Here is a 72,089-nt window from a genome sequence, read left to right on the forward strand (position 1 = left end):
AATCAAAGTGAAGATCAAAAGATCAAAATTCCGAAGATTCAAAAAGTTGAAGATACCAAAAATCAACAAGGTGGTGAATTTAAAGAAATCAAAGATCAAATATCAAAGAAGTGAAGAATTCCAAATAAGCTCTATAGTGGTATCAAAAAGTTGTAATTGTCTAGATTATGTATTCTTGGGTTGCTCAACCAAAAATACCTTGAGGTTAGGAATTTTTCTGCGGATGGATTCGGAGGGATGCATAAAATGAGCATTGTTCAAAAGAAGTGGGTGAGTGTTTATGAGGATTGTTAGTATTTAGAATTGAGGGGGGTCCTTAGGAAAAATTTTAGACACAAATGCATGCGTTGCGGTCTTGGCATAATGGCTGGGTTGGATTGGGATTGTTTTATGTGATGCTAGTATGTTTAAAATTCAATTTTGCTTGGGGGCAAGCAAAAGTCAAGTGTGGGGTATTTTGATATGTGCATATTCAGCTATATATTTCGATTATAATTTTATTACTTTTTGGCTAATTTATTGCAATTTATGGATAAAAGGTACTTAATTATGTTTAAATTGTATTTTCAGTCTAAAAGATGTGCCCGGAAGCAAAAGGAAGCAGGAAATGTAATCGGGAACTCGGGAATTGAAGAAAGAAGAAAAAAAGTCAAAATCCTGAAAGACTCGGCGAGTTGGATCGTCTACTCGACGAGTCCACACGAATGTTCACGAAGTAAATACAAAGTCCTTGCCGTACACAAATTCTACAAAGGGGACTCGGCGAGTCGGTTATCTACTCGGCGAGTAGCCCCAGTTTTCTGAAGCCTATAAATAGAAGCCAATTGCCGAGACAAAAGGTTAATTGAATTAGTAATTTGATTAGCTAATTACAAGTCTTATTTAACTCGAATAAATAAACTAGGAAATTCATTAGTTTAATCACTTGATCACTGATTAAATTAATCTGTTTTCTAAGGATTGGTAATAGCGAATGTGAACCTAATCACTTTAATCGGTAGCCAATAACAATTAATCCATTGCACTTGCCATAAAATCAACCATAGGAGTAAATGAATCGAACCTAACCAAAAGTCTTCTTATTATTGAATTTAGTTGGTTTTTACTTGCTTTAGCTGTTAGTTACTTAATTTGCGTGTTAGTTAATTTGTTAAGTTTCTAGTCTTGCAAAACTAGAGAAAACCTTTTACTTTTATTACTTGTTTTAGTTAATTCTAGTCATTAGTTTAATTACCGTTCCCTGTGTTCGATACCCTGCTTATTCAACTATACCACCAATTGACAGGTCCACTGCCTTTGTGTGTCTAAATTATATCTTAAAAGTAGGATTAAAACTAGTGCATTTATATACACATTAACTGTCTAGAATAGTCTGTAGTTGTCATCTATACTATACTAGATGACGTCATCTTTAAAGTCAATGCCTCTCATCACTTATTTCATCTTTCGTCTACCCATCTTTACCCAATATATTTATAGGTATAAAAATATATATACAGTTTAAATCAAGGAAAACATGTATAAATCGTTCATCTAGCATAAATATCAGGAACACAGATAATACGCACATATATCATGTATTTATATAAAATACTTCATATCTATGTGTAAGATGAAAGTAACTATGCACTCACTTGTTAAAGTGATGATTCGAAATTCAGACAGTGCTTCGCTTCTAGCAATTTTCTTTTCCTTTGACGTAACCTAGTATCATTATCACTAAGTCTTAGTCTAATATTTATTGCGACTAATTATTTGTCTAGATTCATCATTAATTCAAAGTCTACTTCAAGATCTATCAAGTAAGGAACAACCAGGTAGGATCATATCAGAGGTAGAGTCCGTTTGGTATACAAAGTATACTATTTGGAAATCCCACTTTAACCACCTCACTAAATCCATGTTAGACATCATCTCCGTAAGTATACAACATCTAATGGTATACATTTCCTTTAATCTCCCATCAGATCCAAACATCATCTCCCATCAGATCCAAACATCATATACCTTCATATTGATACCTTTGATACAAAGAAACCAAGTGGGTCAGGTTGGGAAACCTGGTGAGTACATAGGGTTTTCAAACCAAAATAATATAGTTAATTTGATTAATTATTTACTTCATATTAAACAATTAACCTGATTACCCATCCCCATCTTCTTACATCTTCAACCCTAAGGACCTATCCTAATGATCATCATGGCTGAGAGTGCTCTTACATGGATTTCTCTGCAATACATATCAGTAGGAAGTAGGGTACATCTTATGAACATTAAGTTCATCACCTACTCGTTTTGCGGACCTGCGTGTGTTCTACGACACTGCTTTGAATAGTCCATGGTTGTCACCAATACCTGGCTAGATGACTACATCGTTGATACAAAAGTACCAGTTCCTATATCGTTAGTACAATGGTACCGGTTCCTATATCGTTTTCGTCTCACATCGCTCATGACCCTCATCATTATTCATCTTCTATTTCCTATCATCCTCATCATTACTTATTTTTATCACCCATTACTACCCAATGTATTAAATATGTATATACAGTAATATCATATAAACATCATCTTATAATACTTCATCTAACACATAACATATTGATCAGATAAAAAGCACATATAACATTTAATTGTATAAATACTTTATATCTATATGTAAGATGAAAGTAACTATGCAATAACTTGTTAAAAGTGGATGACTGGAAAGTTCGCAATTCGCTTCAGTACTTAGCTTTTCCTTTGATGCAACCTAGGTTCATATCACTAAGTATTAGTCTTATATTCATGGAGACTAATGATAGTCTAGATTCCTCACTAATCTCATTGTCTACATCAAGATCTATCAAGTATGGAATAACCAGTTAGGATCATATCGGAAGTAGGGTCTGTTTGGTATACAAAGTATACTATTTAGAAATCTGACTTTAAACACCTCACTAAATCCAGCCTAGACATCACCCCCGTAAGTGGAATCACTAGTAAATCTTACTTATAGGTTCATAATAACGACTATGAATATAAATATAAGTTACAATAAAAGTGATACAAGTGTATCTTAACTTATAGAGATTTTCCTGACAAAATTCTAGAAATTGCACTGACAGAGTTCCGAATCGAGAGCTTCTATTTTCCGGGCACTCCGATCCTCCAGATCCAAGATAAAACCCTAAAATCTAAGAAATTTTGGAAATTTTAGAGAGATATAGCCAGAGAGGAGTTCTGGTGGAGTGAGGAATGGATGTGAGGTGTTGCTCTATTTATAGGGTAGATTTTGAGTTTGCGTGTCGCACGTTTAGATGTGCGCAACGCACACTCCATCCACGTCGTTCCTCTCGCCTGGTGACACATGTCGAAAGTATTATGGGCCACATCCACTTGTTAGTGCGTGTCGCGCACCGCACGTGCTCAGGCGCGTCCAAAATTTAAAAACTTTAAAAAATCGTATATTCTTCATACGAACTTCGTTTTTGACGTTCTTTATATTCACGTGTAGCTATCGATGAGATCTACAACTTTCATTTAGACTCTGTTAGCTAATTCTTACTTTATTTTTAAGGTTATATTTTTACAGGCTTAGACTGTTAAATTCCGTATAAAAATCATAACTCTCTTATATCACAGTCGTTCTTTATTGTCCTTTTATCGACGAGATCTTTGACTCTCGTTTCGATTGTTATTCATAACAATCGACCGATCTTAAGATCGATTTCTGTGTCGTACATTGCTATGCTAAGCTTTGGAAAATCATAATTTCCTCATATGAAGTCAGATTTGGACGTTCTCTATATGCACACCCTCGGTTTTACGATTACTATGACTTTCTTCTAGATCATTTATCCTAAATAATATTTTATCAAAATATATGTTTATGACATGGTGAATAATTATCCTATTATTCTTTAATCATCTAGCCTTATCTTGCAGGTGTTGAAATCTGAGAGCTTTAGTAGTGTGATAAGGAATGCAAGGAAAAAGCCAATCATCACAATGTTAGAAGAGATTAGATTATATGTTATGGAGAGGCTATTTCATTTGAACATCAAAGCTAGGTCATGCCTGATTACAAACCTTACCCAACAATTACCCTTCTACTCAATCAATTGAAGAGAGCTCAAAGGTATTTTATATGCATTAAAGTCCTAATTGTAAAATGATACTAACTTATGTTCTATCTCAAATACATATTGGCATGTTTTACCAAGTGGTCTAAAACCAATTTGAAACAAGAAACTTGGTAGAGTTCTATGTTGTTGATCTAGATAAGAAGACTTGTACTTGTAGAGTGTGGAAACTTAATGGGTATGGATGCATGCATTCCGTTGCTACTATCACATATGTTAATAGAGATTTTGTCACTTATGTGGATCCAATGTACTATGATGCCTTTTACAAGAACACTTATAAGTACCAAATAAATGGGATGAATGGTAACAATATGTGGCCACCTACTGACTTCATACCGCATTTTCCACCATTGAAGAGAAGAATGCCTGGTAGACCTAAAGTAAACAGAAGAAGAGATGCATATGATAGGCTTCTAATACACACTGTATCTAAGGTAGGGAAAAATATCTTGTGCAATGTGTGTAAACAAGCTGGACAAAACAAGGTAACTTGTCCTAAATTTCAGAAGCTTCATGTTGAAAGACCCACAAAACAAAAGGTTAAGAAAAAGGAAACAACAGGGAGGGAAAAAGGTGAAGGAAGTAGTGGAACAAAACTAGTTGGTGACGAAGATAAAGGAGCAAAAGCAGTTGGTGAAGGGGATAGTGGAGCAAAACCAGTTGGTGATGGAGATCAAGGAGCAAAAGCAGTTAGTGAAGGAGATCGAGGAGCAAAATTAGTTGGTAAAGGGAAAAGAAAACAAATAAGAGAGAATTATCAAGATGAAACTTGCTAAGAGGGTTAAGGGAAAGGACGGGAAAGGAGATACTAGTGCAAACCCACTGGACCTTAATTACTAGGATATGTTTGTGATGTTGTTGTTATGTTTGGGTTTCTATATTCATGTACTTGTTAGCGTTGCTTTGTAATAGTTTAGATGTTTTCAAGTTACTATGATTGTTTGAGAAACTTTTGTCATGGTTTGTTTGTATGATAATAACTTGTAATGCACGTGCATGTTGCATGTAATATATTACTTTAAGGTACCATAAGGTCCTTGTACTTTAAGGGAACATGTTGTCCTTGTATTCTAAAGTGGACACATATACAATAATTGTTAACAATTTGAAAATGGTATATATCAACGTACTTTATGTAATGCAATGGTAAACCTTAGCTTTATGTAATGCAATGGTAAACCTTAACTTTATGTTTGTTAACAAACACTACACAACGACTGTATCGTTTAAGAAGATCACATTAAGGGTAATAAAATAGGTTAGCATCATTACAATTACAACTTATCATTTAATAACATCACATTAAGGGTAATAAAACAAGTTTTACATACTTAAACGCAAACAATCTTCATTTCAATTACAACTTGTTCATACGTAAAACCCAAATAACTTTGATTACAACTTGTAAATAACTAAACCCAAAAAAACCCAACTGCAAAATAAGATCAACTTCAACTTCAAAACTTCTGATTCCAGCTTCTTCTTCGACCTAAGCAGTCCACTTATAATCATTGATTCACTGTTGCACTTTACTTTAACAACCCAAGCTATAAAACCTGATCGGGCTCCCTGATAATGAAACTAGGGTTATAATTACAAAATGATTATGAAACTAGGGTTACAATTACAAAATGAAAACCTACAATTTACCTTGTTTGGACATGAGTAAAATGGTCTTTCGGGGTTAGTGTTATCTGTGATGTTGTACAACACTTCCACACCAAATTCCATCTGCTCGATTTTATTGGATCTCAGTCAGGAGTTCATTGAAGGAGAAAACAAAGTTAGAGATCCTTTTTACTAAAATATCATTGTTACACATTTTAGTAGGGAGAAAGGACAAAAAAAATCCCTAGCATGCAAGGCGCATGGGGTTCACTAACCTATTACTGTTTGCTTCTTCTTCGTTTGCATGTTAGGATGTCAATATATATATATATATATATATATATATATATATATATATATATATATATATATATATATATATATATATATATATATATATATATATATATAACAGTGAAAAATCCAAAATTTTACATACAAAATGCCTAAGATGAACTCAGGTCTTTTTCATTAGCCATTGCAACAACGGTTACAAAATGCATGTCATCAACACATGTCTTTTTACATTCATCCAAAGTTAGCACCAAAAAAAATTATAACATATATATATATATATATATATATATATATATATATATATATATATGCTTCATAATGTACCACTAACACTTCATCCAAGCTTCATAACGGTGTGGAGCAGAACAACCATTATCCTGAGCATGGCCACCATCATGCCGCCCATCACCAGAACAAGAGCTTGAAACTTCCTGTCATGGTCTTCCAACTTACGCTGGAGACTAATGTGATCAACCCTATAGAAAATAAAATCTTGGGCAAGCTCCTCTTTCATCCTCTGCATCTCGCTTCGATTCGCTTCAATCTTCTCTCCGTAATCGCACAAAATGGAATGTAGGTCATTGTAGTTGAGAAACTCCACCGAATTTATGGAGTCGGGTGATGGAGGTGGTGGAAACGACATTACGTGGATTTAGGGTTCTGGTCGGAGAAGTGTTTGCCCAAATAAGGTAAAGAACTTGTAGGATTCATTAGCTTAAAGCCTACATAGGTTTGTCCTATTTTTTATGCCCATACCACCGAGATAACTTGGGCTCTAAGGTTGGTTGGAGGATTGGTGGAAGTAAGTGGGTGTAATAACTGTTGGCTTACCTGGCAACAACAAGTCAACTCACCACTGAGTCATTGTTGACTCACCTGCTTATTTGGCAGCTGACAAGGCAGTTTAACCTTCTAAAATGGGTAAAGGTATTAAATTAACCGGTAAAAAACAAGTTCGTACCCTTCAAAGAAAAAAAAATCACGAGAGACCATTTAAGCCAATATACTAAACATTGTTGGGCTATAGTGACAATAACCCAATAATGTATGGTAATTGATATGGTGTATTACAAAACTTTCCTCATGTGTAACTTTTAAAAACTTCCTCATACCCTGGCTCATAATTTGGTATGGAGCAGCCGACTTGCCTCTGTTATACCCTCATTCAGATTATGCATAATATTAACACCATTCAACCACTATCGGATTATAGAGTAAATGCTTGGTAATCTTCAATTTCAAATTTCTCTTTCTTCCATCATTCTTTCTTTTTCTCTATTTATCTTCAATGTTTGTTTTTGCACTAAAGGTGAGAACTCATCGTTGAATTTGCTTTATTTCTATATATCTTTTTAAATATCTCTGAATGAATCAAAAATAGAATTTCTTTAGGTATTTCTTTTGACTTTGTTTGTTTTTGTTGAAGGATATTATGCTTTGTGATTAATAGTAATCAATCAGCCTTATAATGATTGCTAACTTGCAGTTGTAATTGAGGTGGGGGTGTCACGAAAACTTTTGTCTGAGGTAAGCCTAAACCCTTTTTACGAAACCATACCTCATTTGTGTCTTTTAAACATTTGAAAAAAAATACAACACTTTTGTCTTTGATCTTTGTAATGTATTGTCATTTTTGTTTTAGAAATTTTTGCCGAATGCATTTTCCAAAGGTGTTAGATCCCGATATGCAAAATGTCATATAATTGGAACAGGTAATAACATCTCATGTTTAATTATTTATGTTATTGGTATTGTACTTTTAACTTTTATCTAATTATAGAATTGTAGTTTCATAATTGTTTTATTAGGATATTTTAATATGAAAAATGTAATCAAATTTAGCAATAAGGATTGCTTTGTATATGAAGAAAAATTGCTATATTGAGTACCTTTTCCAAAATATTATGCTATAATTGGAAGAGAACATATAAAAATTTTATTTAAACAAATAGCATATGATAAAAATATACATTTACGATCTAATACTTTGGTTTTTGCAGATCGAATGCATTCAAGTTTAGACCAACTATTTGTATTCTGATCAGCAAGATTATCCATACAAAGCTCCAGATTTTTTAGGGTGGGCCCCACGAGTGAGAGCCATGAGGTCAGCCCTGTAGTAAACTACAAGCTCTTCAAGTTACAAGATGCCACATCTTTAGCATTGTTCATGTTTAATGAAATGTATTGGACTATAGCTTCTAGTAATGAGCCCATTCTCTGAGGATAATAATCAAATATGTGATAGATTTTGTTATAATTTGATTCATCCTCTCAAATTTAAAAATCATAATGGTTTTTAACTATCTTTAGGATAATGCATTTAGGTGGTTTTGTTTTGGTTCCTAGTATGTTTATTCCTACACAAAGTCAGTTCCATGTTTGCTTACATCCATTTCATGTTTCTTTACATTCGTTTCATGTTTTCCACTTTATTGCTTTCATGTTTTTTCAGGTATCGTTATGGTACTAAATTAGATGATGTGAATGCATATTTTTTCGTTTATAACTACTTTGTTGCATCAACAAGTAAAAAGTGAGATTTAGTCAACCAATTCACTCACATGCATAAGATTTCTCTTTCTTATCATGTACATATCTAAATGTTGTTTATAAGTGAATTTTTTTGTTTCATTATTATTCCAGGTGAGGAAAAAGTGAAAGCAGAGTTTGTTACAAAACCATATAGAATATACCTGTAGGGTCTGGAAAAAATACACAAAGTCTATTGCACAATTGTAATTATGAAGGTTAGAAACCTATATTATATGAAACTTGATTCATGTTTGATATGTTCTATGTTATTTTCTATTAATGTTTTATCATAATTTTCCAATTTGTAGTTTTTGAAGCATGCAATGGATTAATATTCAATTAAATGACTATTCATTTTTTAATGAAAAACTATGTTCATCAAGCTACCGGTCATTAGTGAGCAACGTTCTCGACATGAAAGTAGGATGCTATATTAAAAGGGATATCTCCAGAAAAGTCCCAATATTTTGGGCAAATTTTTAATAAAGTCCTAAATTTTATTTTTTGAATAAAAAAGTTCTGACATTTTCACCTTTTGAATAAAAAAGCCCAAGAAACCGGCTAATTTATTCACTTTAGCCCTTTTTGACATGTTCAGCAGGTCATGGTACCAAATTGTTAATTTTTCGAAAATAATGAGACTTTTTTGCAGATTTCGTCAAAAATTTTATATAATGTATAAACATATTTTTTACATATCTATATCTATTTTTATGTATTTTTGTATCTTTTATGTTTTTATATGTATATATTTACGTATTTTTATGTATTTTAAATGTATAAACGTATTTTTTTACTTATTTATATGTATTTTTAACCATTTTACATATTTTTTTATGTATTTTTATGTGCTATTTTTTATGTATTTTGTATTTTTATATATTTTTATGTATTTATGTATTTTTTAAACTTTTTATATAGATGTTTATGTATTTTAGGTGTATAAACGTAGTTTTTACGTATTTATATCTATTTTTAAGTATTTTACATATTTTCTATGTATTACGTATTTATGTATTTTTTAAAAGTTTTTTATATAGATGTTTTTGTATATTTGTGTATTTTAAATGTATAAACGTATTGTTTTACGTATTTATATGTATTTTTTAAGTATTTTACATATTTTTTGTGTGTTTTTATGTGTTTTTTATCTATTATGTATTTATATATATTTTTGCGTATTTATGTAATTTTTTAGTTTTCTTATATAGATGTTTATGTATTTTTATGTATATTAAATGTTTAATCACGTAAAAATAATACAATTAATCATTTAATATACATAAAAATACATAAACATCTATATATGAAAACTAAAAAAATACATAACTACGTAAAAATACATATAAATACATAATACATAAAAAAACACATAAAAACACACAAAAAATATGTAAAATACTTTAAAAAATACATATAAATACGTAAAACAATACGTCTATACATTTAAAATACATAAATATAGAAAAACATCTATATAAAACACTTAAAAAATACATAAATACGTAATACATCAAAAATATGTAAAATACTTAAAAATAGATATAAATACGTAAAAAATATGTTTATACATTTAAAATACATAAACATCTATATAAAAAGCTTTAAAAAGTATATAAATACGTAAAAATACATAGAATTACATATAAATACATAATACATAAAAAAACACATAAAATACATAAAAAAAATATGTAAAATGGTTGAAAATACATATAAATAAGTAAAAAAATATGTTTATATATTTAAAATACATAAAAATACGTAAATATATACATATAAAAACATAAAAAATACACAAATACATAAAAATAGATATAGATATGTAAAAAAAATATGTTTATACATCATATAAAAATTTTGACGAAATCTGCAAAAAAATCTCATTATTTTCGAAAAATTAACAATTTCGTCACATGACCTACTGAACAGGTCAAAAAGGGCTAAAGTGAATAAATTAGCCGGTTTCTTGGGCTTTTTTATTCAAAAGGTGAAAATGTCAGGACTTTTTTATTCAAAAAATAAAATTTAGGACTTTATTAAAAATTTGCCCAAAATATTGGGACTTTTCTGGAGATATCCCTTACAAATAAATAATGTCTTGTTCTTTGTTTTCAATCTATGGAGTTTTCGACACCAATTTCTTCCACAAAGTAAGACTTGTACAGTTTCGGGATTCAAAGATGCTTTATATTAGGGGCAAGTCAATGAAGGGCTTAGGCGGGTCACTTGACATACCTAAGTTTTAAAATTTTATAATAAATTATATAAAAATAATTTTATGGACTACCTTAAATATTTGGAGTGACCTGCCTTATTTTGTTTGAAATAAAAAATACAAATCGAGATTTCTAAAGCCCGCATCTTATATTTTAGTAGCCCAAAAATTCAATTCATTTACAATATTATACAATTTAAAATTAAATAAAGGAAAAAAGGAAAAGGAATTAAAAAATAATCAAACATGGTAATTGGAATACATCAGTGCCATTTCGTTCTTACTCCACCATCACGTTTCACGTACGTACGTAAGGGCACAAGACTGTTCAAGTGATCGACGATTACTTAGAAAGCCACCATCACGCCAACTGCCGCCTCTGACACCTTCGACGGCCTTTGGCCTCCTCCTGTGCTAGTCTGTATCATCCCTCAACAGTCTCTGATATAGTTATGAGCATATTTCAGCATATAAGATCTTGTAGGGTACAATTGTAAGAAATTTGGATTTTTTTTCTTATACGATATTACGACCCGACCCGCTACTAGAATATTTTTTGGTACTCTTTCATTTCAATCGATTTCACTTAAATAGTGAACCACATTGATTTCTGTTCTCGACTCACCATTGCTCTTTATGTGTCAATAACTTTACTACCCATGGTAAAAGTAGCTTCTGCTGCAACAATAGTGCGAGGGATCGCTAGTATATCTCGAGCGATACCAGATAATATATGACACTTTAACGGATTTGACCACCATCATTGTAAAGCATCAATGAGTGTTGGAGCGAATTGACAAATGTAACAACCATCCTCAAGATAATTATCTAACTATGATTTTTGTGGCTGAACATTATAAATTGACCTTACAAATTGAGCAAACTCGGACTACTTGGAAGATGAAGGTTGATTGTTGAATTTTTACCACTTAAAACAACAATAGTTTCATGAAATTAAAGTAATATTCATCCATATATTCTGCATACAAGTCATATAAAGCTTTTTTTTTTCTCTTTGTGTATATTTTCATGAGCTTTATTTTTTAGATACATCCAAGGAAATCCAGTCAACGTATACACTATGCTTTCGTAGTCCCGTCAGAAATCACACCTTTTTTAAATTCAACCATATAGTAAAAGTCTTTGTCCCATTTTTCCTTTCAATTTGGGAATTTCCCTCCTCTACATTTTCTTCGGTACTATTATTATGAGTATGTCTATCATTTACCGAAGCAATGCTCTCTTGTTGTGAGTTTCCAGTTGTTAGGTGCATAAGTTGCACCTTTTTATATACTTATTTCATGTTTACTTGTAGCATTGCATGACATTTAATGTAATTTTGCATGTATTTTGCATTTTTGGGACAAATCGAGGATCTATCCACCTTTCATGATTTGTGTGGATGTTTCAGGGTGATTTAAAGATTGGAGCATGCTTATGATGTTTCAAAGAAGCTCTATGCGAAGTTTTGGAATTTTTAGAGCTAAATCGAGGAATTTAAAAAATCGGAAAATATGCATTTCTCAGTTGAGTACATAGGTCGTGCTTTGGGAAGGAATCATTACACGAGCCCGTGCTTTGGAGGTTTTTCAGCAAAATAAGGCCATTACACGACCTGTGTAATGGAAAGACATCATTACACGAGCCCGTGTAACAGAGTTTGTCAATTTTTCAATTCTACAACTTCCTATTAAAAGGAGTTTTTTAGCAGTTTTCATGTAGACTTCGGCCAAGAACTTTGAAGGGGAAATTTTCACACATCTTGTCATCATTTTGCACTTTGGAAGCACTTTGTTCTTGATTTTGTAAGTTAGTTTAAAAATCAAAACTTGTTGAATTTATGTTCTAAGTTAGTCATGTGTGGCTAACTTTTCTTATCATTTTCGGTTCTAGATTTCTATGTACTTGTTGTTTAGATTGTAATTTGAACTTGATTTCATGTTTATTATCTAGTAATCTTTGATTTTGTCCACATTATGTCTTGAATCACAAACCACTTCAAACGTATGAGTCTTTTCAGAAGAGAATCTTACTTATATACTACCAATATATATAGAAATATATAAATGAGGAGAAAACAAAAAGTTATTAGTAAAGAAAATTAATTTTAGGAACATGAAAAATCATTTAGTCAAGTAACTATAAGATCAAAATTAAAAAACTTTTGAGTGGTTGTTATTAATTAGTTTAAACTTGAAAGGTTTTGATGTTTCAAATAAATATAGTGTAAGTATATGTCATATCTTAAAACTTAATCACTTGAATGGTCTCTTTTATAAGATTTTTGAAAATGATGATGTATATATATATATATATATATATATATATATATATATATATATATAACAAATAACAAATAGTATGAAAGTACTATAAATTTAAATAACATAAAAACACTAAAAAAGCATATATTATCAAATTTGTATTCAAGAAACATATTAAATATTCATAAAATCACAAAAAATATATATATATGTAGAAATCAACGTAAGCTAAAAATATATTTGGTACATTGAGAAAAGTAAAAAAAAATCTTACTTTTTTCTGCTACTAAAACTATTTCTTCAACTATTCAAAATCTTCAACTCTTTGTATTTGAATCACGAACCACTTCAAACATATGAAGGTTTTTGAAAGATAATTTTACTTATATACCACTACTATGGATAGATATGTATAAATAAAGTGAAAACAAAAAGTTGTTAGTAAATGACATTAATTTTAAGAAAATAAATGTGCATGTTAAAATAATATTGTTTAATATATTTAAATATATATAGTGTGTAAAATTGTTATGTTATTGACATTAACTTTGACATAACAATTTTACACTAAGTTTATATACAAAATCACAACTATTTTGAACAATATTACTCAATGACCTCTATCGTTGTTTGCACTAAAAAAATTATCATTTTAGTGTTATTTTTAACAATTCTTATGATCGATTAACTTGAAATTTTAAACAGTTTTAGGATATTATTTTAATTGATTTGGCATTTCGATTCAGGTTTATATTTAAAACATTTAAACATTTTAAGTATTAAAAAACTTTGATCAATTTTTAAGTTTATTTGAGATTTTGGTCTAAGTTTTATATCTAATACCATATTTAAATTAACAAACTAAATAAATTTTATTAATAACTCAAAAGTAAAATATAGACGTTATGCTTAACACCGTATTTAAATTAAAAAACTAAGTATATTATAATAATATATCATAAAATCTACCATTAATATGATAATATTTTATATTTAGTAAGTCAAATAAAATTGAAAGCTAAACAAATATATCATGCATATCTTGAATTTTATGTATAAAAAATAACAAATAATGTGAATGTATTATAACTTTTACTAACGTAAAAGCACTATAACATATATTATAAAAAGTATATTTAAGAAACATATTAAACTCTATTAAAATCATACCAAAAGAATGCATATAAATCAATGTAAGCTAAAATGTATATATTAAACTCTATTAAAATCATACCAAAAGAATGCATATAAATCAATGTAAGCTAAAATGTATTTGGTATAATGAGAAAAATATTAAAATTCTTATTTTTTTATTTAACAAAACATATCTCTTCAACTCATAATAATACTTCAAATCTTTACATTTGAATCACAAACCGCTTCAAATATATAAATATTTTTGGAGGAGAATCTTAATTATATACTAACAATATAGATAGAAATATATAAATGAGGAGAATACAAAAAGTTTATAGTAAAGAAAATTAATTTTAGGAACATGAGAAATCATTTAGTTAAGTAATTATAAGATATAAATTAAAACACTCTTGAGTGGATGTTATTAATTAGTTGAAACTTGAAAGGTTATGAAGGTTTCAAGTAAATATGGCGTAAGTATATGTCAGATCTTAAAGCATATCACTTGGATGATCTCTTTTATAAGATTTTTGAAAATGAAGATATATATATATATATATATATATATATATATATATATATATATATATATATATTATACAAACCTTACTATTTCTAAAAATAGATTTAAGATGTCCAAATGTTTAAGCGAATAGTACAACAAAACATCATTAAAATAATATCATAATTTAAGTGTTACAAAATACAATACAATAAATACAAGTTTGTAGTACACAATGTGCAATATTGAAACATTCGAATCCTAACATAACATTTAAATTTTAAATAGAGTCAACATAATTCCTTAAATATCTAAACAAATTAAATCATTTTCAGTTCTTTATCTCCCAAAGGTTGCCCCTTTAGATTCCCAATTTGGTAATTTGCACCTGTCTCTCGCATCGCGCTTCCTTCCCCTATATGCGACATTTAACCAACCGTACGACTCCCTCACTCTTCACCGCCACGACCACTCAATTTCGTGGTCATCGTTACACATGTTAAGCCTTCGTTCCCTGCAACACCTATGTTGATTTGTTCACTTCCACTCTCCAGTTGTTGGTGTTTCATTCTCCTGTAAATATACATTTATACATCCACACCTTCTCTTTAGTAACCTGAATCCCTCATTTCAAACACCTCCACAAGCTCTGAGTTCAAATGATTCTAGAAGTTGCGACGATTTAAACGTATACTCCTCACTCTCTATACCGATTTAAAGGTAATCATTGTATCTATCTCTGCTATTTGACATTTTGGTAAAAGCATTCTGATTTATTGTATATTGTAATCAATTTCATCTTGAAATGAGTTGAATTTTTTATTTTCTTAGTATACGCTGCCACGATTTTAGATCCTGCACCGATTTCAAGCCCTAATTTTCACTATCGATCCGATTTGAAGGTAAGCAACGATTTTATCATTCTTTTGAACCTGTTCCATGTATCTTTCCATCTTTCTTAATCTAGGGTTTTTATTTGTTTTTATTGTGTGCTGTTACATTTCTAATTGTTTTGATTTTCATTTCCATGATCATTTTATGTAGATTTGGTGCTTCTTATCCAACAGTTTGCAGATCATAATATGTTTAGAGTTGTGGAAATACCCAATTTATTTGGTCTATTGATCTTCCTATCAATGAAGAAGTTCATGTTTGTGATCTGATTCTTAGTCTATGGTTCGATCAAATGATTTTATCCTTTGGTGTTATAAGTTTTGTTCAATATTCTTGGATTTGTCTTTTCATAAAAGTTTTTGTCTTCTACAGGATGAGCTATGAAGTCCCTCTTGGCTAAATCTTCTTTAATACCTTCCCCACATATCACTTCTTCTCACCATCGTTCACCACCACAATCTCTCCTTAACAACAAAGTCCTCTAACATATGCCCATGTTCTCTTATCATTTGACCTTGATTTTAAATTTCAAAGCTCTAACCTCAGGTAGCATTTCTAACCTCGATATCTATGGTGTTTTGACCTCATGATATTTCTATAAGAGAAGTTTTCCTCTCTGCTATTATAGGATCACATTTAGATTTTGGTCAGGTTTTCTCATAAATCTTTTCATCTCGTCAATGTTCTTGACATGAATAAGGGTATTTTGTCTCTATTTGTTTCTTTATATTGAGGAATTGAACTTCAGTTTTTTTGAATTAAGGCATTGCACTTCCAAAATCAAGTCTCTTCCGGGTTTAGTGAAGGGCGTGCTGATGTATGCTTTTCTAAATTACACTAATAGGAAATAATTAATTTAAAGTGTAATGTTTTTCTAAGTACATAATTAAAATACAATGATTTAATGAGAAAATAAAGTTAAAGCATATAGTTTAGTTAGAAAAAAATAAAATGGTTGTTTGTGTGGAAAAAAATGACCATAACATAGTATTGTTGATTCGAAAAACCAATGTACTAGACCCAAATATGAACATAAGTACATTTTTAGTTGATGTGTTGTTTTTAATTCCTTCTTTTAATCGCTTCTAACGGATGCACTATAACACGACTTTCATACAAAGGTACCTTGCTCTTTAATTCTTTTTAATAATAGACCCTGCAATATAAGCAATGTAGTAACTTGCATGTTAGCATATAATAAGCCAGAAATCCCAAAAATATAACTTACTATTACTTACAAGTTTGCTTATGTTTTTTTTTATGAAATCTGTGTTTATTGGTTCTATTATTATGATATGGAGGGTATAATGGTCAAAGTAAGAGGTAAAGCAATACAAGTAAGCAAGTTAATAAACTTATATTTTATGACATGATCTCTTTCCAAACTAGCAGGTGAACAAATGTTGAAGGCAATAGAGAAGAAAATATATCATATATGGTGGAAATGAAATCTCTGATTCATCTAGGTGCTAGCTGCTGGAAAATGTGTTTGCTGATCCAAGAGGCTATGGAATGGGATATGATGGAAGTTATACGTGTTTATATTTTTGAAGGAAATAACAATGTACATTGAGCCCCATTCCAAACTTTAACCTTTTGAGCAATATATTAAGCACATGAAATAAATTAAGTCAATTAATGCAATAAACATTAATGTTCCATGATTTTTCAAAGTTTTTCAATGTTTTTCGGTTTTTCAATTGTCGTAGATCAAAAGGGTTAAGCATAAGAGTAGTGTGGTATAAGATATTGTTTAATTGCTTTAAGTTGCAGTAAAATGCATTATATGGTGATAAGCATTGTACGTCTTAACATTCTGGTTAACTAATATATTTAACCAATAGATTATCAAACTCAAATCGTTATACACACATAAATAATGGAAATAAATAAATCAATTTATTACATTAACCTCTTAAAAGTAAATCGATTCAATTATTCATTAACTAAACAATTATTTTCTTTTGTATTCCATTTTGCATTTTAAATACATTCAAATAAAAAAATAGTTTTTACATATAAAATATAAGCCATATATGTATAATAAAAAAAAATCTTTTAAGTTTTAGATAATAACATTAACGTTAATTGCAATATCTTCAAAAGCTTAAATAAAAAATCTATCCTTTTTTTAATAGTAATATGATCAAGCACATCAAACAAGCTAAACATAAATAACAACTGTTTGTTACGACAATAGATAAAAAATAATAATAATATAATAATGTCGAATATAGCTTCATACCTTTATTTTAAAATTAATATACGTTGTTATGTTGAGTTAAAAATATAGCTATATTATTGTATTCTGTTGAAACTAAAAATAAAAGGGTTGCAATTTTTATATTTAAAATTTTCCAATCTAGAGAAAAAAAATAACATACATTACAAATATATATTAATGGTAACTAATATATATTAATGGTAACTAATATTTCTGAGTTAATTATATGATCTTTAGAGTATTTCAAAAACAAAGTGATGGCCAAAGGGAAAATTTCACAAGAAAAAAATAATTATTCGTCGTCTTTTATCACTATGTACTCTCGATTTCAAATGTATTAACTATGATAGACAATCAGTTATCTATGCACTTCAAATTACAATGGTCTAAAGGTAAACTGATTGTTGAAATAATACGAAACTATTCTTTACCCTTCTCTATATAAGCAAACTATTCACTGAAATTAATTAATCACTGTTCAGAAACTATTTTCCGCCGCTTTGCGTGGGTAACAACTACTATATATATATATATATATATATATATATATATATATATATATATATATATATATATGGTTACGTTTCCGGTGAGGATTTTTTTTGGTGAAGACTCGTGAGGACACCTTATACAAAAAAAAAATACAAATCATAAAATCGAGCATAGTACTACATTGGAGAGAAAAAAATTGGAAATTTTTTTTAGATCATTAAAATTGAATCATGGATCATAAAAATGATCCATGATTCAATTTTAATGATCCAAAAAAAAAATTCAAATTTTTTCTCTCCAATATAGTAATATGCTCGATTTTATGATTTTTGTATTTTTTTTTTATTTTTTTCTATTTTTTAAGGTGTCCTCACCGAAAAAAGAGTCCTCACATGATCATGCTTATATATATATATATATATATATATATATATATATATATATATATATATATATATATATATATCTTGAATTTTATATAGGAAAAACTGCAATAAAGTCCTTACATATCGGTCTTATAATCGATTTAGTCCTTATATCTGTTTTTATTTAATTAAGTCCCAAAAAACGGTAACCATATTCAATTTAACTCTTTTACCTGGTCAACAGGTCATTCAGCTTTCAAAAATTACATTTTTGGCTTAGATTTCAAAATTAATTACAAATTTGGTCCAAAATTTACACTTTCGGCCCATATTTTAAATTGTATTACAAAATTGGACAAAAATTTACCCTTTTTGCCCAAATTTTAGAATTTTGTATGAATTCATCCTAACTTTAATTTTTTTACAACCTTTTTTTTCTCAAAAAAAAATTCCGAATATGTTTTTTTCTTTATAAAATCATCTTTATACAAAAAAAAAACATATTTTCACATAAAAAGTCTTATATTTTTTATATAAAAACTTTTTTTAAAAAAACTTTTTTCTACGAAATGCCTATTTATAACAATTGTATTTATTAAGTACATAAATATATACAAATCTTTTTTTATAAAAAATATATATATATATATATACATAAATGTACTTTTGTAAAAAAAATACATACAAACACCTATTTTATTATAAATACATTTATATGCAAACACAAATTTATAAAAAAAAGAATGTATACAAACACTTATTTTATAGTAAACCTATACATTTCTTTTGTAAAAACATATTTATATGCACCAAAATAAGTGTTTGTATACATTTCTATTATATATATATATATATATATATATATATATATATATATATATATATATGTATATATATATATATATAAACACCTATTTTATAATAAATGTATTTGTATTCAAACACGTTTATATATAAAATTTATACAAACACGTATTATTTAAAAAATTATTCAAACACGTTTTTATAAACGAAATGTATATAAAGACGATTTTATAAAAAAAATATATAGATACACACCTATTTGTGTGCATATATATATATATATATATATATATATATATATATATATATATATATATATATATATATATATATATAGGTTTAGGTTTTATGGAAAACAAAAAAACCCTAAAAATCATAAAAATGCATAAAAAAAATACTTAGAGATCACAAAACTTTTTTTTGAATTTTTTTTATCAAAAATTCGCAGCTTTTAACATAAAATCGCTGAAAATGTTTTTGAAAAAAAAAATTACAAAAAAAAAAAAAATTGATTTTTTTTTCAGCGAAATTGTCAAAAAGGCTGCGATTTTTTGATAAAAAAATTCAAAAAAAAGTTTTGTAATGTCTAGGTATTTTTTTTATGCATTTTTATGATTTTTAGGGTTTTTTTGTTTTCCAAAGAACCCTTCCCTATATATATATATATATATATATATATATATATATATATATATATATATATATATATATATATATATATATATATATATATATATATATATATATATATATAGGCTTAGGTTATTCTATTCAAAGTAATTATTGTGTTATTGTATGCATAAATGTGGGCCAATCAATTTTACTTATTTTAAGCAAGTGATTATTACATATTATTGAATTAAATATAATTCAAAAATACCATCTATTCTAACTAGAAGAGTATTTTAGTCAATTAATATAGATTTAATAAAAGAAATTTGCATATTTTAAGGGATCATATATTCTATTAATTTTAAAAATCTGATTTTACGAATTATAAGGTTTTTAATTCGGACATTCTGACAGAATATGTTTGAGTATGTTCAAAAATAAAAATATTCTTGAACCATAAAATAAATAAAAATATTCTTGAACATATTTCTTGATCATGACTTTTAAAAATTTCTTGTAGAATAACAAAATTCTCGAACCATTAATTGAAGAATTAAAATAAAAATTACATTAATTCTTATAGAATACATGTCACAATTGCTAAGAATTACATCTATTGTTAAAGAATAAAACTAAAAAACTTTCAAATCGGGAAAAAAAAACATCATAATCTGACAAATACACTAATACATTCTAAAAGAATAATGTTGCTAAGAAACACTTTCAATTTTGTTGTCGGTTCTTCAAGCATCAACTTCTTCAAGCATCAACTTTTTCAAGCATCAACTTCTGTAAAAACAAATCCATTTGTAGTTTAGAATCCAATAACGCATTAGCAAATGATACATAAAAAACTATATTGGTTTGGAAAATATGCGGACTTGTTAATTGCACCAAAACCAATAACCAAAAATTGTAGAACATGTATAATCAATGAGAAAATATCCATATTCCATTCAAACAGAATTAGAATTCGTGTTTCCATTCTGATAGAATTTGAATTCGTGATTTCATTCAGATAGATTGGAATTGTATAAAATACACAAACCACTAAGGGATTACTAGAAGATTGATTTAGTACTTAGTAGTAGCAAATAGTTACATAATCGAATTAGTTACTCATGTGTTCTAACAAAAACATAGTATAACAACAAAAATGCCAACAAAAAAATTTCATAGAGTGTAAAGATTAAAAAATACATCACAATATATGTAACACATAATAAGAATTAAAAAAAAATTGTATGTAGATATTTAGTAAGTAGGATAGTAGTACCCGTATCTATTTACAGGTGGAGCTCCATAAGGCATCATGGGTGGTTGACCCGGTGCAACATACCCACCATTATTGATTTTAGCCAAACTAACTTGACATTACATTCCATTTCTCGCATACTGATTCCAAACCATCTGTTCTTGAACAAGCAAGTGTTGTTTCTTTTCAATGTCCGCCATTTAGACATAAGCAGGTAATGGGACACTTAACGAAGCAGCAAACGGGTCACCACCCACGGGTTGAACTGACCCGTCAGGAGCCGGGAGAGCCAACACCGGTGTGGCGGACGACTTCCCCGGTAAAGCCACACTACTTGCACTGCCGCCACTCAAACTGGTGGTGCTCACATGTTGCCTCACTATTCCCTGTTCATACATTTCGTTCAACAACAACGGATCAATGGTGGATATTGTGCACACCAACAAGAAATCGAGAAAGAGAAAAAAGGGGAAATAGAGAGGGGGGATGTTGGTTTCTTTGTTTTGGGTGTTTCTTGAATTCTTGTTTCCTGATACATATTCTTAAATTAGGCTTAAGCTCGATAAAGCAAGATGATGAAGCTGAGAAATCTGGTTCGAGGAAAAGGAAAAACCAATACAGAGGAATCCGTCAACGACCTTGGGGTATTGATTTGCCTCACTATTCCCTGTTCATACATTCTGTTCAAAACCCTAGAGAGAATGTAACAACGTGATTTTTCAAAACAATTTTTCATTTTTAAATCATACTTTCAATCACACGATAATCAATAAACATAATGTATTCACTGTGTCATAACAAAACATGTCCCAGAATCTCAATAACATAAATTCTATAAGTGTGTACGGATCATGCCGGCGCCTTCCCGCGATCCTCGCTAGTACCTGAAACACATATCATAACAACTGTAAGCATAAATGCTTAGTGAGTTCCCCAAATACCACATACCACACATACGCCTTTCCAGGCCATAAATCTATAGGATCTTCCGATCCATGTGTCAGGGGACTTCCGTCCCAAATCCCGGTGGACCTTCTGGTCCTACCCGTATCGACCTTCCGGTCCGTAACCTCTTGACCTTCCGGTCCATATCATCCTGACCTTCCGGTCCTTACCATACGTAACATACATAGCACATACATATATTTCATCCTGACCTTCCGGTCCTTACCATACGTAACATACATAGCACATACATATCACATAACCGCATATAGCACATACATCATAGTATACAAGACCTTCCGGTCACACATAGGTACCCTTCTAGGTACAGTATAGTGAGAAAACTCACCTCAATGAAGTCGGATAAACTCTCATGCTCAACGTCCCGACTTAGCCTCCTCCTATTATTCAGATAACATCCCCGATCAGTATTCTCTCATGATCTCATCTCTACAGATTGGGTAGAAGGCCATTCTACCCTTCCCTGAACTCTCCTGAATCAGTCTTGACCAGAACCCTAAAGTCAACGAAAGTCAACGGTCAACTTTGACCCGACTCGTCGAGTGCACAAAGGCGACTCGGTGAGTCCATGCGGGTCCTCTGAATCCTTTTAGTCTCTCTTGGCTCGTCGGGTCATCCTTCCACTCGACGGGTTACACCTGTCACGAATCGCGGGGCAACCCCGACTCGACTCGTCGACACTTATGGACTCGGCGAGTTGCTTCCATGTTCATACTCAAATGACCTTCTAAGGTCAGATCTGCTTCCCTAACTATCAGATCTACCCTTAAAATGCTCAAATGTCACGTAAAGGTGCAGCCTTTATGTGCATGCAACCCACAACAAGTGATAAATGGAGAAATAACTCTAAATATGGCAACCTAGTCTCCAATCATCCATGAACAAACAAAAAGCAGAATGGGGAAGGTTCTCTGGACCTCTATGGGTCCAGATCTGAGGCCTAACCCAGCAAGGGACCAACTCAACTCTTCAAGCCTTCAAAGGTTATAGAAAACCCTAAATCATAGATCTTAACCCAAAACAGAAAGGAAGTTCGATTTGATACCTCAATAGTGTAGATCTGAACTTGAAAACCCTGGATCCACAGCTCCCTTGACCTCCTCTTGTTGGAAACCACTTCTCTTTTGCTAAAACACTCAAGAAATGGTGAATTAGCCTTCCTCTAGCACCACAAACGCTCTCTCTCTCTCTCTCTCTCTCTCTCTAAGGTTTCTCAGGGGTGAAGTGGCCGCAATGGAGGCTATAAAGGCCTTTAAATAGGGCACATGCCCCGAGAATTAGGGTTTCACTTAACAGTACGGACTCACCGAGTCCACGCATCGACTTGTCGAGTCCTTCATTAAATCAGTCAAGAAATGCGCGATCCTACTCGGCGAGTCTGAGCGCCTACTCGCCGAGTCCCTCCTTAAAACTCAAAATAAATACTTAAAATAAGATACCTGGGAATCCGGATGTTACAATTCTCCCCCACTAGAATCAGACTTCACCCTCAAAGTCTTGCTCGACAAACAACTCTGGATGCTGCTCCCGCATCTCCAACTCCGGCTCCCAAGTCAGCTCGGACCCTTTCCGATGTTGCCACTGGACCTGCACCAGGGGCACTTCCTTGTTCCTCAAAACCTTGATCTTCCGATCCCGGATCGCAATTGGTCTTTCAGCATAATTCAGGCTCGCATCTACCTGAATATCCTCCAGCGGTACCACCGCCGACTCGGCTATACACTTCCTCAACTGAGACACGTGAAAGGTATCATGAATCTGCCTCAGCTCCTCAGGTAGCTCCAACCGATAAGCTACCCTGCCCACCCTCGCGGTCACCCTAAATGGCCCGATATACCGGGGCCCCAGCTTGCCCCTCTTCCTGAATCGGATCACTCCTTTCCAAGGAGACACTTTCAGGAGTACGAAGTCTCCCACTTGGAACTCAAGCTCGGATCGTCGCCTATCCGCATAACTCTTCTGACGACTCTGAGCCGTCAATAACCTCTGTCTAACCTGCTGTATCTGCTCTGTCGTCTGAAGCACTATCTCAGTGCTACCCATCACACACTGTCCTACCTCTCCCCAGCAAATGGGAGTCCGACACCTCCTACCATACAACAACTCGAAGGGAGGCATACCAATACTCGAATGGTGGCTGTTGTTGTAGGAAAACTCAGCCAACGGCAAGTACGTGTCCCAACTTCCTCCGAAGTCCAACACACATGCTCGAAGCATGTCCTCGAGTATCTGAATCGTCCGCTCACTCTGTCTGTCCGTCTGGGGGTGGTAGGCGGTACTGAAATGCAACCTCGTACCCAACTCCTCGTGGAACTTCTTCCAGAACCTGGAAGTGAAACGTACATCTCGATCTGACACAATCGAGATCGGTACTCCATGACGCGATACCACCTCCCTCACATACAACTCTGCCAACCTCTCAGCAGAAGAGCTCTCATTGATAGCAAGAAAATGCGCGCTCTTCGTCAGCCGGTCGACGATCACCCAAATTGCATCGACACCCCTCGCGGTCCTCGACAATTTGGTGATGAAATCCATGGAAATCTGTTCCCACTTCCACTGAGGAACCTCAAGCGGCTGCAACTTGCCATGCGGACGCTGGTGCTCGGCCTTAACCTTGCGACAGGTCAAGCACCTCTCGACAAACCACGCGACATCCCTTTTCATACAGGCCACCAATAATCTTTCTTCAGGTCCAAATACATCTTAGTGACCCCGGGATGGATCGAGAACCTCGATCTATGCGCCTCCTCCATCAGAATGGTACGTGCCCCGCCTGCATACGGCACCCAAATCCGACCTTGAAAGATCATCAGCCCTCGACTATCGGTAACGAACTCGGGCACCTGCCCGATCACCCGCTCCCTCTTGCGCTTCTCCGGTATCACGGCCTCTGCCTGGGCCTCCCGAATGGTGTCCAACACCGGAGTCATCACTGTCAGTCGCATACAAATGTCTCGAATCGGGGCACTCTCCGCCCTACGGCTCAGGGCATCAGCTACGACATTAGCTTTGCCTGGGTGGTACAGGATCTCACAATTGTAATCCTTTACCACGTCCAACCATCTCCTCTGGCGCATATTCAGATTGGGCTGATCCATCAAATACTTCAAGCTCTTGTGGTCCGTGTATATGGTACACCGAACCCCATATAAATAATGACGCCATATCTTGAGGGGAAACACCACTGCCCCCAACTCCAGATCGTGGGTGGGATACCTCGTCTCATGAGGCTTCAGCTGCCTCGATGCATACGCTATCACATGCCCTCTCTGCATAAGCACCGCACCCAACCCTGATATCGATGTGTCACAATACACCACAAAATCCTCCATCCCTTCCGGGAGGGCTAACACCGGGGCTTCGCATAATCTCTGGCGAAGTGTCTCAAACGAGGTCTGTTGCTCCGGACCCCATGAAAAAGCAACACCCTTCCGGGTCAACCTGGTGAGAGGCACGACGATCTTGGAGAAATCTCTGATAAATCTCCGATAGTAGCCGGCCAATCCTAGATAACTCCTGATCTCGGTGGGTGATCTCGGCACCTCCCACCTCATAACCACCTCAATCTTGGCCGGATCAACCAAAATCCCATTCTGGTTGACGAGATGCCCCAAGAACTGGACCTCCCGTAACCAGAACTCGCACTTGGAGAATTTGGCATAAAGCCTCTCCGTCCTCAATACCCCAAGGATCTCTCTCAGATGCTCCTCATGCTGCTCTCTAGATCTAGAATACACCAGTATATCGTCGATGAACACGATCACCGAACGATCCAACATCGGTCTACACACCCTGTTCATAAGATCCATGAACGCTGCTGGTGCATTGGTGAGCCCGAAAGGCATCACCACGAACTCGTAATGCCCATAAAGAGTCCTGAACGCCGTCTTCTGGATATCCTCATCACGCACTCTCATCTGATGATATCCAGACCTCAGATCAATCTTGGAGAACCAAGACGCTCCCTGCAACTGATCGAACAAATCGTCGATCCTTGGTAATGGGTAACGGTTCTTGACCGTCAACTTGTTCAACTCCCGGTAATCAATACACATCCGGTGTGAACCATCCTTTTTCTTGACAAAAAGGATCGGCGCTCCCCATGGCGAGCTACTCAGTCGAATAAACCCCTTCCCCAGCAGCTCCTGAAGCTGCAAGGATAACTCCTGCATCTCTGGCGGCGCAAGGCGATAAGGCGCCTTGGCACACCCGGAACCAAATCAATGCGGAACTATACCTGCCTCTCGGGAGGCACACCCGGCAACTCCTCGGGAAAAAATCCGGGAACTCACGCACTATCGGAACGTCATCCATCGAACTTGGCCCCTCGGCGGCCACTCGTGAGTCCATCACATATCCACAAACCCGCTACAGCCCTGCTGTAAACTCTGTCTTGCTCTGGCTGCCGAACAAAACGTTGACCCACATCGGGTACCCTCGCCGTACACCGTAAGTACTCCCCCACTGGGGTCTCGTATCGTCACCAACTGTCGCTCGCAGTCTATGACAGCCCCAAATCGGCTCAACCAATCCATGCCCACTATGACACATACGTCCCCCATCGCTATCGGGACCAGATCTATCGGGAACTCAACACCGAAGATCTCGAGTACACATCCTCGAATCACATCCATAGCATACACCGCTCGCTCGTCAGCTATGGAAACTTGTAAAGGTCGTCTCAACACCTCTCGTCGGCTACTGATGTGTCGACTAAACGCTATCGACACAAATGATCGACTCGCACCCGAGTCAAATAACACTAAGGCAGGTACAGAACTCACAAGAAAAGTACCTACGCATATCATAATATAAGCACAATATCTCATCTCAGCATTGATGAAACAATGAATCGAGTAATGAATTAATCAGAGTATGAATTCAAGTAAGAATGTGAGATTTGAACACAGGATGTAAATATGATCTTGTTACGCTATATTATGCTTTCGAATTCTTTACAGAGTGCAATAGACAAGTCTGGAAAAGTTCTTATCTAAGTCTAGTAAATAACCCTATTTATAGGGAACTGAAAGCATACAAAAAATATACTAAGGCATTGACTCTAAAGCTTCGAATAAAAGCGCCCTAGTAAAATACATTACAAAACATTCGAAGAGACCAAAACATACTTCGACTAATTACAACAATTCGACCCTTACAATCTCCCCCTTTGTAATCATAGTCGAAGTCTTCAATTTGTAAGAAGTGTGATGGAATACAGTAATACTCTTCGAATCTCCGTGTACCAGGAGATAATCTTCTTCAGCTCTTTCTTGTCACCTTCATTGTTCTTCTTGCAATGATTCATACGAACAATCAAGTTTGTATATTGAGATGTTGAATATCTCTCGACTTCACTTGCTTGGAATAAGAACCGTTTAGACTTTCCAGCTTTGTCTTTTCCTGCGAAGACAATTCCAAAAGGCTTCAGGCAAATTTCACCATCAGCATACTTCTTCAAATCCGCCTGAGTCTTCGTAGGAGCCATCAGAGCTTTAATTTCCATTCCTTTGGCAGTAGCTAATTCAACATCTGTTAGTGCCAAGCACTCATAATACTTTTCGATAAAAATCTTGATGTGAGCTACTCCAATCTTGAATTCATCTGGTTCTGTGTTTTGAAGGAATGAGAATGATTTGTCTTTCAAAAGTAATGCAACTTGTATAAGATCATACAAGTTCATTAATGGAAAATCTGCAACAGTGAATTCGCAAATATTTCCATTTGCCCTGGCAACCACATACTTAACATTTTGGACTGTGTTTTCGAAAACCACATCCTTTTTCATACTTATGACCTTCTTGATTTTGATTAATGACCACACTTCTTCAGGGGTTTTACCAAGAACAACATGAAAACGAATTTTCATGTGTGTACCTTCATCTTTATTTTTAAAATTCCCTTCTGCTTTGAACTGAGGCATGATAAACATCATTTCGTTTATGGGAAAATCCAGCTGGCTTGCATCAGTATTTGTGACCAAATAACTCTGCTTTGGTTTCTTCTCAAATGAATACATGTGATTGAATGCAACCTTGGCCTCGATTGTTTCGTAGTTATAGTGTTTAGTTGGATCCCCTTTATCCATTCCCTTCGGATCATTTGCTCGCTGAGCCATAATGCTTTGAACTATTCTGAGCTTTTCGATTTCAGCATCAACTTCAGCCTTCTTTTCTTCTTTTGATTTTTCCACAACAATCGATTTCCCTTTATCTTTCAATGCTTGATTGTCAGTTGTCTCTTTTGGTTTTGAACCACTCCCACCAGTCTCCGAAGATTTACCAATCACAATTCCTTTCGAAATTGGTCTTGCAATTGGCATTGTTGTTACGACTGTTGAAGTCACCTGTTCAACAGAAATAATTATTGGTTTTGTTGTAGGGATTTTGGAAGAAAAGACTTTTCCCACAACTTTCACATCTTCTCCACTAGTCTTCGACTCACTAGTTTTTCTTTCTCCCCCTTGCACCCCTGTGAAAACAAGTGGGGCATTTGTGGTTGGAAGAAGACTGGATATGCGAAAGAGAGGAGCTAGTTGCTTGTTGAGAATGGCTTCGAATTGGATAAACTTCTGAGATAAAAATTCAGGAGTAATCAATGGAGAAGAAACCGGCCTATCAGAAATCTCTTTTAATTCCTTGAGCAACTTAAGCACTTCTTCAAAGCTTGCACTTTCGGATGTTGAAAGTTGAGTAATTTGAGGACTCAAATTTTCATACAACTTAACAAATCGAGTGACTGCGTCACAAATGATATCAACCTTTTGATGCAATGATGCATAGTCGTGTTGAACAGTAGCTATTTCTCTTTCCATATCTTCACGAAGTTTGTGAATTTGCAAGTTTACGTCCTCTCGAACTTTCTTCACATCTTGAATAAAAAGAACATGTCTTTCCTTTACAACATTCTTCAACTCTCTCAGATCACCAGCAAATTTCGAATTTTGAGAATTGATTCGAATTTCATTGTTTTGATCATTGAGATCAACTTTCTCCAAAATTCGAGATTCAGAATCTTTAAGCATCCCCGATACTTTACTGATGATTCTTGATTCAAACACCTCCAGCAACGAATCAACTTCAACACTTGAAACAGACGAACCAACCCCTAGATCTGCTTGAGATTGAATGACAGAATTCAACTTTTGATTTAAAATCTTAAATTGTTTCATGGTCATCAGCATATGATCAGGAAACTGTTCTTCGTCTTCATGAAATTCCAATTCATCAAACATACCACCAAACCCCTCATTATCAGTCTCTGTCTCCACAAAAACGGTTTCTTGAACAGGTGAAGTGGCCTTGGGTGGCTCAATAGATTGAGAAGAAAAAATAGAAGTAAAGGGTTGATCAAGAATGTGTTCGAATGTTGGGGAATCTGTTGTTGAAGTAAGATGAGTAGAAGATACTGGTAAAGAAATAATACTGGCAAAAGGAGCAGAAATAGATGGACCTGTAGCTTCATTTTTCGAACCTCCTTCACCCATATTGACATTTGCATCCGTATCAGATACGTGTGCAGGGATGCCTGAAGTTCGAACCTCCTCAGGAACTGATTTGGCAATCGAATCTTCGGGTGGTATGACAACTGTCTTCTCAGGAGTTTCAGGAATTCGTTCTTCATCATCTTCAGTTGACTCAGTAGAAATGACCAGCTTTCTTGTCTTCTTCTTCTTCTTCTTCTTTGATAAATGTTTTGCCATATCCTCAGCTCTTCTTTTCTTGGACACTGGAGAAACAGGTGCGGACACTTCTCTAATTAGAATCCCTTGATGAGTTATTTGAGGTTTTCGAACCACTTTGTGCGTTGGAGACTTGCTTTTGTGAGTGTATTTCATTTTAATTCTTCGAAACATGCCAGTGTTCGAAGGAAGTACTACATGTTCTTGTGTTTCTTCAATAATTGGCTCAATTACTGGAGTCTCAGCAACAGTCACTTCAACTGTTTTAGGCTTCTTCTTTGGAGATTTCGAAGATCTGGACTCAGTTTCATGCTTTCTCGACTTCTTGGTTTTCTTATCATCTCCTACCAGTAAAACACCAGTTTTAATTGAAGAATCAATTGTCGTCAAATAGGCTACCAATACAGGGTTCGAAGAATCAACTCTTTTAAGCATCGCATCTGGAATACGAGCAACTGTAGGAAAAACATCAGCATTATCTGTAACCTCCTTCGGATAGTGGTAAGATTGAAAAACTGCTTTGTCTTCATCAGTGGGTACCAAAAATCCTTCCTTATTATAAAAGTGTTGCAAAATCAAACTCCAGTATCTTGCACACGAAATACCATGAATAGCATTCGTGTGTTCTACACCCTTTTGGAATTCCTTCCATAATTGTGTAGAGTAGTCCACCTGAAGATCATAATAGATGCCAGCAACCATTGCATAAACCTCCATTCTCCCCTTGTCAAGTCCAGCTGATCTCCCAGTTAAACATCTTAGAAAAATTCCAAATAAGAAATTCCATAATCTTGGAAGACCTGATTTCTTAAAATCACTAATCTTTGATAGTGAAGGCTGATATCCCATCTCATTAAACATGTGAACGATTTGTGGAAAAGTAAATGAAACATATGGAGGCGAATTCAGAATATCAAGAATTTGGCAAAATAGTTTTTTGGTTAGCCTGACCTTTTTGTCGTTCACCAGATGAAAAGTAATCGTATCAGATGCTTTGTTGTATGTCGCAGTTGATCCTGCTTGAGAAAGCCAGGACAATGGAACAGAGAAAGAGTTGAACATCGCTTTAGCCAAAACCGAGTTCTTCAAAGCAACTATGACCATCTTTAATTCTTCCGGGTACTGAGAAACTTCACCCTCCAAGTAGTAGTTTGTTGCTTGAATCTTCATTATTGGTAAAGAAGAGGCATCTTCAGTGGTATGAGAATCAACATGAGCAGAAGTCGCCATTGTTAGGGTTTGAAGATGATGATGAACAGAGAATTTTGGGAAATTTGCTTTTTAATCGCGTAAACTGACAATGAACCCCTGGAATTCCCTTTTATATGTAACCCTTAAATTTGAATTTGAAGCGGGATATGTATTTAATGATATCCGACGTGGCACCTTGAAAATTGGACCATTACTGCGTAAAAGTAGCCATGCGTCAAAAAGTAGCTGTCACATCACCTTGAAAAACGGACATAATACCATACGTCATTTATAAACAGCCTGTCTTGTAATCCCCAAGAAAATTGTAACCGTCAAAACCCTTCGAATGGAAGCAAGGCTCTTTCACTTTTGGGATGAAAAGCGAAGTCATACGCCAGAAGTTCGAAATCATCAGCCTGAGTTGGTATTACTCAGAACCTCAAGGATTTCGTGAGTGCAGTGTTACAAAGAATATAGACGAGAAACAAATATAAGAAAATTTTGGGATATTGTGATGTCAAATCATTGACACAAAAGCAGATGAAATCCCGGGCAAAGATTACTTCATTAATCATTAAGAGAAATGATCAATAGCTTGTGTGGGTTCCCGTGAATTACAATCGAATACTTGTTGATAAGTATCAAAGGGCTTCTTTTATAATGCTTCGTGGATGGTTTAAAATTTCGTTACATGTCATCCTAAACATAAGGTGAGAAATTGTAACAGAAATTACTTGTTTGACCAGTGTAGTCAGTGACAAGTTGGCTTTGTAAAGTTTTGAAATGACTAGGACATTCGAATGAAACTCACACGGAAATCATATTGAAGAAAAAAATTTGTGTGCTGAATCTTGTTGGGTAACAAACATCGTGGGTTTCGAATGTTTGATCAAGACCACTCATTCGAAATGAATATGATTTGGAGTTTCGAATTTAGGTACAGAAACAAAAGTTTCGTGAAAATCTGGAACTTAGTTCCCCGTCAATTCCTTAAAAGGTAGTGAACATTGGGTTTCACTTTCATCACGGTCTCATGATGTCAGATCATAAACACAGAGTTTTGATATATCTAAGTCTCGATGGGTTTGATCAGAGACCTCTCGGACATATGTCTTCGTGTAAGAATTTTATGGATGAAAAAGATTGATTTAAGACACGAAGAGTACTTCTGTTATGTTTGGACCAAACAGTAAACTCTTAACTCATTTTGAGAAGAGTAAGGTAGCTCAGAGACTAATGTGAATATAAGCCTGATTGGGAAGAAATCTTCGTATGAATAATTTCATTAAGGCTTTCGTACACACACATTGAGTCATGGAGACTTTGGTCAACATACAACAGCATGCTTCTAGGGACAACCTAACGAGTTCGAATGATGACAAATTTATCGATTTATACGAAAAATGTACCTGACCCTAGTACAACAAGCATAATCTCCTCTGTATCTTCATGAGAATCTGCAACAAAATACTAAAAAGAAATAAGAAACAAAATATTTTTGTTGTTTTGATTTTTCGAAAATAAAGGCAGAACAAACAATAATCTTTTTGAATTTTTGAATTTTCGAAAATTAAATGACAAAACAAACGAAAATCTTTTTGGATTTTTGAATTTTCGAAAATTAAATGACACAACAAACGAAAATCTTTTTGGATTTTTGAATTTTCGAAAATTAAAGAACAAAACAAACGAAAATCTTTTTGGATTTTTGAATTTTCGAAAATTGAAATAATACTTGATACAAATATACGAATTCGAAGGGGTCGAAGCGTTGACTATGAACAGTAACCTCTGAATCAACCCTTAAAATAAGTAACAAATGTGCGAATTTGAAGGGGTCGAAGCGTTGACTATGAACAGTAGCCTTTGAATGCTGAATGAGTTTGCATTATCTTTTAGTCAGCGCCTCTGAATCATTCCTTATCATGCATCATTCTTCTTTTTCGCATGGAACAGAATTTCCATCGATCATTCCAAGTCCTTCTATAATCTTCACAAGGGATTTTTCATCCAAAGCTTTCGTGAAAATGTCAGCTAACTGATCAGTTGTTTTCACGAAATGTACTTCAATACTTCCATCTTCCACATGATCTTTTATGAAATGATAACGAAGAGCTATATGTTTAGTCTTCGAATGCTGCACAGGATTATGACAAATTCTTATCGCACTTTGAGAATCACAATATAAAGGAATATTTTTCATATTAATTGCATAATCACGCAATTGACTTTGGATCCATATTATTTGTGAAGTGCAAGCAGCAACAGCAACATATTCTGCATCAGCTGTTGAAATAGATACGCATGTTTGCTTTTTCGACTGCCAGCTCACCAATTTGCCATCAAGAAATTGACATCCACCACTTGTGCTTTTTCGATCAAGATTACAACCACCCAGGTCTGCATCCGAATATGCTTGTACAAAGAACCCAGTGTTCGAAGGATACCACAATCCTAACAAAATTGTTCCTTTAAGATAACGAAAGATATTCTTCACAGCAGTGAGATGTGGTTCTCGTGGATTAGACTGATACCTAGCACAATTACACACAGAAAACATAATATCAGGTCTACTAGCTGTGAGATAAAGTAATGAACCAATCATGCTCCTATATAAAGTTATGTCAACAGCAGGTTTATCTAACGACGGTGTTAGCTTTATGCCCGTTGCCATTGGAACTCGTAACTTCGTGCTATTCGTCAATCCAAACTTTTCCAACAGATTCTTCGTATATTTTTCTTGATTAATAAAAATTCCTTCTCTGTTTTGACGAATATTCAAACCAAGAAAATTATTGATTTTTCCCATCATGCTCATTTCGAACTTACTTTTCATCAAATCTTCGAATTCTCTAGACAAAGCAGGGTCAGTCGAGCCAAAAATAATATCATCAACATAAATTTGAACAAGCATTAGATGATTCCCCACTTTCTTTCGAAATAATGTGGGATCAATTGATCCTTGTTTAAATTTAGATTGTTTCAAAAATGAGGTTAGAGTTGCATACCATGCTCGTGGTGCTTGTTTCAAACCATAAACTGCCTTATCTAAAATATAAACATGATTTGGAAATTCTTCGTTAATAAAACCTGGGGGTTGTTCCACGTAAACAGTTTCTTCAAGCTCTCCATTTAGAAATGCACACTTCACGTCCAATTGTTAAACATCAAAATCTTTGTGAGCTGCATAAGCCAGAAATATACGAACCGCCTCGAGTCTTGCGACAGGAGCAAAAGTTTCTTCATAGTCGATTCCTTCTTGTTGTGAATATCCTTTAACAACAAGTCTGGCTTTGTTTCGAATAACATTTCCATCTTTGTCGGTTTTATTTTTGAAAATCCATTTTAACCCGACAATCGAAACATTTTCAGGTTTAGGAATTAATCTCCAAACCTTGTTTGTTTCGAATTCAGACAATTCAGATTGCATTGCAACAACCCAATCTGAGTGTTCCACTGCAATCTTAACTGTTTTTGGCTCAATATTAGAAATGAAAACATTGAACATGCAAAATTCTTGATGAGTATTCAATACCTCATTCTTTGCACGAATTTGAGCTCTTGTTAAAACTTCCTCTTGTGGATTCCCAATTACTTGATCCTTCGGATGATCTTTTGTCCACTTTTCCATTGGCGCATATGCTGGATCAATTTCCAAAGGTGCATCTTCGTATATATCATCGTTTTCTGAGCCTACAATCGAACAAGCATCATCAAAATCATTATTATCTTCAATATTTTCTTAATGCTCCCCCTCAACATTATGCTCCCCCTCAACATCATCATTCATTCTTTCTTTCTCCCCCACGAAAGAATGCATGTTGTCATTTAATGTATTCGAATCCAAGTGCTCCCCCTCCACTGGATTGTTTTGCATACTTTCGCCTTTCTCTGGAGAATTTGATGTTGATGCATCATTAAGCTTTGTTAATTCAGAGATATGATTATCACTTGCATTTATTTCAGCATCAACAGCATGATCTGAAATTCCAAAAATTAAATCATAATCATTATTTAAGGTTTGTGAGGGTTCTGATTCATCTTGTATGTTTTTCAGAATTGGATGATTTTCAAACTGTGATTTTGTTTGTTTAACGTAGTAATCATCAAAGGTAAGATTAAAAGTTTCTTCAACTTTTCGTGTTCTTTTATTCAACACACGATATGCGACTAAATTATGCGAATAACCCAAGAAAATCCCTTCATCTGCTTTTGCTTGAAATTTCGTAAGATGATCCTTGAGATTCATAATGAAGCATCTGCATCCGAAAACATGAAGAAATTTGACGTTAGGTTTTCGATTGTTGAGAATTTCATATGGAGTAATGTTAAAACGACGATGAATTAAAGATCTGTTTTGAGTGAAACATGCGGTTGATACTGCTTCAGCCCAAAGATATTGTGGAAGATTCGCATATGCCAACATTGTCCTTGCCGCTTCGCATAGAGACCTATTTCTTCGTTCAACAACACCGTTTTGTTGTGGTGTGTATGGAGATGAAAAATTATGCGAAATCCCTTTGTCCACCAAAAATGAATCAAGAACATTGTTCTTAAATTCAGTTCCGTGATCACTCTTAATTTTTCGAACAATCTTCTTCAATGTTGTTTCCATCTTTTTGATAAAGTCAATCATGATTTATGCAACTTCAGATTTAAGCCTGAGAAAATAAACCCACGTAAATCTAGAAAAATCATCAACAATCACTAAAATGTACTGTTTCTTGTTGAGTGTTGAAACAGTCGAAGGTCCACACAAATCAATATGTAAAAGCTCCAGAGGTGCAACTATTTTCGAATCAATCGTAATTGGATGACCTTGTTTATGTTGCTTGCCAATTTCACAAGCTGTACATAAAGAATCATTGTCAAATTTAAGTACAGGTAAACCTCTTACCAGATCTTGTACCACAAGTTTATTGATGTTTCGAAAATTGAGATGAGAAAGTCTTCGATGCCAAAGCCAACTTAAGTCTGATGTTGCTTTCGAAAGAAGACATATAGCAGGTTTCCCTACTATTGGATTGATGTCCAAAGTGAACATGTCACCTTTCCTTTTGGATTTCAGTAACACCTCTTTTGTTGTGACATTCGAAATAATACTTCCTTCTTCATTAAAAAGAACTTGATTGCCAGTGCCCACAACAAGTTGAGAAACACTTATCAAGTTATGTTGAAGACCTTCAACATACGCCACACGATTCACTGTCAATTGACCATTCGTGATCTTCCCATATCCTTTGACTTGACATTTTTGATTGTTCCCAAACCTCACTACTCCAGCATTTTTGAGACTTCGAAAATCACGTAAATTCTCCTTCTTCCCAGTCATGTGACGAGAGCAACCACTATCGATGTACCACTTGTTATCATATTGCTCGTCACATGGTACCTACATTCAATGGAAAATTTTAGGTACCCAAGGCTTTTTGGGTCCTTGGAAATTAGATTTCAATTTCGAATGTAATGAAGAACTTTTAACCCAATCACAAACTTTTGTTTTGAGACTATCAATTAAGTTTACATCTTCATTTAAAGGAACCGAAACATAAGTTTTTGATGGTTTCGAATGTTCACTGACATTACCCTTCGAATTCTGAGGTTGTGTATGAACATTCTTTCCTTTTTGTACTGGTTTCCAAGCTTTGACTGATATGTTCGAATCCTTAGACGATGAACTGCCATTTGATGAATTATTCACATACTTTTCATATGTTTCGTGAATTTTCTCCTTTGAAAATGTATTTAACTGATACATATTTCCTTTGCCTTCAAGCCAATGATCAATGTTCTTCCTTGACGTTATTCCTTTTTCTCGTGAAGTTTTCATAGTTTCTTTCTTCGTTTGATTTGGAAAATTTGGCTTTTTAGGAACAAAATCAACTTTTGGATTTGTTATAAAAGATTTAGCATATGATGTATCAACTGTTGATTTAAAATGTTGACATTGAAAGAATTTTTGATTTGGTTTTGAGTTATTTGAAAATTTTCTTGGAATATTAGTTGCTGAAACTTTCGAAAACCTTGGTTGTTTATTCACTTCAGACTTTGAATGATTTGATTGAGATGAGTGTTGAGGTTTTGTTGAAAAAGATGAATTTTTAGCTTTGAAAACATTTTTAAGTGATTGTGATTCAGACATCTTTTGAGACTCAACATTTTGCCAAAATATTTTCTTTCTTGCTTGTCTTTTTGAAATGTTGTTTTCCTTCGAAAATTTGTCAATTTGATCTTTGAATTCCTTGGAGTTTAATTTGACAACTTTTTCACATTTCTTTTCAACTTGTTTTGAATTCTCTTTTTCAATTTCTGATTTTCAACCCATTTTCTTTGTGGTTTTTGACGTTGGAAAACATACGAATTCTTTGTTAAGTTGTTTTCAACTGTGCTTTGATTTGCGAAAAAACCTTCAGCAGTTGTTTTTGAATTATCCTCTTCAACTAACTTCTTTAATTCTGATTTTATTTTCTCAACATTTCCAGTAGTTACGAAAACTTGATTTGGAAAAATGACATTATCTGTACATTTGAAATTTGGATAAACCACTGAATTTGTTTCAAGATAATGTTCACCTTTTTCATTCATCACTTTTTCGAACTTTTGTGTATCACCATACACCTGATCAACCACAATTCGAGGAGTTTCTTCTTCCTTTGAAGATTTCTTTTCCTTCGAAATGTTTACTTCATCTTCATCATCACTATCATCAGTTTGGCTGTCTTTGAGATCCACGAAGTTCATATCATAAACTTTCAAAGTTGAGGGTATATCAGTTTCATTTTCAACCATCAAATCCTTAACTTTTTCTTTTCCTTTAGATGTTGAAGCAACATTAACAACAGACAACTGAGAACAATCAACATCTTCAAGTTCACTAATTTCACTAATACTGTCAGAATTATCTTCGATATCAGCAAAATTAGATTGAGAATCAGATGTTGAATTCTCTGTCTTTTTCAAAATTTGAATTTGTTCAGATTTAGTCAAAGTATCATTCACTATGTTAACTAATTCATTCGTATCAAGACATTCATCAATTTTGACAATTCCATATTTATATCTATCATCAGGAACTCTGTCAAAATCAGCTATTATTTGCTCACAATCATACGAAATTATCTACCTTGGCTCTTTCGAATGCTAGGAAAGGTAGTAATTTTCTATGTTGCTCTTTACTTATATCACATGAATGATGTAAATCAGTTAATTTTCTATAAAGTCGTTTAGCAGAATTACAGTAGATGTTTCTTTGTGCTAGCAAAAGTTTAACATCACTCGATAACCTATCCCTATCACACATTATATTTGTCATTTGTAATTCCAAACATTCAATTTTGCTTATTTTCATGTCTAATCTCATTTTGACCTCTAACAACTCCATTGACAACTTGTTGGCCTCATTGCTAGCAGACACAACAATTGAATCAAAATAAGTAACCGTCTCATCAAAAGAAATTAGTTCAAAGTCATAAGCATGTGTAGGAATATTAAAAGATTCGAGAATTTTATGTACCTTTGTTTTCATTGGAGATTTGTCAGCTGCTTTGGATACAAAGCATCGTCCCCTCACTTCGAATTCCTCATTATCTGAATCCTCCTCCATTTTCGCATACAACACTCCATGCGTTGGATTCCTCATTTCTTCATCGTCTGACCCGGATGACCAGATTTGATAAGTTCCATCTTCATCCTCATGCTCACCCTTTGCAACCAATGACAAATTCTTTGCTTTAGCACGAACCACCTCAAGCTTCTCTGCATAGTATGCCTCATCTTTGACTTTATTCTTCCTCTCATCCTTCTTTCGAAGCACACAGTCATTTGCAAGATGATTCGCATCGTTGCAATAATGACAATCTATTCCTGCATCACCTTTCAGCTTCTTCTCACCCTTTCCATCAGCTATCTTCGAATCTTGCTTCTCAACTTTCTTTTTCTCCTCAACAACATTTTTACTCACAGAATTTCCTTTCACCTCAGTAAGCTTAGTCTTCGAATTGAACGGCTTTTTGAAAAATTTCTTGACACGATTATTTGAGTAAAATGCTATTGCTTCATCATCCGAATTAATGATGAATCCTTCTTCTTCCTCAGAATCACCATTTTCAGCTTCTTTCTCAGAAATCTTTGACACAAGAGCTAATGGACCTCCCAAATTCAACTTCGATTCCTCAGCAATTTCATTTACTTCATTTTCGTGTGTTTTCAACTGATTGTACAAATCATTAAGAGTTGATGTATCAAAACTTTGCTGATTCTTCACCATCATACTCACACTTCTCCATTCTTTTCGAATCCCCATTACAAAGATGAGATTGAATTCCATTGAAGTCCTGGTAATTCCATAGCGATTGCAACGATAGATTAACTCGTTCAGACGATCATAGTAAACTTCAATTGTTTCTCCTTCTTTTTTTTTGAAGTCTTTCAACTCAACCAAACACTGTTTAACTGAATTGATTTTTGTCTTCTCACTTCCTTGAAATTTATCTTTCAGATTGTTCCAGATTTCCTTTGCAGTTGTACAACTCCTAACGTAATTTTACACAACTGGAGGTAATGCACCTCGCAGTTCCCTCATACACCTCTTCTCCAGTTTCTTCAGACGATCAGTTTGATTATCAACTCCAGAATTTGTAGAAGATGATCCAATAGGTTGAACATTCATTGGAACATTGACATTTCCAGTGATACATGACCATAACTCTTCATCCAGACCATTCAGATAATCCTGCATACGATCAGCCCACTGATCATAGTATTCAGGGATTAGCATTGGAATTTTGGTTGATGAACCTAGCAGATGAGAAAACGAGGTCATCGAATTGAGATTGAAACTCGCCATTGTTGTACGGAAGAAGATTTTGAGAAGTTTGAAAAGATTTGAGAATTTGAAAACAAACTAGATGAATCAAATCAAATTGATGAGAATAACACTCGATTTAACAATTCAAATACAGAATTGAATCACAGACTAAGATCTTGACAATTTTTCACTTTCAAAAAGTGCGGAAACTTTTGAATCAAACAGTTGATTCAAAAACTTTTTGAACAGTGTGAAAATCAGATCAGAGATATGATTCCTGCTCTGATACCAATTGATGAAACAATAAATCGAGTTATGAATTAATCAGAGTATGAATTCAAGTAAGAATGTGAGATTTGAACACAGGATGTAAATATGATCTTGTTACGCTCTATTATGCTTTCGAATTCTTTACAGAGTGTAATAGACAAGTCTGTAAAAGTTCTTATCTAACTCTAGTAAATAACCCTATTTATAGGGAACTGAAAGCATACAAAAAATATACTAAGGCATTGACTCTAAAGCTTCGAATAAAAGCTTCCTAGTAAAATACATTACAAAACATTCGAAGAGACCAAAACATACTTCGACTAATTACAACAATTCGACCCTTACAAGCATAAATAAATAAAGAATACATACCAGCCACAACATCGGGCGTTACGCGGACCTCCTCCGCTGTCAACTAGAAAACTCTCCCGCGAGCCTTCGGTGCCTCGGCCTTCGCTGGCCGAACCTCGGTAACCCTAGCAGCAGGGGCAGATCCCTGTGCTGATCCCTGATGTAACTGCGGGCACTCGGCCTTCCGATGGCCAGTCTGGTTGCAATGAAAGCAAACCATAAATCCCTTGGGGCAATCCTTGGCGATATGCCCCTCCTTGCCACATTTGTAGCAAGCACCCGATCGACAGACCCCATCATGTCCCTTGCCGCACTTCCCACAAGTGCGGCCCTTCTGGCCTCCAGATCTCGTATCAGCGGACTTTGCTCGCTTGGCTGCCGGCTGAGACTGTGCCGGCCGCCGATCCATCCTCTGAGACTCGGCCTCCTCCCTGGCCTGAGTCTCCAACTCAATCTCCCTCTTCCGGGCATTTGCTTGGAGCTCAGCAAATGTCTGGTAAGTCGAGTTCGACACGAACTCCCGATACACTCCTCAAAACGCCCAAATACCGGCTCATGCGTGCCTGCTCAGTAGACACCTGCTCAGGGCAGAACATCGCCCTCTCATGAAACTTCCTGGTAACCACAGTAACCGAATCAATACCCTGCTTGAGGGTCAAGAAATCCTAAACCATCCGTTCCCTCTCCACCGAGGGAACATACTCGTCTCTGAACATGGTGGTGAACCTCTCCTAGGTCACCGCTGAAATCTCTGCAAGAGTGAAGCTCGTCGTCACGAACTTCCACCAATCCTTCGCTCCCAAGCGAAGCTGGTTCAACGCGAACCGTACCCTCAGTTGCTTCGGACATGAACACGTGTAGAAGCATCCCTCGATATCAGAAATCCATCTCATCGCAGCGATCGGATCCTGCGTCCCGTCAAACTCTGGTGGCTTCGTGTTGCTGAACTCTCGAAGCAACAACGAGTCACCTCCCTGAGGTCTGGCAGCAGCCACAGCTGCAGCAGCCGCAGCCTCAGTCACCGCTGCGTACCGCTCATCAAAAGTCTCAATCAACGTGGCCTTGATAGACCCAAACATCTCTGGAATCTCGGCTCGAATCGCCGCTGCCACCTCATCGTGGATCATCTGACGAAGCTCCTCGTCACTCACGCCGCTCGCCTCAGGTCTGTGGCGTGTCCCAACCATGATGTCTCTGAAATACAACATAATAATATCAGAGACTCGCTCGAGCATACTCGCACTCGATAACTCAACCCTACTCGTTCCTTAGTACCCAAAGGATTCTTACTTAGAGTGCGCACTGCTCCGGTGTCTTCAGTACTACGGGCCCTATACTACCGTCCACACCGCATCAGTATTCACCCTAAGTCCTCCTCCTTGGATCCCAGATCACAAGTACCCTATATCTCACTGGCATAGGCTACCCTTCGGTAGACCTCTCATCAGCTCCTCACTACTACCTACTCGCTCTCAAGCATCACATAGCAGCAAAATCCTTCCTAGGCTAAGGCATCACAAATCAGGCCACTCTAGTCCTAATATGAATACCTAGCCTACTCTAGCATACTTATCATATCACAACATATCTCATAACACATAATGTAAGGGTATTTTGGGAAATCACCGTTCAGGCGCTGGCTAATCGTACACACTGCTTCCTTCTGCCTTTCTCAAAATCTTTTACTCTTTTTAGAAAAATTGTTTATTTTATGAAAACTTTCTCAATTCCTCAGTTTGAGTTCAGATTCATCCGAAGATGCACCCGAATCCCTCAAACCAAGGCTCTGATACCAACTTGTAACAACGTGATTTTTCAAAACAATTTTTCATTTTTAAATCATACTTTCAATCACACGATAATCAATAAACATAATGTATTCACTGTGTCATAACAAAACATGTCCCAGAATCTCAATAACATAAACTCCATAAGTGTGTACGGATCACGCCGGCGCCTTCCCGTGATCCTCGCTAGTACCTGAAACACATATCATAACAACTGTAAGCATAAATGCTTAGTGAGTTCCCCAAATACCACATACCACACATACGCCTTTCCAGGCCATAACTCTATAGGATCTTCCAATCCATGTGTCTCAGGGGACTTCCGTCCCAAATCCCGATGGACCTTCCGGTCCTACCCGTATCGACCTTCCGGTCCGTAACCTCTTGACCTTCCGGTCCATATCATCCTGACCTTCCGGTCCTTACCATACGTAACATACATAGCACATACATATATTTCATCCTGACCTTCCGGTCCTTACCATACATAACATACATAGCACATACATATCACATAACCGCATATAGCACATACATCATAGTATACAAGACCTTCCGGTCACACATAGGTACCCTTCCAGGTACAGTATAGTAAGAAAACTCACCTCAATGAAGTCGGATAAACTCTCGTGCTCAACGTCCCGACTTAGCCTCCTCATATTATTCAGATAACATCCCCGATCAGTATTCTCTCATGAGCTCATCTCTACAGATTGGGTAGAAGGCCATTCTACCCTTCCCTGAACTCTCCTGAATCAGTCTTGATCAGAACCCTAAAGTCAACGAAAGTCAACGGTCAACTTTGACCCGGCTCGTCGAGTGCACAAAGGCGACTCGGCGAGTCCATGCGGGTCCTCTAAATCCTTTCAGTCTCTCTTGGCTCGTCGGGTCATCCTTCCACTCGACGGGTTACACCTGTCACGAATCGCGGGGCAACCCCGACTCGACTCGTCGACACTTATGGACTCGGCGAGTTGCTTCCATGTTCATACTCAAATGACCTTCTAAGGTCAGATCTGCTTCCCTAACTATCAGATCTACCCTTAAAATGCTCAAATGTCACGTAAAGGTGCAACCTTTATGTGCATGCAACCCACAACAAGTGATAAATGGAGAAATAACTCTAAATATGGCAACCTAGTCTCCAATCATCCATGAACAAACAAAAAGCAGAATGGGGAAGGTTCTCTGGACCTCTATGGGTCCAGATCTGAGGCCTAACCCAGCAAGGGACCATAAACTCAACTCTTCAAGCCTTCAAAGGTTATAGAAAACCCTAAATCATAGATCTTAACCCAAAACAGAAAGGAAGTTCGATTTGATACCTCAATAGTGTAGATCTGAACTTGAAAACCTTGGATCCACAGCTCCCTTGACCTCCTCTTGTTGGAAACCACTTCTCTTTTGCTAAAACACTCAAGAAATGGTGAATTAGCCTTCATCTATCACCACAAACGCTCTCTCTCTCTCTCTCTAAGGTTTCTCAGGGGTGAAGTGGCCGCAATGGAGGCTATAAAGGCCTTTAAATAGGGAACAGGCCCCGAGAATTAGGGTTTCACTTAACAGTGCGGACTCGCCGAGTCCACGCATCGGCTCGTCGAGTCCTTCATTAAATCAGTCAAGAAATGTGCGATCCTACTCGGCGAGTCTGAGCGCCTACTCGCCGAGTCCCTCCTTAAAACTCAAAATAAATACTTAAAATAAGATACCTGGGAATCCGGATGTTACAGAGAAAAAGAGGAATTGAGGTGAATCAGAAGGGAACTCAATAAATGGACATAAAAGGGGAACTCATCGACTCCTTTCTTCTTCATTTATGCCTTCAGTCTTCCCAGACCTCTCGCACTCGTTCCAGAATCTCCTGATGATCCATCTTCCATTGCTGATTGGGACGAATTCGGTGAATCATAAGCCGATTGAGGGTGGATATGTTTTACCGGCGGCCATAACAGTGAATGGCGGCTGGAGATCGGCGGCAACAACAAACAATGGTGGTGGCGGCAACAACAAACGATGGTGGTGGCGATCTTCTGTGGGCGTTGGTCGATGGAGTGACTTCAAGGTTTTATAAACCTGGAGAAATTAGGTTAAAAGTCAATACCATGATTATAGGGATTAATTTTGGAAGTTACTAAACAAATTACTAAATTACCCTTATTTATTTATTTAATTATTTAATTTTTTATTTAATTTTGATTGGCTCACATTTATGCATACAATAACACAATAATTACTTTGAACACCTGAACCTATCTCTCTCTCTCTCTCTGTATATATATATATATATATATATATATATATATATATATATATATACACACACACACACACGTTTACTATGAAATAGGTGTTAGTTTATGTTTTTTATAAATATGTGTTTGTATAAAAATGTATTTATAATAAAACAGGTGTTTGTATATATTTTATTTTTGTAAAATAAGTGTTTGTAAAAATATGTTTTTTTATATAAATATGATTTTATAAAGAAAATACATATTCGAAACAAAATTTTGAAAAAAAACTTGTAAAAAAACTAAAGTTAGGATGAATTCTTAAAAAAATTCTAAAATTTGGGCTAAAAGGGTAAATTTTGGACCAAATTTGTAATAAAAATTAAAATATAGGCCAAAAGTGTAAATTTTGGACCAAACTTGTAATAGATTTTTAAATCTGGGCCAAAAATGTAATTTTTGAAAGTTGAATGGCCTCTTGACCGGGTAAAAAGGTTAAATTGAATACGATTACAGGATTTTAGGACTTAATTGAATAAAAAAATATATAAAGACTAAATCGATTATAAGACCAATATGTAAGGACTTTATTGTAGTTTTCCCTTTATATATATAACAAATCGCAAGTAGTATAAAAGTACTATAAGTTTAACAAACATAAAAACGCTAAACACATATATTATCAAATTTGCATTCAAGAAACATATTAAATATTAATAAATCACAAAAAAGTGTAACATCCATCTCTCAGGTATTCCTTTCATGAGTTAATTACTGTATTTTATGGCTTTTTGGCTTGGCAATGGCATGACACTTGTGGGGCCACGACGTAGCATCCATTAAATAGGAAATGCACATTTGCACGATGCCACGACCTGGCAGTATGTTTGCGAGGGTGTGACATCAATTTTGGGTCAAACCTTAATTTTCGGGATTTGTGTCGTATCTAAGGGCACTAACTTCTAGGGTTTCCTCATTTGGCAGCCTCCATTCTTTGAGAACGAACCCTCACCCAAACCCTAGCCTTTTGTGTGTGTATTGAGTGTGTGAAGTCACATTGTGAAGGTTGAAGGAAGAAGGAGCTCATCTTGGTGGTTGTGCACTTGATTCCAGCTTGGATCTTGCATCTTCACTTCATTTTTAATCTTCTGGACGTATAAAGTCTTCACATTTCTCATCATATCATCCTAGATCTAGATTTATACCCACTTTTCTCCATGTTTGTTTGAGTTGTGTGCATGGATTCCATAAAGTTGGCAACTTTATGGATTATTGAGGTCCCTTGGCGAACATATGTTCCAGATCTGAAGTTTATTGGTGTAGTAAACTCCGTGCATGGGATCTTAGTGTTATTTCTCCATTTTTGGTCTAGTTTAAGTGCTAGACTTACATTGGACATGCATGTCTGAAAAGCATCGATTTTTATGTTGTGTTAGACCTTAGGAACCTTTCTGGAAAGTTTGAATGGAGTGGCTTAATGTATTGAGAGCTTACTCCATTAGGCTGTGAGAGACTAGTTTCCATGGTTTGGCAGTCTGCTCGCCTTGGCATGGTGACTGGGGTTTGCTCGACTGTTTTGTCGAGAAGCGGCCACGACGTGGCTAAGGATGGCCACGAGGTGGTGACCATCTAGAGTTGACTTTAACTTTGACCGTTGACTTTTGAATTGGTTGACTTTTGGTCATTTGGCTAGTTTTAGAAGATGGACTAAGGCTTTACCTTGTGTGGTTTGTTAGGGGGTGTATAACACTCGTTCATTGACTGTGAGAGCTATTAGTTGTTGACTACGTCTACGAGGTGAGTCTTCTCATATACTATGTAGGATGCTAGTTGTCTTTCTGATACTTGCATGGAAGACCATGGGGGTATCCCATGTAAAGTATATGGAAGACCATGGGGGTACCCCATGACACTTGGATATAAGATCTTGGGGGTAGCCCATGACATTTCAAGTAAAGACCATGGATTAGCCCATGACACTTGAATGTAAGACCATGGGGGTAGCCATGGCATTTCAGGGAAAGACCATGAGGGTAGCCCATGACACTTGGATGTAAAACCATCTGGGTAGCCCATGGTACTTGGATGTAAGACATGGGGGTAGCCTATGGCATTTTAGGGAAAGACCACGAGGGTATCCCATTGCGAATGTATGTATGGTATATGGTATCTGGGGAAACTCACTAAGATTTGTACTTACGATTTATCTTTTAAATGATTTTAGGTACTTCCAGTTCCAAAGGGAAGAGCTCGGTTTGATCGCACCGCATCCCCTGAAGGTTTTTCCGCATTGATTATTACTATTTTACCCTGATGTTTGAGAGAAACATTTTACTATGATTGGTTTTGAACAAATGATTGCATGTATTGGGTGGTTTGAAAATGAAATTTTTTACTTGTATTTTTGGGACGTTATAAAAAGAATATATAGAAATCAATGTAAGCTAAAAATATATTTGGTACATTGAGAAAGGTAATAAAATTCTTACTTTTTTCTACGACTAAAACTATTTCTTCAAAAATGTAACAAGAAATGAAGTTGGAGCCATTTTTTGAAGACCAAAGAGCAATTTTCGAGATTAAGAAGCATGCTGAAAGTTGGTGACAGATTCTGAAAAGTGTCATTAATGTTGTTTCTTAAGTGGGAGCTTCTACAACAACATTACAAGAAGATTTTTTTGGTACCTTAAAATGTCCCTTTAGGAATGGACTTGGCTTTTTTTGTGTTGGCTCACAAAAAATATAATTAGTTGGTTATGTTTATGCACATTTATTTTTATGCATGTTTGTGTTATTTATTTTATGCAATTATTATGTGTGGTTGATAAATTAGTTTTTCACATGCTAAAATAATTTTTGGACAAAATAAACATGACATGAAGTTTTGTTTTCAAAATTTATAATGTGGACAAAAGATGTAACAAGTTATTATTTTAAAATAAAATCCGGTTTTATAAAAACATTAATAACGTCAAATGTTGAAATACTCAAATATAAGTTTTAAAATGATGATTTTTATAACTTATAGAAACTCCAAATATATAAGTAATAAAATGAAGTTTTATTAAAGATATAAAAGGTTCAAATGCACTCAAACTTAATACTGGTTATTAAAATTGAATCGCGTCAAATTATTAAAAACTAGCTTTTATATAGAACCTTTAAAAGTAATTTTCTTTTGAAAATTGGTACCATGGCTTATTATATGCATGTAATAACCATGATATTATATATTTTTAAAACTGAATTTATAAAACATATAAAAGACCCTTTCAAACCTCAAATCTATGCAATCCATCTTGAAGAACACTCGCACATCTTTTGTATGCACAAGTGGGATAAAGGTCACTTAACCGCTTACTGTTATCTTTTGATGGCACGGGTGTCTTCGTGATTTTTATAACCAAGTTATAGGCCGATTACACATGTTTTTTTCGAATTGGATGATTTGATTGAAAATATTTTGTGATAAAGGTCACCTAAGCAAGAGAGTTTTGAGGCATAGATAGGATCAAACATGTCTAATTAAATTTGTTATTGGCGATCCCATATATCTAGTAAATATATAGTAAGATATAATTGATATTCGATATCTACCGGGTTGGATTCAAATAAATGGGATAAATGCCACCTAACCATTTATTGGTTTTGCAACTTGGATCCTAGACTTTGATAATTAATGTTTTTGGAAACTAAAAGGGTATTAATTATTAAAGAGTTTAAATATTGAAAATACTAAACATATTTTGTTAAAATTTTGTAGTTAAATAATCCATTCTCATTACCATGAAATTGTCACTTTCTTTAATGACTTAATGAAACAATAACATTCAATAGATACAACTTCAATCAATGGGTTCATGTCTTAAGAGACAATCTTGTGAGGGATATGAATTTGTATACTCTTAAAGGTCCTACTCCTAAACTATTTGCTTTGAGCAATTGACTTAAACATGACACCTGGTAAAACCATCACTGCAATACTAAAGATGCTTCTAACATCAAACTAAGAATAGTTATTCCTAACTTCCAGGAAGTCTTGAATAATCTAGTTATATATCTGATGATATAATAAGTTAAGCAATATTCCAATAAATAAGTGATATTTTGTTTTAAACTGTCACACCCCAAACCAAGGATGGCGGAAACGTCCGGGGGTGGCGGACTTCATGTATAGTATCACAACAACGAGTACAATAGTGCTCAAAGTAAATACAACCATCATAAATATAATTGAAAGAGTTACACCATAGTATGAGTTTACATGTTTCAAAATCAATTACACTATGATGACAAAAATGAAATGTTTGACGATTCAACGTCCCATCCTCAAAAGTTGTTGATTTCCTGTTTCACTGATTTCCTGAGAATACAAGTAATTTCGAAAAAGTGTCAACAATTAAGTTGGTGAGTTCATAAGCTTTTGGATGTAGAGTTTGAAAACCTTTGTTTGTAATGGTAATGTGTACTTCAAGAAAAATCCATTATTTTCCTTATAAAAAGTCATGTAGTCTTAAATCCCAAGACCGAGAGTATGTGTGTATTTTGTACTAATAACGTGTTTGTAATTGTAATGTATACCCAAGAAAATCCAATATTTTCCTTATAAAAGTCATGTAGTCTTAATTCCCAAGACCGAGAGTATGTGTGTATTTTGTACTTATAACGTGTTTGTAATTGTAATGTGTACCCAAGAAAATCCAATATTTTTCTTATAAAAGTCATGTAGTCTTAAATCCCAAGACTCAGAGTATGTGTGTATTTTGTACTTACAACGTGTTTGTAGTTTTAGATAGATAAAACCCCTTTTTAAAGTAGCATTTTCCCCGTAAACTTGAAATATTGTTAACTCCCTATGTGAGTCGTTATAACCATACTATAACTAGAATGAACCTGCTACAACGTTTTTCAGACGTCAAGATCTTATGACTTTTGTCACCCGTAGACCTGCGGGTCGCTGATGTAGCTAGCAGCGAGGTGTGGGGTGTCAATCCCAATATAGATCTATACACAATTATCATGCTCTCCCTACAAGAGATTTTGGTTATAACTAACATGAATTTTTAACCCGTACTCTAGGAGTACAATTGAAGAATTGTCTCACAACTTACGTTAACGAGTTTATGTATAGTTTGAATGTAAACCTTTTCCGTGGTGGAAGTGAAATCACCCTTTGTGTAATAAATTTGTGATGTGAAATCCATAAACTATTCCTATTATAGTTTATCATGTAGCATATGAAAAACCCGTTTGTATTGAGTGTAAAACCTTTTTCTAAGTAAGTAGTATCTTTAGTAAAGCATAACCATAATTCTTATGTTTCACCTTGTATATTTGTAATGATAAAGGACTATTACAATTCAGTGAATAATTTATGCTATTTAAATGTAACTTAACAGAAAACACATGTAAAATATGAAATCATCAAAGATAAACACTTTGCTTAATATGTTACAAAGTGTTATGAAAGTTGTAAGCTGTTAACTAGTTTTTAATCTTTCTGTACTATTTTAGAAAAACCATATAAAAATCATACGAAGCCGAAAACTAAATCCGTAAACTCGGAGAGTTTAGTAATTGTGTCTAGTTTATTTCTTAATTTTTTTTATGATTTTTAGAAGTCTCTAACTTGTGTGAAAATGCTCATATTCACAGAATGGTCCGGATTTGTGTCTGAATTGATAGACAGTTTTATAAAAATCACCATAAATTGTAGAAAAATCGTATGGAGATGTGCAAGTAGTCATTAGAAAGGTATAAACCTGAACTACTTGCATATACAACAGTTTTGAAAGATATTAAGTTTAAGATAGTCAAAACAGTCTGTGAATGGGACTCAACTTTTTTGATGAAAGCTGTGGTTTGAGCTTAGTTAAGTTTTTGATGTATTAACTTGTATTCCCCCCCCCCCCCTTAAAACTAGAAGAAAACATGAAAATGTAGGGGTATGAACTCACCTTGAGTGATTTCCTTAGATGTATGCTGAAGAGAAAGGGTTTCCAAGTCAAGAACACTTGATAGGAGCTTGGAGAGTTGAAGAACTAAGAACAATTATGATGACATTTGTTATGAGAGATTCATAATCTGAGTGAAGGAGTGAAGAATGTTCAATGTAGGATGAGAATACTTACTGAATGAGGGTGAGAAGCTCAAAGGCAGCCTTGGAGTCTCGAGTTCTTTGAGAGGGAAATGAGAGAGAAGTGTTTGTTTCTTGGTGAGAGAGTGAGTAAAGTGGAAGGAGAGATGGGGGTTTCCAACTTTTGATCAAGATACCAGCTGGAGGAGAGGTGTGAAAGGACAAATAGTTGACTAGGTATGGATGAATAGTGACTGAGTGTTGTCTTATGTGGGTATGGGGGTTAACTTGAGTCATACTTCATGGAAATATCAACACTCTATCTCAATATCTCACCCACTAGATATTGTTCTTAAGTTGAGATTTCCCCCAAAATGTGATTAAAATATGAATATATATTTTAGTATATGTCAAAATATAAGTTTGGGTGAAAATCCCACGCGAAAATCATGAAAAACGAGCTTAAAACGCAAAAGTGGTCGAAAACCGGGAGAAAGAAGCGAACCTGCGAGGGTTCCGAAGCCAAAGGTGGATATTCCGAAGCTCTTTCATGGTTCCGAAGTGGGGAGTCCGAAGCTGAGATGCGAAATTGTCCGGTTCCGGACCAAGAGGGTTCCGGACCAAGAGGGTTCCTTTGGGTTTTCTCCTTTGGTTTTGGGCTCTTTCCGACTGAGGAATGTACATAGAGAGATTTGGGAGAGATTTCACATACTTGGAGAGATTTCACATACTTGGAGAGATTTGGGAGAGATTTCTCATGCTTGGAGAGATTTGGGAGAGATTTCACATACTTGAAGAGATTTGGGAGAGATTTCACATACTTGGAGAGATTTGGGAGAGATTTCACATACTTGAAGAGATTTGGGAGAGATTTCACATACTTGGAGAGATTTAGGAGAAATTTCACATACTTGGAGAGATTTGGGAGAGATTTCACATACTTGGAGAGATTTGGGAGAGATTTCACATGCTTGGAGAGATTTGGGAGATATTTCACATACTTGCAGAGATTTGGGAGAGAGATAGATACAATTGGAGAGATTAAGAGAGACTTTGTCGGGAGCCTTTATTAATGTTTTTCTTCGTAGTTCAAAGACCGTAGGCTTAGTTACATCCCATTTTGAGTGTTATACACCCCCGAAGGGCACGTGATAGTGTTTTATAGAGTTGTTACTTCCCTCCTTCTGATTAGGGTTTAGAATTTTGAACATTTGAATCTTTCAAGTGTTACTTTGCATTTAAGGTTTAGAGTCATACATTAGTAACCATAAAGAAATCCCTAATCATATTAACACTAGTCGAGTTGACCAGTTTGACTTTTTGACTTTCTTTGACTTTGACCTGACCAGAAAGTGACGGTTGTCACATTATCACCCCGTTAGAAGGAATTTTGTCCCGAAATTAGCACTTTGACCGGGACTTCAAGAGTTTGGGAAGAGGTGTGGGTATTTTTGTTTCATCTGATCTTCGCGTTCCCAGGTGAACTCGGGTCCTCGTTTAGCGTTCCAACGGACCTTCACTATAGGGATGCGACTCTGTTTTGTTCTCTTGATCTCTCGATCCATGATTTCTACCGGTTCTTCTATGAAGTGGAGACTCTCGTTGACCTCGATTTCCTCGAGTGGGATCACAAGAGTCTCGTCAGACAGACACTTCTTTAAATTTGACACGTGGAAGGTCGGGTGTACGTTCTTAAGTTCTTGGGGTAGCCGAAGTTTGTATGCCATCGGGCCAATCCTGGCAAGGATTTCAAACGGCCCGATATACCTTGGATTTAGTTTACCACGTTTACCAAAACGTATCGTTCCTTTCGATCGTGAGACCTTCAGTAGCACCCGGTCCCCAACCTGGAATTCCAAGGGTTTGTGTCGCTTATCGGCGTAGCTCTTTTGTCGATCTCGAGATGCTTTCAGTCTTTCTCGAATTTAAACAATATTTTCCATAGTTTCCCTTATGATTTCAGGTCCAGTGAGGGTGCTGTTAGGGACTTGCCCTTTTGCTAACTGTGTATCTCCCACTTCAGCCTAGCACAGTGGTGATCTGCACTTGCGGCCATAAAGAGCTTCAAATGGTGCGATCTTGATGCAAGTATGATAGCTGTTGTTGTACATGAATTCAATAAGTGGTAAGTGGGTATCCCACGCTTTACCGAAGTCAATAACACAAGCTCTTAGCATATCTTCCAATGTTTGAATATTTCTTTCGCTCTGCCTGTCGGTTTGTGGATGGTAGGTCGTACTCATGTCTAGCCTGGTCCCTAGAGCTTTCTGTAAGGATTGCCAGAACCGGGAAGTGAATCTACTATCTCTGTCAGAGATAATAGATATCGGCACACCATGTAGTCGTACAATCTCTTTGATGTACGTCCTAGTCAACTTTTCCATCTTGTCGGTCTCCTTTATTGGTAGGAAGTGCGTGGTAACTTGGTTATGAAATCCATGGTTATCTGCTTCCACTTCCTTTCGGGTATCACTGGTTGTTGTAGGAAACTTGAAGGCTTCTGTGATTCTACCCTGACCTTGGCACAGGTCAGATACTCGTCCACATATGTGGCGAGGTCAGCTTTCCTATTCGGCCACCGATATCGCTTTTTGAGGTCCAGATTCATCGTGTCTGAGCTTGGATGAACGGAGTAACGAGTTTTGTATGCTTCGTTTGTAACGACGCCCCTGAATCCACTAACTTCGGTGTCTAGATCCGGTTCATGGGATAACGTGTCCTGCCGCTCTTGCTTTCTAGGTTCTTATGATCGGTGAAGATTGTACATTTCGTGTCGTAGAGATAGTGCCTTCAGATCCCTAGGGTGAATACTACTGCTCCTAGTTCGAGGTCATGCGTGACCTAGCCGACCCCGTACGTCCTTATCCGTCTTGAGGCATAAGTAATGACTACTCCTCGGAGCGTTGCATAGGGCCTGCTTCAGTGTTTGGAGGGTGGTTTCTTGCTTCCCTCTCTAAGTGGTTTTTGATTCTCATTTGCCGTTTAGATCGGTAGGGAGCATATGGGTTCGGTTTATGCGACTAGACTCATTCAAATGATAAAACGTCCACTCGCACTCCTAGGTAGCCTTGTCCCAAAGTTCATGGTAGGACTCGTACCTGGTCCATCTATCATTACTCGCGCATATAGGTCATATGTAATTAAGGTTGGTAAGACAGTTGGATGGGTGACTCTGCCCCAAGTCCACAACCAGAAAAGGAACAGGAAATAGGGCAGAAACACACATCCAATGTCCGTAGAATCTTAATTATATATTGTCCTCGCGTATACACTTAGTAGTGATAGGTTGACTACATTCGTCCCAAGCCTCTGTACTTGAACTTTATCTGCTGCATGCGTGATATTCCCGAAGGGTCTGCTGGGAATACTTCGGAAAGGTTTCGGAGGACATAATACTCCTCCCATGAGTACTTCGAGGTTTCGCAACGAGGGATGACCCGGAGGTCCGTGTCGGATTTGTGTTTACGAGAGATGGGGGTTTCGATATTCAGCGAGTTAGGTGAAGGGTCTTTTCATAGTCATTCAATTAGGAAGGTGAGGACTAAACCAATCCAAATCGAATGACGACATCGAATATTTTTATTAAGACATGTGTTAAGTTGTATTCGTACGAAATATTTGTTAGGGAGATAGAGCACCCTGTGCTTCTTGTTAGTACGTTCTGTGTTGGTTGGTGTTATTATTACTGCAGATGATTCGCATTGCAACATCTAGTACTGATAGTAAATGTATTCTGATAATTAGCGAGGATACTTCATATTATGATCCCTAACAGGATTCTCTATGATTGCTGGATGTATATAAGTGTTTTGATTTGATTGAACGAGAGAGTATTTTAACTACTCTTTAAAAGAAGGAATTCTTATCAAACATACCACATACATTACAAACATATGGTACTTAAACGTTCTTGTTTTTGATATATTCCCAAAAGTCCTAGTAAGGTTCCTTGTTGCTCCTGCTGGTTCGGTTGTCACACTCCTCCTGCTCCTCTGTCATTCCTCTCAGTTGGACAGTCTTTCTTGAAGTGTCACGTTTCACTGCATAGGTGGCATACTAGACTTACGCTGGTATTAGTGATTGAAGCAATGAGCTGGACCTGAGTCCTGCAGAAGCGGGCAGTATGCCCGTTCCTGTTGCAGTTTTTACAGAGCATTACCCGACAAACCCCCTTGTGATGGTAGTTACACCTGATACACTTTGGGAGAGTTCCCATATATCGTCTGACCGGTGCTTGAGTGGCCGACGTTGTGGCTAATGTCGAGGCATGTGTCGTGACTGTTGTTGTAATTGCAGGGGCAGCCACAGATTGTTGTCTTTTAGCGCGTTTTTTAGATAGGTTGCGCTTCTTTTTGTCCCAAAACTCTTGTTTCTTGCTCTTAGGTTTGTGTCCTGAGGCGCCTTCGTTGGTAGACACCCGCTGGTGTTCTTGACTGTTACTGCGGTTAGTATTGCCGACACCGCCTTCGTCTCCGTTGGCGTTGTTAGCATTGAGTTGCGCCATGACGGCTGTCACGGCTGCCGTGACCGCAGCTTGAAAAGTAGCAGAGTCTATCTGCAGGATTTGTGCCTTGCTAGTTGGCTGGTTACCTCCTTGTGAAGACATAACTCTGTTGCATGGGGAGAAACGATTTCGTGAGTGGGGATGATTATTCCTAGTTATATCCTTACCATTTATATGCACATATATAAATTTCGCACTTTACTGAACTATTCTCGATGTTTCTGCTAACATTCCTGAGATGGAGTTATGGTAGTGGGTAGAAGTAGGTTTTGTACGACTGTTAAGTTTTACCCATCCTAGGATTATCCTTGCCCAAACACACTTAGCTGAGGAGTTATGATGGGATCTGGTGCATTAGTGTTGGCATGATCGCACCCTATAGGCCTACGAAGAAGGTACCTTTCGACCATAATGATTAAAAAGGCGAGATGGTAATGAGTCTTTATTAAGGGCTTATACGTCATGAGTTATCTAACTAAGTTTATCTTAGTTCTAAGCGCATCGCGTTCCGATTTTCATGGTGTTCTGAAAACAATTCATAATGAGAGTTTATATATACGAAACTTATGAATTTTTAGTAGTACTGTCCCAAATGAAATAATATGCATGCCCACTTCATTAGTATGATTCTAGTATATTTAGTTTTTAGAGAAAATTTTGTGCCTGATGCAGGTCTACACCACATCATTGCAAGGAGAAGTTCGGACTGCAAATAAATCCCTCGACTAGTGTAATCACTAAATCGCAGGGTCAAGCCTACACATGGAAGAGAGTACCATCAATGCATACTCATAACTCAATCTACAAGGTCTTGTGAGTAATATGAACTCTACTCATGACGATCCGTCCCTTGTGGTGCTTGAATCGAAGTCGATGCATCCTGTAGTTCTGCCAACCTGCGCTCGGCTGCGACCACTCTCTCTTCGAGTGTCGAGTGTCTATCCTGAAACTCCTTTTCCTTTGCCCGAGCGGTGATAAGGTCCTTAATGAGTTGGTCTCTGAAATAGTAGTCTCCTTCTAAGTCTCGTGTTTGTGAGATGGTAGTGTCTGTAGCAGTGCGCAGCTCCCTAACTCGATGTTCGTGATCTACTGGGTCATCACCGGGAGGGCTCTGTCAGCCGGTCCCCCCCATGGTTGAGGTCATTACAACCTCGTTGGTCTCCAAATGGCGATCGTTGTCGCTGATGGCGACTCCACCCCTCGATAAATGTTGTCCAATGGGGCACAGGTCCGATGTAGTCGAAACGGTTTGCGAGAACCCTGGATATGTACGGAGAGTTGATGACCTCTGGCTCCACTTCCGACTCTTTTCCGAAACATCCACTATCTCCCCGGGTTCGGAAAGTAGGAGTCTCCTGGTAAGTAGAATCTTGTTATGATGTCCGTGCGAGAATAGGGGTGGGGTAAGAGACATATTATATAGTCGTATTCCTAGAAATACTTATAGGGGTTTGGTCCTCCTTAGTTACTTCTATAATGACATGGTGCATACCAATTACATATAACAAAAGATATGATAGGCCTTCGAATAAGTGATCATACTCCAAAACCACAACCAAACAAGGAACAGGAAGTACAACAATGATCACAGATTCTAAGTCTATGATATCTAAGTTATATATAACCTTAGCGTATTCACTTAGTGATTATAGATCTACTAGCAAGAATCTGTTTAGTTTTTACATAAGTTATAGTACCACAAAATACTCCTATAGTATTTTAAATGTTATGTTGGGTTCTTAACGATTTTCTTGTATAGGAAGTTTTAGGCTTGTTGCTTACTACGACCATTCCCCGGCATACGTTAGTCACACCTCGGATAAATATAGTTGATCAGGCTATATTCATCCCAAGTCTGATTACATATCCCAAGGTCTACTCGTAGTGTCCAACTCCTCATTTTACTTTTGTATTGACCTAGATATGACACTATACTCCATGTGTGCATGTACTCATACTTTTTAACAAGAAACTATTTCATTTCTAAAAGTATAGTTATTTGAAAATGTTTAAATCAGAGACTTTAGTCCCAATGCATTTATAGTTTATATATCTTATGTGGTTCGATATACTTAGTTCACTATAAACAATGCTCTGATACCAATCTGTCACACCCCCAAACCAAGGATGGCGGAAACGTCCGGGGGTGGCGGACTTCATGTATAGTATCATAACAACGAGTATAATAGAACTCAAAGTAAATACAACCATCATAAATATAATTGAAAGAGTTACACCATAGTATGAGTTTACATGTTTCAAAATCAATTACACTATGATGACAAAAATGAAATGTTTGACGATTCAACGTCCCATCCTCAAAAGCTGTTGATTTCCTGTTTCACTGATTTCCTGAGAATACAAGTAATTTTGAAAAAGTGTCAACAATTAATTTGGTGAGTTCATAAGCTTTTGGATGTAGGGTATGAAAACCTTTGTTTGTAATGGTAATGTGTACTTCAAGAAAAATCCATTATTTTCCTTATAAAAAGTCATGTAGTCTTAAATCCCAAGACCGAGAGTATGTGTGTATTTTGTACTTATAACATGTTTGTAATTGTAATGTATACCCAAGAAAATCCAATATTTTCCTTATAAAAGTCATGTAGTCTTAATTCCCAAGACCGAGAGTATGTATGTATTTTGTACTTATAACGTGTTTGTAATTGTAATGTGTACCCAAGAAAATCCAATATTTTCCTTATAAAATTCATGTAGTCTTAAATCCCAAGACTGAGAGTATGTGTATTTTGTACTTATAATGTGTTTGTAGTTTTAGATAGATAAAACCCCTTTTTAAAGTAGCATTTTCCCCGTAAACTTGAAATGTTGTTAACTCCCTATGTGAGTCGTTATAACCATACTATAACTAGAATGAACCTGCTACAACGTTTTTCAGACGTCAAGATCTTATGACTTTTGTCACCCATAGACCTGTAGGTCCTGCTGTAGCTAGCAGCGAGGTGTGGGTGTCAATCCCAATATATATCTATACACAATTATCATGCTCTCCCTACAAGCGATTCTGGTTATAACTAACAGGAATTTTTAACCGTACTCTAAGAGTACAATTGAAGAATTGTCTCACAACTTACGTTAACGAGTTTACGTATAGTTTGAATGTAAACCTTTTCCGTGGTGGAAGTGAAATCACCCTTTGTGTAATAAATTTGTGATGTGAAATCCATAAACTATTCCTATTATAGTTTATCATGTAGCATATGAAAAACCCGTTTGTATTGAGTGTAAAACCTTTTTCTAAGTAAGTAGTATCTTTAGCAAAGCATAACCATAATTCTTATGTTTCACCTTGTATATTTGTAATGATAAAGGACTATTACAATTCAGTGAGTAATTTAAATGTAAATTAACAGAAAACACATGTAAAATATGAAATCATCAAAGATAAACACTTTGCTTAATATGTTACAAAGTGTTATGAAAGTTGTAAGCTGTTAACTAGTTTTTAATCTTTCTGTACTGTTTTAGAAAAACCATATAAAAATCATACGAAGCCGAAAACTAAATCCGTAAACTCGGAGAGTTTAGTAATTGTGTCTAGTTTATTTCTTAATTTTTTTATGATTTTTAGAAGTCTCTAACTTGTGTGAAAATGCTCATATTCACAGAATGGTCCGGATTTGTGTCTGAATTGATAGATAGTTTTATAAAAATCACCATAAATTGTAGAAAAATCGTATGGAGATGTGCAAGTAGTCATTAGAAAGGTATAAACCTGAACTACTTGCATATACAACAATTTTGAAAGATATTAAGTTTAAGATAGTCAAAACAGTCTGTGAATGGGACTCAACTTTTCTGATGAAAGCTGTAGTTTGAGCTTAGTTAAGTTTTTGATGTATTAACTTGTATTCCCCCCCCCCTTAAAACTAGAAGAAAACATGAAAATGTAGGGGTATGAACTCACCTTGAGTGATTTCCTTAGATGTATGCTGAAGAGAAAGGGTTTCCAAGTCAAGAACACTTGATAGGAGCTTGGAGAGTTGAAGAACTAAGAACAATTATGATGACATTTGTTATGAGAGATTCATAATCTGAGTGAAGGAGTGAAGAATGTTCAATGTAGGATGAGAATACTTACTGAATGAGGGTGAGAAGCTCAAAGGCAGCCTTGGAGTCTCGAGTTCTTTGAGAGGGAAATGAGAGAGAAGTGTTTGTTTCTTGGTGAGAGAGTGAGTAAAGTGGAAGGAGAGATGGGGGTTTCCAACTTTTGATCAAGATACCAGCTGGAGGAGAGGTGTGAAAGGACAAATAGTTGACTAGGTATGGATGAATAATGACTGAGGGTTGTCTTATGTGGGTATGGGGGTTAACTTGAGTCATACTTCATGGAAATATCAACACTCTATCTCAATATCTCACCCACTAGATATTGTTCTTAAGTTGAGATTTCCCCCAAAATGTGATTAAAATATGAATATATATTTTAGTATATGTCAAAATATAAGTTTGGGTGAAAATCCCACGCGAAAATCATGAAAAACGAGCTTAAAACGCAAAAGTGGTCGAAAACCGGGAGAAAGAAGCGAACCTGCGAGGGTTCCGGAGCCAAAGGTGGATATTCCGAAGCTCTTTCATGGTTCCAAAGTGGGGAGTCCGAAGCTGAGATGCGAAATTGTCCGGTTCCGGACCAAGAGGGTTCCTTTGGGTTTTCTCCTTTGGTTTTGGGCTCTTTTCGACTGAGGAAGGTACATAGAGAGATTTGGGAGAGATTTCACATACTTGGAGAGATTTGGGAGAGATTTCACATACTTGGAGAGATTTGGGAGAGATTTCACATGCTTGGAGAGATTTCACATACTTGAAGAGGTTTGAGAGAGATTTCACATACTTATCACCTATCCGGGTGTGTAACGTCCCAAAAATAAGACCATAAATTTTTCATTTTTAGATTAATAAGATATAAAACCATATCCTTATCATAAAACCAATGTTATCAAAATGTATCGATACATCATAAATATCAGAGTGAATCACAAAATATGGAATCGAGTGGTATGTGCCCTGCAATCATGCCAAGCTCATCCTTTACAAAACAGAAGCCGTAAGCACAAAGCTTAGTTAGCTCCCCAGAATACCACATACCATACATACATAAATAAACACATAATGGGCCCCACCCTGTCATCGGGCCCCGCCCGACATCGAGCCCCGCTCAGTATACATATATGTTAGTCATTGGGCCCCACCCTGCATCGAGCCCCACCCGATATACAGATCTGCTAGTCATCGGGCCCCGCCCAGTAAACATATAAAACATATAAACACATAACACATGTAATAATCACAAAGATAAATAGCATACACACTGGTCATCGGGCCCCACCCGGTAAGCATAATAGTACATAACACATGCAAGAGTCAATCAGACATCTAGCATCCTAACATAACAAAATCATGGGCCGGCATTAGTACCTTCGACCCACTGAACCCAGTTGGGAAACTCACCTCGCACTGCCGAATCTCACAGAAAGAATCTTCGGCTGCTGGCCAACTAAAATCCCCGCGCTAACAAACACAAAATAATCATCAAATCAATAATCAGATCCCGATCCACACTAAGTGTCCAAAATAGGGTAAAATACCTTTTTACCCTTTCCATAACTTGTTCCAAAGCCAAGGTCCAATCCAATTGACCAAAGGCCCACTTTCCATAATAATCACTCAAAGCCTAATATGGCCCAATTTTCTAAATTGGGCCCAAATCCCTTTCATGGGCCTTCAACCAAGGAGTACGATGAAATACCAACAGCCCAACAAAAGAATCTTGATGGCCCAATAAGGCCCTAAAAATCTAAGCCCAAACATGGCCCAAACCGAAGACCCAAGATTCTGAGGCCCAACCTATTGAGTACGCGGGGCGTACTCAGCTCGTATGCGCATCGTACATGCTTTAGTGCTTGTACACTAAGTGTACCTGTTTGTACGCCCAACGTACTCCTCCTATATGGCCAACTTCCATTTTCCAACTCCTAATCGATTAAGACCTCTATCTAAACTCAGATCTGACTTCCTTAAGATGGTTTATCACATAAAGTTGTCAACTTTACGTGCATGCATGGCTTAATGAGGCTCTAGAGATCAAAAGAGCTTAATAAATGACTTAATTCATGCATGAGACAATAAACACCATAAATTTTGCACCTTTAAGTATAAGGAACCCTCCAAACATCCATATCTACAAGATTGAGCTTCTAAAACGGCCTTAACCCATCAAGACCAACCAAAAAGGGACAAAGAAGCATAAAACCATAACATGAAGAGATCTAGGCAATGAGAAGACAAGGTATGAACTTTATACCTCAAAAGACTTACAAAATGAGTGATTATTTTAGATCTCTAAGCTTCACACTAAGCAATGCACCTTAAGCCTTCTTCAATCCCCTTCAAAATGAGCAAAATAAGCACCAAATTCTTCTCAAGAGCTCAAAGACACAAAATGATGGCTAAGGGTCGAGATTTAGGGTTTAGGAGGTATGGAGGCTAGTAAAGAGGCTAGCCCTAGGGACTTAAGGAGTTTATATAGGGTGCAACACCCTAAAATTATGGTTTCATTAAACCCTCGTACGCCCAGCGTACGAGGCCCCGATCCCGCGATCAATCCCTCTTAGTACGCTAAGTGTACCATGTAAAACGCCCCACGTACTAGCTTCTCAGCTAGTACGCTAAGGGTACCTTATGGTACGCCCCACGTACTAACCCCAAGGACCAGATTCCAAACAATACACCCCTACAGGGTCTAAACCGAAATGCACAATGAACCAAGCGTTACAAGTCTCCCCCACTTAAATTAGATTTTGTCCTCGGAATCATTCCTTACCATCCTAGGCAAACCAGACATCCTGAGCAACACAACCATAATCCCGAGCATACAATAGCTTTCCCAAAGGCAACCGAAACCAACCCTAGCAATCCAAACCCGAAGATGAACAAACCTTTATCAGCCCAAAACAATCTCATGCAGAACAACCACATCTACTTAACCTGAAATTTGAAGTCTCAAATTGGTCTGACTCCCTGACAGACCGCCCATACTTAACCATTGCTAAATCCATTCTACTTGACTCCCAAATTGACTACTCAACTTTTTATTACTAGAAACAGAATCATAGACGATACGCTGTTGCCGACAACTTTTCACTTGACCTAAGGGAGTAAATATTTCTTTCAAGGAAAGGCTCATCCTGATGTTAACTTCCTTTAATTGCCGAACCAACACATTGTTGCTAAAATCCTGAAATCCCATACTTACCTGACCTCCACATAGATAGAACAAATCCAAATCACAATCACAAGAGCCAAATCTACCATCAAAACTGAAAATATCCTTTAACCCTGAACCCTTCAACTGATGCCCTTGGCATACAAATACTTTAATTCATATCTTACTGAAATGAACACCTTGCACATAAACACTCGTGATTCCTAATGCGAGTTCCCACCAAAAACCATATCCGTACATGGTCGCATCCGGAGATCCAAGGACTTACACCTACATATCATCCGAAATCTTCTGATTCACGGCAACCCTTTACTAAACCTGGATATAAGATCCTCCGCCACCGTTGAGACTTCCAGTCTCTCACTTGGTCCAGCCACCGGGTTCCTAAGAGTCCAATAGACAAGGCTACCCTAGCCTAAGCATCCCTTTTTGCCACTCACTGACCACATAACCATTCCTACAAAACCAAAATCCAATACCTCGACCCAACGGTCTGTAACAGGTCCCACCTGCATTGCCATAATCACACGGGCCTCTCCCATGGGTCCCACCCAATCTATACCGCGGAGCGGGCTACACCCACAGGTCCCACCCAACAAGAGCTACACATGCCCGACCCCGCCTCGAACCCCAAAGGTCCTCCTCCTGAAACAGAGAAATGCATCCCGACACTCCTGCCCGTCTTGCCCAAGGCACGAACTGATCCCCTTTTATACTCATGACCACCTCAACGATAGACTACTTGAAACTGGTGAATTCTAAGATCCCATCGCAGTCTTAAAACACTTTTAACCAACCATGGTTACCACCCATGGTCCTACCACACCCCAAACCATCTCAACCCTAATTATCCTGAGTTGACCCTACATCCAACTGAATTCCAATCAGGTGTTCGGTTCTTGTTGTGAACCCCAAATCCTTCATCAAACAAGAACATGCAGCGAGGCTCTACCACAACCCTCAACCTGGATCCATCCACAAGCTTGCTATACATCACAAAGAAGACGTCGACCAGCTGTTGGAAGTTTCCTGAACTCCCAACTTACACAACTTCAATTCAGACGGCCACTAGGTCGTCTCTCCTCTTGATCGGGATGTGAAACTTGCCCTAGTTCCACACCCGATCCAACTCCTGAAAATTCTGATCGATTCTCCCCCACTTGAATTCGTCGAAGCTCTCACATCCCACAAAATTTTGATGGATTCCCAACCCATCTTATCTTCATATACATGAACTGACTATGACCTGTGCTTACCAGTACTAGCCTTCCATTACTAGCCAATCTCGATGATCACCCAACTCTTGAAATCCAGATGGATACTCCTCGGAATCTCAGCAAGCCCGATAACCCCAATCGATTTCTATAATATGACACTAAACCCTTAAGTCCTTTATGTTGGTGACTAAAGACCAAACCCTTTCTCTGAACTGGTGAATCTTCATCCCAACTTCCCATCCTCAAAAGAATCTCTGAATTATAACCATCTATAACCCTTGCGATAATAAAATTCACTGGCACTTCCAATGACCAACAACTCATGCGACTGCCACGACCATCTTCTTGCTACCGCTCCTTCCCTAGCAACGGTAGTGATTGAACCCAAGGTTCTTCCATGGACAACTGCCGATCATACCAGAACAAATGCTAACATGACTTAACTCTTACTTCATTGGAGAACTAACCAGCTAATCCAACCATAAACCTTCCAAATGATACCCCTGAATTGAACCCCCCCCCCAACGAATCAGAACAACAACCAAACAAATTGAAACCCGCTCAGCAAGATACGACTCACTAAAGACTCTTGGCATGCAAAATAGCATATAACAATTCTTGATGATATAACCCAGACAATAATAGAGAACCAAACCAGATATAATGCTCACCCAAACCAATAAAAATTCATAAGCAATATAAATTCTGAAAATAATCAAGAAGAAAGCAAAAGATAACATACCCGCAACAGCACTTGATGGAACCCTGGTCTCCCCTAACTGACATTGCAATACTCGGCTCCTCCCAGTTGGGGCTCCTGCCCCATCTTCATGACCATCAGAGATCCTCAAAGTAACCAGAGCATGTGCACTCACTGCTCCACCCCTCAACATCAGACAGCCGACCTTCTTGTGGCCTACTTGATTGCAGCGAAAACATAAGGGGCTTGCCCCCTGAGTAAAATCCTGACTGACATGGCCAACTCTTCCACACTTGTAGTAGTCCATGCCCCTAGAATGAAAAACCCCATCGTTTCGCTTCTCGCACGTGCTACACTAACCCCGGTCCTGCTGGACCCTCAATCGTTGATCTGAAGTCTTGGGTCTCTTCGCAGGACCCTCAACTGCATGTACATGCTCTGGCTCCCTCTTCCCCAGGTGCTCCAAATCAATCTCCTACTCCTGGGTTACCCCGACCATCCCATCATCCGTATGAGCATCAAAGGTTCGACCCTTGGACCCGAAGACCAATCTATCAGTGACACGTCCCATGATGACGGGTAACTCCTTGCGTAAGGCTAGCAAAACCTCCACGGTAATCCAATCATGGGGTCGACCCTCCTGAATACATGGTGCATAACCCACTTTCGATCCCAAATGGCAAGAACTAGCAATAGGATCCTTCTCCCTAAAGGATTCTAGGGCTCCACAAGCTTTGGGCTCCAGATGAGCCCCCAACTGCCCTGCCACAACCCCGGCCCGAAAGGCCCCGAGATGACCATCCAAGAGCTCCAAAATCCCTTCCTTGACTGAACCAAAGATCACAGGTCCAAGATACTGCGGGTAATCTCCGATGAGATGAACTCCCGCATGCGCTCATTGATCGGCTCAACACCTGCACCTGAGCCTAAATCTGAACCCGAACCTCCTTCCCGAGAGCTCATCACCATATTGAAAAACAACATGCAATTGATCAAAACATACCGCAAAATCCTCATCCCAAAGGCTTCCTAGATTCTTCAAAACTTTCCCCGATTCGAGTACGGATCCTGTGATTTAAGTAGTACATGCCCAATACTACCTTCCACACGTATCCATAATTTCCTCAAGAATCATCCCAAATCCTTTAAGTGGTACGAGCCCCACCCTACATCGAGCCCCGCTTAGTATACATGTATGTTAGTCATTGAGCCCCGCCCTACATCGAGTCCCGCTTGATATACAGATCTGTCGGTTATTGGGTCCTGCCCAGTAAACATATAAAACATATAAACATATAAACACATAACACATGCAATAATCACAAAGATATATAGCATACAGATTGGTCATCGGGCTCCGCCCGGTAAGCATAATAGTATATAACACATGCAATAGTCACACAGACATCTAGCATCCTAACATAACAAAATCATGGGCTGGCATTGGTGCCTTCGACCCGCTAAACCCAGTGGGGAAACTCACCTCGCACTGCCGAATCTCACAGAGAGAATCTCAATGTAACATCTGTAAAAATCAAGCCAGTTTAAAACTTTTTAAAGCATTCAAAAACCAATAGTTATTACAAAATGTTTTCAAAATAGTTTCATGTCATAGTATCCCAGAAATCAAAATCTTAAAATGTGAGGAGGTACACGATCCAGACTTCGCCTTCCCGCGATCATCTGAAGCACCTGAAACAAAATCAACAACTGTAAGCCTGAAGCTTACTGAGTTCCCCCAAAATACCAACGCCATACAAACCATAACAATATCATATAAACATCATGCATATATAGAGTCTACAGTACGACTGGTCCGCCTCACCGGGCCTTCAGTCTACCTGGTCCACTCTCAGAGTCTACAGTATGACTGGACCGCCCTCACCGGGCCTTCAGTCTATCTGGCCCACTCTCAGAACCTTCAGCATGTCTTGTCCACCCTAACGGGCCTTCAGCCTGTCTGGACCGTTCTCCGGGCCTTCGGCCTGACTAGTACGCCCTACTGGGTCTGTAGTCTATCTGGGCCGCCCTGGGTATGTTGACCTAGAGCACAAAGCAGGACCGCCTCAACCCACCTCCAATCATACAAATAACACATAATACCATACGCTAGCTAGCATGTATAGATAATCATACAGATCTAACAGATCACTAATCATAACATCATCCTATATGTCAGGATACTGATCTAACAGATCACTAAACATAGCATCATCCTATAACCAGGATACAAATCTAACAGATCACTAACATAGCATCATCCTATAACCAGGATACAGATCTAACAGATCACTAACATAGCATCATCCTATAACCAGGATACAGATCTAACGGATCACTAACATAGCATCCCTATAACCAGGATACAAACCATAAAGGGTCGGCCTTGGTGCCTTAGACCCTGTTGATATAGTGAGAAGAACTCACCTCACAATGTCAAATTGAACTGAAAGAATCAAGCTCCCGAATCACAGTTCCAAACTCAAACACCTACAATCATCATAGTACCAATTCTATCAAAACCCCAAATTACCAAAATACCCTTAGAGTCAAACTTGGTCAACCCTGGTCAAAGTCAACAGTCAACAGTCAAGGTAAGCAGTCCTTGTTGACCCAACTCGTTGAGTGCATCTAGCAACTCGTCGAGTTCCTTCAGAACTCAGAAATCGTGAAAACCCGAGTCAACTCGCTGAGTTACCAAACAACTCGTCGAGTCCATGTAGTGTCCAGAAGATTGGGAAAACTCTTGTCAACTCGCTGAGTCATCTCACCCACTCACCGAGTTCAACCAAAATCCAGAAGGCGGGTAAACCCTATCCAAATCGTCGAGTTCCTTCATCCCTTTTCTCATTCAGACGCTTTTAAGCGAAACCAAGGCTCCAAACTATAGATCTAGCCTTCTAGGGTGTAGTTACCATGTAAAGTTGCCAACTTTACGTGGATGCAAGGCCTCATGAGGTCAAAATGCTAAAGCCAAGCTTGATAATAGGTTTATTGCATGGAGAAAGGCCAAAACTAGATAAAGCTAATAACTTTATGACTATGGAGGCCTAGAGGAGTCCAGATCTGAAGTTACAACTTCAAATCATGCTCAACGTCCAAAAATGGATCCAAAGTGGGTTAAAAAGACCCTAAACTCTTGAATGGAGAGATCTAACAAGGATATGATCAAGGTAATGACTTTTTAACTTCAAAAGAATGCCAAAACGAAGTAGATGCTGGATCTACAAGCTCCTTCTCGTTCAAAGCTTCTCAATCTTCAAGTTTCTTCACGAAAAGCACCAAACACACACTCTTTAGCCTCACACACACTCAAAATAGAAGTTTAGCACGATTAGGGTTTGTTTATGGACATGAAGGCGGTAAGGGAAGCTGGAAGGAGGACTTAAGGTTCTTTAAATAGGGTGCAAAACCTAAAAATTAGGGTTTTCAAGCACAACCTCTACTTGTCGAGTTAGGTCCTTCAACTAGTCGAGTAGGTTCTAAGATTCATGCGGGCTGACCAGGTTCTACTCGACGAGTTGGGGCCTCCAACTCATCGAGTTGCCCTAATAATATGAATATAAAAGCTTTAAATTTATACCTGGGATTCGGGATGTTACACTCTGGCAGCTGGCCAGCTAAAATCCTCGTGCTAACAATCACAAAATAATCATCCAATCATAAATCGTATCCCGATCCACACTAAGTGTCCAAACTAGGGTAAAAGACCTTTTTACCCTTACCATAACTTGGCCCAAGGCCAAGGCCCAATCCAATTGACCAAAGGCCCAATTTCCATAATAATCACTCAAAGCCCAATATGGCCCAATTTTCCATATTGGACCCAAATCCTTATCATGGGCCTTCAAACAAGGATTCCAATGAAATACCAATATCCCAACAAAAGAATCCTTATGGCCTAACAAGGCCCTAAACATCTAAGCCCAAACATGGCCCAAACCGAAGGCCCAATATTTCGAGGCCCAACCTGTTAAGTACGCGGGGCGTACTCACCTCGTACCCGCAACATACATGCTTTAGGTCTTGTAAGCAAAGCGTACATGCTTGTACACCCAACGTACTCCTCGCATATGGCCAACTTCCATTTTCCAGCTCTTAATCGATTAAGACCTCCATCCAAACTCAGATCCGACTTCCTTAAGATGGTTTATCACGTAAAGTTGCCAACTTTACGTGCATGCATGGCTTAATGAGGCTCTAGAGCTCAAAAGAGCTTAATAAATGACTTAATGCATGCATGAGACCATAAACATCATAAACTTTGCACTTTTAAGCATAAGGAACCCTCCAAACATCCAGATCTACAAGATTGAGCTTCTAAAATGGCCTTAACCCATCAAGACCAACCAAAAAGGGACAAAGAAGCATAAAACCATAACATGAAGAGATCTAAGCAATGAGAAGACAAGGTATGAACTTTATACCTCAAAAGACTTGCAAAACGAGTGATGATTTTAGATCTCTAAGCTTCACACTAAGAAATGCACCTTCATGATGGGTTTGAGCCATAAGAACTTTCCTATGTGCACATGCAAACCCTAATGCTTGGATCTAGGTTTCTCTAACTGAACATGCAATTTATCCAAGTCTTGCAAACCCTAGATCTAGTGAGTATAATTCAAATTTGAAGAGACAAATCAGATCTAGATGATTACCTCTTGTTGCTTGCTTGAATCTTCTTGTTTTTGGAGCTTAGAGTCACAATTGTCACTCCTATAATGGCTTACAAACACCAACTAGCAAGAGGATGATTTGGAGAGAGGATGTAGGCACAAAATCAGCTCTTGGAACTCCTTAGGGTTTCTGGTAGTCGATTTCTGTAGCCCCTGGGGTCTTTAAATACTTGAGCTGCTAGGGTTACATCCTAAAACCCTAATTGAATAACTTAGGCCCTAAGCAATCCAAAGATCCTTCTAGATTGAGGCTTGGACGAATTCAAGGAGTCCATACACCTTAATTTCGTCCACCCTATAATCCATAAGGATCCATAACCCAAAACCAACTATCACACAATTGACAGTTCCAGTCCCCTTTATTTAATTAATCTCTTTTAGTCACCAAATTAATTCTTAATTAATCTATGACCAATATTAATTAAATAATATGATTATTCCTTTAATATATTATTCTCATAATATATTAATAAATCATAATATCTTCTTTCTCTCTTCATAAATCACCCTGTCAAGTTGCTATGGTGAAGGCAACCCAAAAGGACCATGCACAACCGGGTCAAGTACTTACCAAATATAGTTACTGGCTTAGACACTAATCCAACAGTCTCCCACTTGGATAAGTCTAGTAACTACAAATGCAAGCACAATCCGATTAGCAATCGTAGCTCTCAAAGATGCTGTCGAACTCTGATCTTATCAGTAACTTGTCCTTTAGATAAGGGATCGTATAATCCTCTGTTCTAGATATCATGTGGACAATTACATGGAACATAGTCATACTTATTGTCCATCAGTTAGTTTCTCAATCTCAGATTCATTTGACATAGAACTTAATTGAACACATCAATTCAATCCTGACCGGGCCCGACACATAACTCAAATCAAATCATCGAGGGGCCCTGATATCGCTTTTACCCTCTTAGGATAAAAGGAACAGATAAACTTCGACTTATATGCATTTATTATCCATTAATCAAATCATACACAACAATGCGTTTTATAACATCAACTTACTGATGCGTTTAGGCATTATCAATGCTCAACCAATTAGCAAACAACAAATCATATATTTAGGTTTTAAGACCATATGATATTACCGTCTTGCGATCGCTCGTGATGAATTCCATGAAGCGAGTCCAGCAAGCGTGGGTTTATTCCAATGCTCAAATCAAGTTCATAAGCACTCATGAACGTTGTAGCAAACCTTTGTCATGTCTAATACATTTTAGACATTCTACACACCAATTCATGACAGTCTTCATTCATATCTACTTCCAACATATGAACGACTGTGGACTGTTCGAATAATTCGATTATTATCAAATAATTCAATTATTCAGGAAGTCAAAACATGAAAAATGAAACAATAGTAAATGATTAACATAAGACAGTAACATTACTAATAAATAATACTCTTTTATTAAATCATCGAATGTTAATAACAACTTATCTATTACACGTTTCTAAACTATCTAATCTAAACTAATATCATCCTTCAGCCCAATGCTCCTAGCGTGCTGCAAGTGCTTAACCCTGCTCAGTCCCTTCGTAAACGAATCTGCTGGGTTATCCTCTGACGATACCCTCTTCACTACGAGGAGTCCTTCTTCCACCCGATGTCGAATAAAGTGATATTTTCTGTCGATATGTCGAGATCTACCGTGATCCCTTGGTTCCTTGGTCAAGGCAACCGCTCCTTCATTATCACAAAAAATTTCCATAGGCTCTTGTATGGCCGGTACAACTCCAAGGTCTCCAATGAAGTTCTTCAACCATATTTCCTCCTTTGATGCATCGCTCGCCGCTATATACTCTGATTCGCACGTTGAATCAGCTACGGTCTCCTGTTTGGAACTTTTCCAGGTCACTGCTCCTCCATTAAGGGTAAAGACCCAGCTCGACTGCGAACGGTAGTTGTCCCTGTCGGTATGAAAACTGGCGTCACTGTACCCTCGCACCTTTAAGTCATCACTCCCACCGAAGACTAGAAACCATTCCTTGGTCCTCCGAAGGTACTTAAGAATATTCTTGACTGCGATCCAATGCGCTCTGCCAGGGTTCCCTTGATATCTGCTGACCATGCTCAAAGCGAAGGCCACATCAGGGCGAGTACAAGTCATAGCATACATGATTGAACCAACTGCGGAAGCGTAAGGTACTCGTCTCATCTCTGCTATCTCGACTTCAGTACTCGGACTTTGAGTCTTACTCAACTTGGCATTACTTTGGATTGGCAACTCCCCTTTCTTTGAATTCTCCATACTAAAACGTTTTAGTACTTTGTCCAAGTAAGTATTCTGACTAAGTCCTATTAGTCTCTTACTTCTGTTTCTCACTATCCTTATTCCCAAAATATAGGAAGCCTCTCCGAGGTCCTTCATAGTGAAGCACTTCCCGAGCCAGGACTTAACCTCCTGCAGTGTCGGGACGTCGTTTCCTATGAGTAGTATGTCGTCGACATACAATATGAGGAAGCTTACTATACCCCCACTGGCTTTGACATATACACATGATTCATCTTCGCTTCGCAGAAAACCAAACTCTTTGACCTTCTCATCAAAACAAAGATTCCATCTGCGAGACGCTTGCTTAAGTCCATAAATGGACTTCTCAAGCTTACACACTCTATTGGGATGCTTCGCATTGACAAAACCCTCTTGGCTGAGCCATGTAAACATCCTCAGCCAACTTCCCATTAAGGAAAGCGGTCTTGACATCCATCTGCCATATTTCATAGTCATGAAATGCAGCAATGGCCAGCATTACCCTGATAGACTTTATCTTCGCAACTGGTGAGAAGGTTTCGTCGAAGTCAACTCCAGGAGTTTGAGTGAAACCCTTCGCAACCAATCGTGCCTTATAAGTGTGCACATTCCCATCCACGTCAGTCTTCTTCTTGAAGATCCACTTGCACCCGACCGTCTTACGACCTGGTACATTGTCAACCAAATTCCAAACTTGGTTGTCATACATGGACTGAATCTCGTTGTCCATAGCCTCTTTCCATTTTGCAGACTCCGGGCCTGCCATGGCTTCCTTATAGCTATTAG

This window comes from Lactuca virosa, chromosome 9 (genome assembly GCF_052849685.1).
Source record: "Lactuca virosa cultivar CGN04683 chromosome 9, Lactuca_virosa_CGN04683_v6, whole genome shotgun sequence".
Taxonomy (NCBI): domain Eukaryota; kingdom Viridiplantae; phylum Streptophyta; class Magnoliopsida; order Asterales; family Asteraceae; genus Lactuca; species Lactuca virosa.